The sequence below is a fragment of the Herpailurus yagouaroundi genome, unplaced genomic scaffold, assembly GCF_014898765.1.
Source record: "Herpailurus yagouaroundi ecotype Mexico unplaced genomic scaffold, PumYag 163, whole genome shotgun sequence".
Classification (NCBI taxonomy): domain Eukaryota; kingdom Metazoa; phylum Chordata; class Mammalia; order Carnivora; family Felidae; genus Herpailurus; species Herpailurus yagouaroundi.
Window position 1 is genome coordinate 39,639,206 of NW_024412404.1, and position 70,338 is coordinate 39,709,543.

General features: G+C 44.8%; 4 protein-coding genes across 24 annotated transcripts in view; 2 read left to right on the plus strand and 2 right to left on the minus strand.

The window, feature by feature from the left end:
• The first annotated feature begins 11,819 nt into the window (after positions 1-11,819).
• On the plus strand, positions 11,820-19,069 carry WNT8B (Wnt family member 8B). The gene is made up of 6 exons (XM_040486917.1): positions 11,820-11,893; positions 15,241-15,274; positions 16,067-16,205; positions 17,058-17,183; positions 17,927-18,069; positions 18,303-19,069. The coding sequence occupies exons 1-6, from the start codon at positions 11,820-11,822 to the stop codon at positions 18,846-18,848; spliced, it is 1,062 nt and encodes a 353-aa protein (XP_040342851.1). The 3' UTR covers positions 18,849-19,069.
• A 3,670-nt stretch (positions 19,070-22,739) lies between these two features.
• SEC31B (SEC31 homolog B, COPII component) lies at positions 22,740-60,153 on the minus strand. Of its 19 annotated transcripts, none has more exons than XM_040486168.1 (28): positions 59,703-60,126; positions 57,230-57,316; positions 50,443-50,593; positions 49,946-49,989; positions 49,615-49,810; positions 49,306-49,401; positions 48,792-48,800; positions 48,229-48,372; positions 47,769-47,911; positions 46,614-46,713; positions 46,348-46,509; positions 45,706-45,840; positions 37,702-37,932; positions 35,700-35,774; positions 35,342-35,437; positions 34,887-34,986; positions 34,179-34,357; positions 33,789-33,915; positions 33,029-33,174; positions 32,150-32,323; positions 31,486-31,647; positions 26,616-26,784; positions 25,833-26,147; positions 25,514-25,572; positions 25,069-25,215; positions 24,657-24,776; positions 24,130-24,201; positions 22,740-23,906 (listed from the first exon to the last, which is right to left on the minus strand). In XM_040486168.1, exons 5-28 carry the CDS (start codon positions 49,726-49,728, stop codon positions 23,727-23,729), a joined length of 3,255 nt encoding a protein of 1,084 aa, XP_040342102.1. In that variant the 5' UTR covers positions 49,729-49,810; positions 49,946-49,989; positions 50,443-50,593; positions 57,230-57,316; positions 59,703-60,126; the 3' UTR covers positions 22,740-23,726. The 19 variants fall into 19 exon arrangements, with proteins under 19 accessions (XP_040342102.1, XP_040342103.1, XP_040342093.1 ...); XM_040486169.1 differs by lacking the exon at positions 49,946-49,989 and adding an exon at positions 51,236-51,280; XM_040486159.1 differs by lacking the exons at positions 49,946-49,989; positions 50,443-50,593 and adding an exon at positions 56,754-56,877 and having other exon boundaries at positions 48,229-48,369; positions 59,703-60,130.
• Positions 60,154-62,899: 2,746 nt separating this feature from the next.
• On the minus strand, positions 62,900-68,128 carry NDUFB8 (NADH:ubiquinone oxidoreductase subunit B8). Of its 2 annotated transcripts, none has more exons than XM_040486183.1 (5): positions 68,089-68,128; positions 67,612-67,738; positions 65,950-66,049; positions 65,359-65,514; positions 62,900-63,082 (listed from the first exon to the last, which is right to left on the minus strand). In XM_040486183.1, the coding sequence occupies exons 1-5, from the start codon at positions 68,111-68,113 to the stop codon at positions 62,990-62,992; spliced, it is 501 nt and encodes a 166-aa protein (XP_040342117.1). In that variant the 5' UTR covers positions 68,114-68,128; the 3' UTR covers positions 62,900-62,989. The 2 variants fall into 2 exon arrangements, with proteins under 2 accessions (XP_040342117.1, XP_040342115.1); XM_040486181.1 differs by having other exon boundaries at positions 67,998-68,110.
• A 77-nt stretch (positions 68,129-68,205) lies between these two features.
• The window catches only part of HIF1AN (hypoxia inducible factor 1 subunit alpha inhibitor), a 19,648-nt gene continuing 17,515 nt past the window's right edge, over positions 68,206-70,338 (plus strand). The window contains exon 1 of one of the 2 annotated variants that reach the window (XM_040486180.1): positions 68,206-68,428. The gene's annotated coding sequence lies outside the window, so the exon portion shown is untranslated. The remainder of the gene's footprint in view (positions 68,429-70,338) is intronic. The other variant, XM_040486179.1, reaches the window with a different exon arrangement.

Genomic DNA, 70,338 nt, shown 5'->3' on the forward strand with positions numbered 1-70,338 from the left:
GAGGCCCAGAGATCTTAAAATAACTTGGCAAGATCACCTAACTAGTAATGAACCAGATGGAATTTGAACACAGAAAACATGGTTGTGGAGGCCCCATGCTGAACCACTACGCCCTATTAATGAGCGTGTTTTGAACTGACCAATGCATGCAAACTATTTTACATAAGGGAAGAACCATGACAGGAAACTTTAAACGTAATTTAAGCTTAAACTTTCCTAAGTAGGTTCCCAGAATAGAGCAATTTCATATTTGCTAGTTTAAAAGTAGAAAGTTCCCTGGCTTACTGAAGTCCTTCCTTTTGGATTGCTATAATCTTCTGAAAAAGGGTAACTGTGCCCCATATCCTGGAACAAAATCGATACTCAGGAATAAAATAATGTGAACCAACATTTACTTCACACTCACTGTGTAACTCGCCAAAGACACAAAGTCTGTCAGTGATGAGACAGGAATCTGAATCTACACCACTCACTACCTTTAGCCAGTAAGCCATCCTGCTTCAGATGGGACCTTGCTTTCTTTGACCTGCCCACATTTGTACCACAGTCACCAGAGCACTGGACTGTGGTCCTTCATGTTGTGACTGTCCTTCCTTCTCTGTCTGGCACCCCAATTTTCTGTGAATTTTTAATGATGTGCACAGTGGTCTGATACACAGAAGCCTGGCATTAAGAAACAAAAGCTTGTACCTGACTAGTATTTTTATCTTAAAAGATATTGGTTCTGAGAGCTTATTTAAATTATCTCTTACATTTGTTTATCGATAGAATTTATATTATTTCATTCCTTTCATCTCACTGAAAACTACCTGCAGGTTTGATTTGGATTAGACGCATCAAGTACTATCTTTTGCCAGAAACCCCAACTTACCTGTTCTTTTCAACATAGTGGGCTTGTGCTTCTTTGGAGATCATTCAAAAAGTATCTTTACCATCTGTAGTATCAATACCATCTGTACTGCCTCTGATATTAAGATTTTATGTATAGCATAAGAGAGCTAGCTCTGGCTATATTTTCCTAAGGATAAAGACCCATTTTTGTAGCACGTCTTAGGATCTCCAGGGGTCCAAGAATTATTGTGGTGTCCGCCATTTTTCATCATTTTTCATTTCACAGCTTTTAAATAGATATCTAGAATCTTTAAAGTTCCTTTGCCTTTTGATCGCCCTTACATTCAAAATAATGGCCAGTGGTAAAAACAAATTCCCTAAGATCCCCAATTCAAGCAAGTGATGGGGATATGTAGAAAATAAATGTGCAGTGTTGGTCTGGAAGGAAGGAAGGAAGGAAGGAAAGAAGGAAAGAAAGAAAGGCTCTTTTCTTTATCTCCATCAGAAAGGCAGAGAATTCATAGGGCTTAGAGAGAGAAGTCAATATAATTTTTCTTAGGCTAAACCCTCACTTTTCAGAAAGCAGATTTTTTATCCTACGTAAAAGACTAGCCTGGGGGAAACTCTGAGCTTGGTTCACATAAAAAACATTCCCCATTGCCTTCCATTGAAATATACCTACACTCCGAGGGCCTCTCAAAAGAAACTACCATCCACTTTGGACAGACTCTCTAGTCTCATTATAAGCCAAGCTTTTATGGGTTTGTTTTTCTCAATCTTTATTGTAGGCCCTTGTTATTGATCATATCATTTCTCTGTACACTTCTTAGGTCAGAGTTTTCAGTGAGATGAAAGGAATGAGATAATAGAATGAAAAAGTATAAATTCTATGGATAAATAAATGTAAGAGATAACTTAAATAAGCTACCAGAACCAATATCTTTTAAAATAAAAATGCTAGTCAGGTACAAGCTTTTGTTTCTTAACGCCAGACTTCTAAATGTATATCAGACCACTGTGAACATCATTAAAAATTCGCAGAAAATTGGAGTGCCAGACAGAGAAGGAAGGACGGTCACAACATGAAGGACCACGGTCCAGGCCAAGAGCAATCAGACTATAAGGGGATCACTTAAATTCACCATTATCTGACCAATCCGAATTCACTTTTCTTAATTGGTTGTTTTCCCAACTATACATCCTCTGGAACCAGCACAGTATGAGGCTATGTTCCAGTAGTCTCCATAAGGCCCTGTAAGTGGGCCAGTAGTTCAGTCTTTCTGTACAAGTCCATAGATGAGATTCTTATGTTTCTCTAGGCCAAGCTTACACCACCCTGCATAGTGAGAAATTTCTCCTTCATTCAAAATGAATTCTCTTTTGCTGCCATAAAGCTCAGTTCTTTTCTCTTACTCAGGCTCTTCAGGTTCACATATCTGACTTTAAAGATTCCATTCCATACTGATAGCCGAGATAATGTATAATGAACCATACTATCCTGTCTGACATTTCTTCCCATTAATCCAAGGTGTCTGGAGGAGCCTAGCTTTTGGACATTATTGTTTCAGAAGGAGTGTATTGTTTAATTTTACATTATGGAAAATTTCCAGAGAGAACAGCATATACAATGGAATCCCCTATAACTCTGCTTCAACTGTCATCAACCACTAGCCAATCTTGCTTCATGTATACTTGAGTAACGTTTTCAACTGCATATATTTCTCTGTGTCTAAATATTCCAAATACTAAATGCTTCAAACTTGGAAGAAGAGGAATAGGAAAAGAAATCTCCTATGTCATGTCTGAGAGATCTAGAGCCAGCGATTAGAGTGAATCTTGGAGAACATCATACAGATATGACTGGCCACCCTTAGGGAGAGAAATCGAGAATAATAACTTGTGAAAAGAGAAAATTCATTCAAATACATATTTAAATTTATTTCTGTTTGAGCTGTGGCTGATTAGCAAAGACAACAGAAATTGATAGTTGGCTTAGATTGAGGACAGAATATGTTTACCATCTATTAAGATTTAATTCCATTAAATAGTAAAATGGCACTAAAGTTCAAAAACCTGTCAATTTTCTCACCTTTAACTGTTCATCTAGTTTTTTGTAGGATAATTTGTAGAGTTATCATATATGCCTACCTTCTTCATCCTGAAATAAACTAGTATTATATCCATCAATGCAACCGAGAACACGAATATTCTCCAAAGTCTATACTACAGGGATCAAAGTAACAAGATCAACAAACAAAACAAAATTCTCTGCCTGCATAATGATCCTGGAAGAGGTTCCTGTGATCCCAGGCTTTCTGGGAGCAGTGGCTTGAGCTGTCCCTTAGCAGCTTTCACTTAGAGACCACAGAACAGAGAATGAGTACAGCGCATTCCCAGTTAGAGTCCTCATTTAAATGCTAAGTGTTGAAGCTCTTTTTTTGTAGCTGAGTGTTTCTCAGCAGAGTTTGCCACAATACATAAAGAAGGAAGGAAATGAGGACAAGGAGAGACAGCCCGTCACTTTATAAAATATCCTGGAATACAAATGACATTTTAGTTTCAGAGGAAAAGATTCTCCCTTGAAAACTGGTGATTTGCTCGGGAAAGACTGCCCGGGATTGTTTTGCAGAGACCTGTGATACACAGTTGTCCCGTCAGCTACTCTACGGTCTTTGCCAGCAATTATTTGGCAGGGGCTGGATTTGAGATAATGTGGGATTTTACTGTAAAATTTAACATGACTACTACTAAAACTGATGCATCTGTTTAACTTTTTTTTTTTTTTTTTTTTTTTTTTTAGCTAAGTGGGTTACAAGACTTTTTAAAAATATTTTTTAGGGCCCTGCATTATAATATGGAAAATTCATGTTTATAAAAAACAGTTCGAGAATTATTTACAGACCTGGATGGAGTTTACTCCAAAGAGATGGAGTTTACTCCAAAGAGATGGAGTTTAAATCAAGGACATAGATATGGGGATGTGACAAAAACTACACATTCCTTAATTTTTGAAAACTATTTATCCTGGAAAAAGCCTTCACTTGGCCCCAGTCCTCATTGCAGTCATGTCTTTCTTCCCTTTCAATGGCATACTCGCCTGCAGTGAGTCTACACTGGCTGCTTCTGTTTTCATTTTATAACTGTTCATTCGCTGTAATCTCGCTTCTGTTCCTTTGTTGTACCAAACAGATCTCAACACCAATATCACCTTTGTCCCCTCTTGATAAATTTTTAAGGAGGAGGCAACTTGTCTGTGAAATTCTGGGTACTTCTCTTCCCCTCAAGACTTCAGGTATCTGTGCCTTCTACTTCCTAATCCCTTCCTCTAACAAACTGGGAAAGAGCCTGATTTTGATTACCTGTACTTTACAGTGGATAAGAATTAGTCATGCTGTTCACCCTTTAAAAAAATTTTTGCATCTCAAACTTCATTCTTTCTAATCGTACAGCGAATTGCTCCTGGCTTAAATATGCTTGTGTATTGTCAGAGGGGGCAGTGACCAACTTCGAACTGAGGGGATGTAGTTCACAGTCGTTAGTAAAGCCCGCCTTCTGTGTAACGCTGTGTGTGCGTAGATCTGTGTGTGTGTATGCTGCTGCATACATGTTCTGTGGGTCAGATGCCGTAGAGGATGGAGAGAAGCACAAGGAAACCTGCTGAGAAACGACTGTCTTTGGGCTCTCGCTGGCCCGAAGCATCTTGAGAGTTCTGTGAGGTGAAAAGCTGGCTGTCACGCACTTATTCTAGGAGAAGTTGCTTCACTGAAGCACCTTCTAGCTACAGCTCCAGGCAGCTCTCCTGCTCTGGATCCTCCTCTTGCCCTTTCTACCCTCTTCTCGTTCCCTCTCTGTGCCAGGCCACCAGATGGAGACCTGCATCTGCCCCTTTTCTCCTTGCCTGGGCTCTCAGCCCAAGCTGTAGTGATCAGATGGTCTCTCCCGAAGTAGGCCGGCTAGAGCTTCAGGACCCAGAGATTTTTTATGGACCTTGAAAGATGAGATTAAAGGGTAGGGAGAAGCCAACCCTATTATTCAAAGATCTATGGGGAAAGTGAAGGAGGCAGAACACGGGAGGGGTCAGATGGCACGGAGATGAAAGTTTTGGACCCTGAGAAGAAAACACTAAATTCTGGAGGTTCATATTCGAAGCCTTTGCTTTTTAAAAAATATGGTGGGGAAGGAAAGAAGGGAATCCTAACTTAAATCTAAGCTACTATGTTAACCACTGGGATTCAAATGCCTCAGGGTACACTTGGCAAACTAGTGAGGCTGGCCTGGAAGAAGCTTGCTGAGTGGGACTGAGTTCTTCACTGAGACAGGACTCTCATACTGAGGGGAGATGGAGTCCAGCACATGAACTTGACCTCGTAACAAGGTCCTGGCCATGCAAAGGAAGAAGTAAGCCTGAAGATAGCATGGTGCTGGGTCCTGCTGGTCCTGTGCCCATCTGTGTCGCAGGCTCTACAGAATCAGGCACGTGCTCTCATCGCGGCTGCTAAATGGGAAACTATGGAATGTGATGTGCTACAGGTGGCCTCGTGGGCTAGGCGGGTTCGGAAAATGCCCCCACATAGGGAGAAATTGTTGAAACTAATTGGATAGCGGTTTAAACTGCTCATCCACAATTAGGCATAACTACCAGAGAATGGGAACTTGCAATTTTCTGTGAACTTCCTAAGGTGGTAAAATAAATTTCTTCAAATGGTATCAAATGAAGGGGAGCTTGGAAAATTAGAGTGTATGGGCCTAAGGATCATAAATGTTAGGTGAGAAAACACAAACAAAACAAACTTGGAGACTTTCCAAGAGCTAAAAGAGAAGCTATGGCATTTGTATTTGGGTTGATCCAAAGTCTGTCCCATTCTGTCTCAGCAACTTTGGAAAAAGTTTTGCTGGTGGTCAGGCTGACTGAGGGATAGGCAATTCAGGAGGCAATATAGCCCCAAGGGAAACTGCATAATGCTGAAAGCTGCGGCTGTTTGAGGAGCTCTGGTGCCTTACATCAAAGAATTTTGGTGATTAGATTGTGGCCGATTATGGCCACTGAATTGTTGCAAGGTTGGAAGGTCCATAGAGCAGAGGAGCAATGGGAAAATGATAATCCACAGGGTTCTGCTTTAGCGTTACCCATAGCTTCAAAACTACAAATGCATCTGTATCTGGATGGTTGTTTAACAAGAATTGAAAAAACATTTAGTAAATAAGAGAATAGCTAGGACTTAAACACACATTGAAACGAGGGGGAAAGAACTCATAAATGTTGACATGAGGGGAGCTGGGCAGAAGGTAGTGAAAGCCTGACAGAAGGACATGACTCAGCTAACCAGCCTAGACTGGAACAAGTGACAGCAGAAGGGAGGTACTTACAGTGAAACATTATTATCAGAGCTGAGAAGGAATGATAGAGAGATGATTGCTCCCCCAAATTCCTACCTTTGGTACATTAACTTGGAAGAAGGATGAGATGGCATTAGACGTAGGAAAAAGCACAAGCCAAAGGCTGAATTATGGACTCGCTGATGACAATGGGTTGATGACAAGAACATGGAGGTGGTCTAAGAATATTAAATAGTAGCTATGGTAGTGAAGACTTCCGTGAGTGGAGGCAGATAGCATGTTTCCTAGAGGACAGATGGCCCCTAGACCAACACTCAGAATCTTTTGGGCACTTTCCACTCCCAATATATTTTATTCCTGGTACGAAGAAGAGAAGCCTAAACAGGTCGGCTCTAATTGCTCGGGGCCCCCCCCCCCCCACTACAGTACCAAGAAAAACTACAGGGAAGGAAAGAGATCCCCATGATTTTAACACTCAGCACAGAGACCCAGCCCCTCAAGGCAGTGACCAGAGAGCTTTGAGAGCTGCCAGAACCAGAGGTACTCAATCCAGAAACAAAAGAAGAGAAAGCCCCCCGATTTGTTACTGGTACAGTTATAGCAGCCATTTCCCAGAAAATTAAAACAATAATTTGAGCTTCCCGAGCCCTCAAATTATCACTTAGGTGTTAGATGCTTTGGGGCACCTCCCTGTTCACCCTCTGGACCAGTGTTTCTCAAAGTGGACTCTGAGGACCATCTCAGGAATGTGTACATACAGATTCCTTCCATCCATTTCCCCCATCACCACTGCTCAGCAAGAGTCTCTGGAGCTGGGGCTCAAGAATCTTCATGTTTAAGAAATTTCCCAGATGATTCTCATGGACTCTACCAGCTACCACATGTGGATTAATTTTCAAATGCTTATACTAAAGTCTATTCTCCAAATCTTTGGCACCTCAGGTCATGTAAGTATGTAACATTTTATTTGTATATATTTATATATATGTTTATACTTTATATATTTAAATCATAAATGTATTTTTATATAAATAAAATTTTATAGATTTACAGAAATTTGCAAAGAAATGCACAGGGAAGTCCTATGTACCCTTTCCATAGCCTCCTCCAGTGTTAACATCTTATAACCCTACTAACACATCCATAAAGCTTATTCAGATTTCACAGTTTGACATATACCGCTAAAGTTTGCACCCCATCATCCTAGACTGATGGAACACTTAAAAAAAAGAAAAAAGCTAAAGCAAGACTGACACCAGGAGACAGGACGTAGGGAAAGAATCCAGTCCTATCTAGGTCAGGCACTATGGCCACCTGACTGTTATAGGGAATTGGTGGAGTATGGTTGTTGCTTACACCCTTCACCACTGGGACTCACAGAAAGGCCAGGAGCAGATTTGGGTAGATGCTTTCACCACAGCCAACTTCTTCAGGCATCTGGGGACAAGGGCAGGGCTAGCTTCAGTCAGAATCTCACTGAAGAATTATCTTGCTTATCTGGTCAGACTGCAGCCCCAGGTATTTGCTCTTGGGGCAATGGAAAATGCCAGCTCCCGAGGTAATAAAGAGTCTTTCCTAAAATCAGAAAGTGCACTGGTGCTTATTCTTCAGGGAGTCGTTATAGGGATGGAAGAGGTTCCATGCCTATGGAACAATAGTATGGGTGAAACAATAGTAGCCAGTGTGCTACAGGCCAAGGATATCGCTCCTGGGTGGATAAACGTGTTTTTAGCATGAGGTCACAGAAAGCTGAGCCCAGGAAAGGTATCAACAAAACACTAGAGAAACTCTAGTTAATACTTTTTCTTAATTGCCCATTTCTTTGCAGGGATGGCACCCAACGAAAGGAGCACCCTTTGACGGGGCTCCAGGCTGGGCCCACCACTTGGATTCCACATATATGGGCAGGTCAGGAGAACTGGTGAGGCTGCAGGCTCCAGATGTTTATCTAAAGGAGTGACTATGGAGTCTTCCCAGGATAGCATTCACTCTAAGGGAAGGGAACAGGGAAGATCCAGCAATGACACTTCTCGCTGGAGTTTGTTAGCAAGCTCCTCAGTTTTAGTCCAACTAAGAAGGCTGGAGGGTGATTAGGGGGGCATGTTACAGGCAAAACCTGAAAGTACTGCTTTGCTAAAACCCTATCAGAACTTGTACACAAATGGCATTTTGATACCTAAGTGGAAAGGCAAGACTCTAAAATGGGTTAAAAGACATTTGTCCCTGTATTTAAAAAATAATAATAATAGTTGTTTTAGGAGAAGTTTTAGGTTCACAGAAAACCTGAACAGAAAGTAGAGTTCCCACACATATCCACCCCCTGCACACCTTCCCCCATTGTTGACATCCTGAATTAGTGTAGTATGCTCCTACTTTTTTTACGCATTGAACCCAGTCTAGGCAGCAACAGTTCTCCCCGCCCCCAAAATGTGCCCAGGGGATGTGGTGATACCCAGACAAAGCAGAGCCTAGGCCTGGCAGACATGGGCAGATATTGTAGGCCTACAGGACACACAGAGGGAGGGCTAGAGCAATGGAAGACTGGAAAAGCAGCAGAGACAATGTGATAGCGAACTGAGTTTGTTCATGAGTGTGTGCAGAACATCACTAAGACCTCCAAGAAACACTTATCAAGAACTTTGCGGGGATAAGGAGTCCTGGATTAGCAAGTGGGAATAAGAGCGAGAGAAATACAGGTTGCAGGAGAGCGTAGCAGTGAAGGAATATATGCTTTAGAATCACACTGAGGGGGAGGGGAAGGAAAAAGGAAAAAGAAAAAAAAGAAAAAAAAAAGGGAAAAAAAAGGGGGTTAGAGTGGGAGAGAGCCAAAGCGTAAGAGACTCTTAAAAACTGAGAACAAACTGAGGGCTGATGGGGGGTGGGAGGGAGGGGAGGGTGGGTGAGGGGTATTGAGGAGGGCACCTGTTGGGATGAGCACTGGGTGTTGTATGGAAACCAATTTGACAATCAATTTCATATATTAAAAAAAAAAAAAAAAAAAGAATCACACTGACTAGGTTCCAATCCTGGATTTGCCACTTACCTAGCTGTGTGACGTTAACTTATCACTCTTTCAGTTTCTGTATCTGTAAAATGGAAGACATAACCCTTTCTAACTTATACAAGTGTTGTGACAATTATAAGAGCTTAAGACACATAGAGCATTTAAAGTCGTATTTTATGTGCACAGAATAAACATTCAGTAAATAGCACAGTACCTCATGGGGTTGCCACGGAAATAAAAAATGATGGTACAGGTAAAGCACTCCTCTAGAAGAGACGTTCTCAATGAATGTCAGCTATTGCTGGGGGATGGCAATTAAATTTTACATGGTATCAGTATATATCCTGGAAGACTGTCAAAAGGAGAAGAAACAATTATAAAATTTTTATTTGGCAGTATAAAAACAAAACTGACTGCAGTTATTTATGTAAATTGCTTCCCACTTATGTCTAATTACTATGAAGCACAATAACAATTATACGTAACATTAAGTGAGTCAGATTGACTTTGCTAAAACTTTTGATTAGAACACCAACTTCTGTGTACATATGCTGCGTGCTCACTGACTGTGGCTCTTCTGGTACATACATCTGCTAATGCAGCATGGTGGTCTGCTCACAATGTTGGAAAAATAGTGGGAGCACTGGCTCGCCAGACTGCTTTCCCCTCCCCTCCCCCAGATCTTTTTCAGTCCTTATTATCCTACAATTTTCTGCTCATTCTGATGATGCATCCATCCTTTTTTTTCAATCCATTTAATTCAATCAATGTTTAAAGAGTACTTACTGTGTTCGAGGCATTGGGTTAGGAGCTGGAGGGGATACAAGGATAATTAAGGCAACCCCTACTTGTAGTCGAGTATTAGGGAATAAAGGGAAACCTTAATGTGAGGTAGAGAGAAGTTGCTGTGAGTCTTCAGGAAATGCTGGTTGTGGCTTTTGTGCTAGATACTTAAGAGTAAGTATAAGAGTAAATATAAGAGTAAGATACTTAAGGGGTGCCTGGGTGGCTCAGTCGGTTAAGTCTCCGACTTCAGCTCGGGTCACCATCTCGTGGTCCGTGAGTTCGAGCCCCGTGTCGGGCTCTGGGCTGATGGCTCAGAGCCTGGATCCTGCTTCCGATTCTGTGTTTCCCTCTCTCTCTGCCCCTCCCCTGTTCATGCTGTGTCTCTCTCTGTTTCAAAAATAAATAAACGTTAAAAAAATTAAAAAAAAAAGAGTAAGATACTTAAGAGTAAGATTTTTATATACCAGGATAGCTTTACTGAGATATATCACATATTATAAAATTCACCCTTTGAAAGTGTACAAATCAATGGGTTTTGGTATATTCACAAATTTGTGCAACCATCACTACAGTCACTGTTAGGACATGTTCATCACCCTAAAAAGAAACCCCATCCATATCCATTAGCTATCACTTCCCATTCTGCCTCCCTGCAGCCCCTGGCAACTGCTAATTTACTTTCAGTTTCTATGGAATTGCCTATTCTGGACATTTTGTATAAATAGAATTATACAATTTATGAAACAGAGAAAGAGGATGGGGGAGTTGCAACTTGAAATTTTTTTTAATGTTTATTTTTGACAGAGAAAGAGAGAGAGACAGAGAGACAGAGCATGAGTGGGGGAGGGGCAGAGAGCGAGGGAGACACAGAATCGGAAGCAGGTTCCAGGCTCTGAGCTGTCAGCACAGAGCCTGACACGGGGCTTGAACTCCAGACTGTGAGATCATGACCTGAGCCGAAGTCGGACACACAACCGACTGAGCCATCCAGGCACCCCAGGGGAGTTGCAGTTTTAAATAGGATGATCAGGGAAAGCTTTAGGGTGAATAACACACTCGATTTTTTTTTTAAATTTTATTTAAATTCTAGTTGGTTAACAGATAGTGTATTGGTTTCGGGAGTAGAATTTAGTGATTCATCACTTACGTACAACACCCAGTGCTCATCATAACAAGTGCTCTCCGTAATACCCATCACCTATTTAGCCCATCCCCCACCCACCTCTCTCCATCAACCCTATTTGTTCTTTATCATTAAGAGTCTTATATGGGGGTGCCTGGGTGGCTCAGTCAGTTAAGTGTCCAACTCTGAGTTTCGGCTCAGCTCATGATCTCAGGTTTCATGAGTTCGAGTCCCACATTGGGCTCTGTGCTGACAGTGCAGAGCCTGCTTGGGATTCTCTCTCTTCTTCCTCTCTCTCTGCCCCTTCCCCACTCACTCTGTCTCTGCCTCTGTTGAAATAAATAAATAAACTTAAAAAAAGTATCTCATATGGTTTATGTCTCTCTCTCTTCTACCCCATATGTTCATCTATTTCTTAAATTCCATATATGAGTGAAATCCTATGGTATTTGTCTTTCTCTGACTTATTTTGCTTAGCATAATACACTGTAGCTCCATCCATGTCATTCCAAAGGGCAAGATTTCATTCTTTTTGATGGCTAATATTCCATTGTGTATATATATGCCACATCTTCTTTATCCATTCATCAGCCAATGGATATCTGGGCTCGGACAGTCCCATAGTTTGACTATTGTTTTGATAGACACATTCGATTTAAAATCTGAATGCAGGTGAAGAAACAAACTCCGTGGCTATCTGAGTAAAAAGCATTCCAGGCAGAAAGAACAGCAAGTGCAATGGCCCAGAGGCTGGCGAGTGCTTGGTGTGTTGGAGCAACAACAAAGACATCAGTGTGGCTAGAGCAGAGCAAGTAAGGGGAAAGTAGTAAGAGATTAGGCATTGATGGGGGCCAGATTGCATAGGACCTTATAAACAATGACAAGAGTTTGGCTTCTGTTGTATGTGAAACAGTAAATCATTAGAGGATTTTGAGCAGAGAGTAGCAAAATTTGATTTATATTTTAAAGGAGTTTATTTGTTTGTTTATTTACTTATTTATTTTAGGGGGGGCAGAGATGAGGGAGAGGGAGAGAGAGAATCCCAAGCAGGCTCCACACCCAGCATGGAGCCTGATATGGGGCTTGATCTCACGACCATGAGATTATGAGCTGAGCCAAAATCAAGAATCCGATGCTTAACCAACTGAGCCACCGAGGTGCCCCTAAAGGGATTAATCTTTAAGTGGACCAATCATTTTGAGAATAAAATGTGGGAGAATAAGGGTAGAAGCAGGGAAATCAGTCAGTAGGCTTTTAACAATAGCCCAGGTGAGAGACAATGATAGCTTGGACCAGGTGATAGCAGTGAAGGTGTTGAGAACTGATTAGAGTCTGAATATATTTTGAGCTGGAGTCAGCAGGATTTGATGACAGAATGAATATGGGATGTGAGAGAAAGAAAGGAGTCAAAGATGACTCCAAGATTTTTCTCTGACAGCTAGAAGGAGGAACTTAAGTGGGGAAGACTACAGAAGGAGCAGGTTTGGGATGGTGGCAGCAAAGATCAGAAGTTAAGTTTTAGTATTAAGGTTGAGATGCCCAGTAAACACTGAAGTGGAGATGTCAAGAATATAGTTGGATATGCAAGTCTAGAGTTCAAGGTCTGAGATTGCTGAGAGGGTAAGGCACAAAGCCTTTGAATGGCACTCAATCTGGGTAGTATCTTAGCACTGTCCATATAGGGAATAGGAAGCTTGTGCCTCTGTCTAGGAGCATGCTGATTGTACCATGTTCTTTAGAGCTGCTCCACCCAGTGAACAAACGCTGCTATCTTCCACTGTTAGCATCTTTCCTCCAGTCATATAACTGTCCCTAGGTAATAAATACCCATATAAACACTTAAACTCCTTCCTCTTTGGCTCTCTTTCCACTTTCTAACATTACATGGTCACCATACTTTCTGTAATGCATGTTATATTTTACTCCCCAGTAGGAAATCTTGCGATTGTCTCATCAATTAAGAACAAGATCCTCGGAGCACCTGGGTGGCTTACTCGGTTAAGCATCCTACTCTTGCTCACATCATGCTCACATCATGATCTTGTGGTTCATGAGATCAAGCCCCGGATCTGGCTCTGCACTGACAGCAAGAAACCCACTTGGGGTTCTCTTTCTCTCCATCTCTCTGCCCGTCCCCCACACCGGTTCACTCTCTCTCTCAAAATAAATTAAATTTAAATTTAATTAAATTAATTTTAAAAAAAAGAACAAGATCCTCTTCCTTTGGTGTTCACCACAAGGACACAGTATTTTTATTGAGATATAGTCAGCATATATTAGTTTCAAGTATATACAACAAAATGATTCAATATATGTACATATTGTAAAATGATCATCACAATAAATCTAGTTAACATCTATTCCAAATCTTTTCTTCATACTGGATAGTTTGGTTACGAGGAAGTAAGTCAGCCATAATGGTTCAAATATGTCTGCAAATAACTCAGGAGTTAACAGCATGTTAATTTATGGAAACGCTGTCCACATAATGCCTACAGTCTTGTCCCATGAAAGGTGTTCAGTTAAATCTGATTGATTAATCATTTGGGCTCAACCATGTATCATATGAATCTTTACAAACTGTAGGATCTTGAGGAAAGAAGAATCCTCTACTATCTCCGCCCATCACTCCCTGTGATTCCAACTTAGTATCCTCTCACAGGGTGTCTCTTCACCCGGGCTCATGGCAAAGCTTTCTCTTTCGCCTGCTGCTTGATTTTTGTTTTGTTGCTTTTTCTTCTTTCCTGACACTGTCTGCCCTCTGGCATGGGAACTAGCCTCTGACTGGCCTGGTAATGTCCAAAACTCTTTGCAAATTATGCCCAACATAGAGATTGTCCTTGTGAGCCAAGCAAGACTCTGGTGTTACCCCATCATAGCCACACTCATCCCTTAACCCCTTGCAACTACTAATCTATTCTCCAGCACTATGATCACATATTTCACGATTGTTACATAAATAAATAAAATCATGAAGTGTGTATCCTTTTGTGATTGGCTTTGACCACTCTGTATAATTTCCTTGAATTTCACCCAAGTTATTGAATGTATCAGTAGTCCATCCCTTTTTTTTTTCTTTTCTTTTTTTTTTTTTTTTTTTTTTTTACCACTGAGTAATACTCCATGGCATGGGTGTACCACAGTTATTTTTATCCACTTACCCTTCGAAGGATATTTGAGCTGTTTCCAGTTTTGGGGTATCATAAATAAGTCGTTATAAGCATCCATGCACAAGTTCCTGAATAAAGATAAGTCTTCATTTCTCTGAGGTAAATGCCCAGAGTGGAACTGCTAAGTTGAATGGCAAGTCCGTTTTTCAGTTTTGAAAGGAACAAATGATTCCAGAGTCAAATTATTTATTTTTTGAATTTAATTATGACTCAGTCCCCAGAAAGACATTCCCCTGTTTACCTCTTTTTGATTAGAGAACTATCCTTCTCAGAGTCCTGTGGAGTCAGATGAACCTGTATTCAATTCCGCTTCGATCACTTATTAGCTGGGTGAGCTTGAACAACTTATTTACCTTTTTTGAGTTTCAGATTCCCTACTTAAAAATAGGGATAATGATGGTGGAGAAAGGAAGAATTTAACAAGATCAGCAAATAAAGTACTCAGAGCAGAGCCTGCTACACTGCAGCGAGTTATGCTCTCTTTTCACTCCATGGCAAAATAATGATCAAATATTACTTCCAACTTTTTTGGTATATTTGAAATTTTAAAAACCAAAAGAAAGCATAATGTCAGCTCCTTTTGTACATATTTTTAAATTCTTTTTTTATTTATTTTGAGAGAGACAGAGAGAGCGCACACATGCAAGCGGGGTAGGGGCACAGAGAGGTGGAGAGAGAGAACCCCGAGCAGGCTCTGGGCACTGTCAGCACAGAGCCCGATGTGGGGCTTGAGCTCATGAACTGTGAGATCATGACCCGAGCTGAAATCAAGAGTTGGGTGCTTCACTGACTGAGCCACCCAGGCGACCCCATATTCTTTTTTATTAGATGAATTACCTTTAATAGATTCCTTATGCATAATTTTTCCTTGGCAAAACCATTTTCCCTTTCTTCCTATCAATTGTTTGCTGAAGTAATCCTTACAATGCTTGGCAGCAGAAATGAGTTGGTGCATCTCCATTATGCTCTGTGGTTTTTCTCTCTTCCAGGTCAGTGAACAATTTCCTGATGACTGGTCCAAAGGTAAGAAAAAAAAGTCCTTCGATTTATTTGGATTCACTAAATCTTAGCCTCTTGACTGAAGACTATACATGTCCATTTCTTTTCATTATGTCCACATTTTTTATTAGCTGTATATATTACAGACAGAAAAACTGTGGCATAGAGAGGATTAGGGATACACCCAAAAGAACACAGCAAACTAGTGTCAGGGCCAAGGCAAGAACTCAGGAGTATTGATTCTGAATGTATGGCCAGAATTTCCAGAGCGAGAAAAGTCAACAGCCTTTCATGGTGTCAGGTTGCAGTCACACATCCCTCTCGGTGCAGTGGTTGGATGCAGCTTGCCATCTTTAAACTGCTGGCATCGTACTACATGATCTCCAAGGCCATTTTCAGCCCCCAAATGTTCTTTTCCAAGATAGTAATGGAGTGAGAATACTGAAAACCCATGAATTATATAATTTGGGCTCATTTTGGAGAAGCAGGATAATATAGTGAATAAAGGCCGGTGAAGTCTAGAGTCTGGTAACACTGAATTTCGTTCCTACTTTTACCTTCTGCTACCTGTGGGACCTTGAGCAAATTGCTTTACTTCACCTCTCTAAGCCTCAGGTTCCTAATCTATAAAAATGGTACCTATTTCACAAGGTTATTTGTGATGTTAAATGGGACAGCAAATTTAAAGTGCTTACTCTGTCATTATTTTAGAAGGCTGGGAGAGTGGGCAGGAAAAGAGGTGCTTGGCCGCTACAGGGCAAATGTCTCCCGAGTTCAGCTGAGAGGCTGAATTTTGACCCTTGTGTTTCTACGCAGGCTTACCTGATATATTCCAGCAGTGTGGCAGCTGGTGCCCAGAGTGGTATTGAAGAATGCAAGTATCAGTTTGCCTGGGACCGGTGGAACTGTCCTGAGAGAGCCCTGCAGCTGTCCAGCCATAGTGGCCTTCGCAGTGGTAAGGAAAGCCTCGGCCACAGCTCCCTGGACCCCCTGGCCACAGGTTAGAGCCCCACTCTTCAGGGATGACCCCTTGCTACTTCTACTTCCCCGTTCCTCAACCTGGCCTCTGTCCTCTCTCTGGGATCTTCTCTGTCCCTTCTCCATCTTATAAAGCTTTATTTTCTTTCTTCCCAACACCCTCACTGCTCAATGAATGGACCCTGCCTCACCCCCAATCCAATAGCATCGTTGGCCTCCCAGTTGGCTGAATATAAATAGTGTCAGGAGGTAGGTAGGGGTCATAATTCTTCATGCCTCTTAGCCCCTTCCTTCAGCAGCTCAGCAGAGAGGTACAGGCCAAGCAAGGACTGACTTGGACTTGACCTCCCATGGAGAAGCTAAAGAGTGGCCATGTCAGTAAATGAAATAGCTGCCAGTCAGAAGTTCACGACTAGCTAGCATGTGCCCATTAGACTTCGGTATTCCAGGTAGAAATAGGCCTGTGCGCTTTACAACCTGGCTTTCAGATTCATCTCCTTCCCCATTTCTTCCTCTGGCTCTTCACCACCTAAATCCTTTACAACCATGTATGTAAACAGTAATCTAGCCACCTACTCATAATGTGTGACCTGAAAAGATGGGAGGGAAGAAGCATAGTGCTGAGACCAAGGCTGGAGCAGACCATGGAAGTAAGGTACATTATAAAGGTGGGGAAATAGGACGGAGCTGGGGAAGGAGGGCATAATGATGGAAGGAAGGATACATTTATTTATCCTATATTTATTATAATAATAAAGGAAGACAGCATGACTGATACCTTGAGTTACAACCCCTCCCTCTAACTCACCCATTTTTGGTTCCTGCCCAGCTAATCGGGAGACAGCGTTTGTACATGCCATCAGCTCTGCTGGGGTCATGTACACTCTGACTAGAAACTGCAGCCTCGGGGATTTTGACAACTGTGGCTGTGATGACTCCCGCAATGGGCAGCTGGGTGAGTAGTGATACTGCTGCGGTGGGTAGGGCAGGCCATAAAGTTCACTGTGAATGAAAAGTCTGGTGGGTAGTTTGGCGGGGGTGAAGAAGCGTTGTATTCTTCTAAATCTGAGGAAAATCAGGGCCAACTGGTTTAAGCCCAAACCCTAGAGTGACAAACCAGGCTAAATGTAGCTTGGGGCCCTCGTCCAACTGAATGGTTTCCTTAAACACAATAAAGTAACAACACTCCCCGAGGATTCAATCCTTCTACTCCCTGAAAATAGGGGGGTTTCATTCTGTTGCCTGTCCCTGTTTCCTCCCCACTCTTTACCTCTACTGTCCTCTCCCATCCTCTCTGCCCTCCAGCTCAACTTCCAACTTTGTTGTTCCATATTATTTTCATTGTGCCGCCTCCCCGGCTCCATGCTGGCACTTTTGCTCGCCTTTTTCCTGGGCCATTTTGTGGATGTCAGTGGCTGGCCAGGCACGTGAACACTCTGCCCAAAGGCCAGAAGCACTGTGTGTAGAGACCCCAGCATCCTGCAGAGAATCCACTCGGCAACTATTTACGTCATGGAGTCCAGAGCAAGGGACTGGATGAGGCTGGAAGTGGAAGCCCAAAAGTGGCCTAAACAAATCTGGGCTGAAACTAATCTGGAGACAGGGCACCCGCCCAACCCCAAATCCAGTTAGAAACAGCAGCTAGGAGGCTCCAAGCCCGCCTGCTCAACGACCTTTCCTCCCCTTGCACTTTTCCAGGGGGCCAAGGCTGGCTGTGGGGAGGCTGCAGTGACAACGTGGGCTTCGGAGAGGCAATATCCAAGCAGTTCGTCGATGCCCTAGAGACAGGACAGGATGCCCGGGCCGCCATGAACCTGCACAACAATGAGGCCGGCCGCAAGGTGAGTCCTGCAGCCCTGGGGGTTAGGCAACTGGCTCCATCCACCATGAGCCCTAGGTGCGGACGGCTCTTCAGTTCATTTAACAGATTGGAAAAACGAGGCACCAAGCCGGCCAGCCACGTGGATTAATCAGCTGGACGCCTAGCAACCCTCCCTCACCCCCCCCCCCACCGCCCCTGGCATACTTCCCCCAGCCTCATCCCCGATCAGCTCACTTCTAGCTCTCTCCCCAGGCGGTGAAGGGCACCATGAAACGCACGTGTAAGTGCCACGGCGTGTCCGGCAGCTGCACCACACAGACCTGCTGGCTGCAGCTGCCTGAGTTCCGCGAGGTGGGCGCGCACCTGAAGGAGAAGTACCACGCGGCTCTCAAGGTGGACCTGCTGCAGGGTGCCGGCAACAGTGCGGCCGGCCGCGGCGCCATCGCCGACACCTTCCGCTCCATCTCCACGCGGGAGCTGGTGCACCTGGAGGACTCCCCGGACTACTGCCTGGAGAACAAAACGCTAGGACTGCTGGGCACCGAAGGCCGAGAGTGCCTGCGGCGGGGGCGGGCCCTGGGCCGCTGGGAGCGCCGCAGCTGCCGCCGGCTCTGCGGGGACTGCGGACTGGCGGTGGAGGAGCGCCGTGCCGAGACCGTGTCCAGCTGCAACTGCAAGTTCCACTGGTGCTGCGCCGTCCGCTGTGAGCAGTGCCGCCGGCGGGTTACCAAGTACTTCTGCAGCCGCGCCGAGCGGCCGCGGGGGGGCGCGGCGCACAAACCCGGGAGAAAGCCCTGAGGGTCTCCTTTCTCCCCTCCTTTCCCCATTTGTCCTTGGCTTCTTTTAGAGACCCCAGTAATAGAGGAACCTAGGGAACTGCCCCCCCCCCCCACATTCCCCTGCCCAGGGATCCCAAGAGGGAGAGACGCTACAATCTCTCCAGAGCTTGCCACTTTCCACCCCTTTCCTAGCTCTTTGCTCTCCTCCAGTCCATCATCACCCTGCATCATCCTCACGGGCCACACAGGTCTGAGGGCTCCCAGTTCTGAGATTCTGAGCTTCTGATTCTCCTTGGACTAGGATGAGAATAAGCGTTCCTTCCTCCCCTTCCTAACTGCCCTAACGCCTGACCTAGCCTATACAGCCGTAGGGAACCGGAAGAACACTTCTCTGATATACAGGGTCAGGCTAAAGCCCTGCTTCTCTCTTTTGCCCATTTTCTTGCCCTCCCGCCATTTCCCCATTTTCCTACTGCCAGGTCTCTACCATAGCCACATCTTTTTTTTTTTTTTTTTTTTTTCCCTGCAGAGCTCCTTCCATGCTTTTGATTCCTTGCTAACTGTTGACAGGCACCCCAGTGATCTCTAATGCTTCCTCTCTCCTTTTCCCTTTCCCTTAAGAAAAATTGTGACAAAACTGATGCAGGAGAAAGCATGTCTTTGGGGGTCGTTTCCTAGAGGCAGGGCCTGAAGATGGAAGCAGTGGGAACCCCAGAGTGCCGACTTGCTGGAAACCAGGGTGTTCCTCATCCTTGTGATACACGTCTCCAGTGGACTTTGCCAGTCAGACCTTCATAGACAATCACCCCAGGTGCTCCAGGCAGACCCCCGTGTCTAGGAACTATGTAAGGGCAGATTACGAGTCACTTGCTATCTTTTAACGTCAGCTTCTCCCTACTGTTTCCTCCTAGCCGCCGCCGTTACCTCTTCTCCTTCCCCAAATGATCCTTGTTCCTTTGAGCCAAGACTGAGCTAAGGAATGTCAATTTCCCATTCAGATCCCAGCTTGCACTGGGATCTGGAGCAGGAGCAGGAGAAGCTGGGACCCTTTCTTTTCACAAACCTGGATCTCAAACAGGCAGGATTCAGGGCATTGGATACTTTCCTTCAATAGGTAAACTTCCTGCAGGAAAACTTTCCAATAGGAAGTTCAGCACCTCGAACTTTAATTTATTACAGTCACTGTGATATGTGCCTTCTTTTCTAGGTATTGAACTTATTCCTGGGGACACAGGTAAGGGTGAGTGGAAGATAGAACGTCTAGGCCCTCTCTTCCCTTCCACCTTGCCAGAACACTATCCTCCCTTAAGCCTCACTTCCCTGATGGCCTAAGTAGTTACACTGGTCTGTATGAGGCTAATCTGCCAACAATTAGTGAATAATCCACATAAGTCTTTCACCAATACATTCACTCAGTAGCTAAGAGCTCACTGCTTGTGGTGCTTGAGACAGAAGCAGTCCAGCAGGGACTTGCTTCTGAAAGAGGGCTCTGGAAAGAGAAGAGCCAAATCCCTGACAGACTGCAGCCCAAGGAGCTTCCCAGCCATCTCCCTTCTCCGAGGCTGGCCCTGGGTCTGGGCATGGGGCAGCTGTTTAGGAGAACTGGTCAGATGCCAGACCACCTCATCCTACCTCCCAGAGTAGGAGACAGCACAGAAATGTGGCTCTCAATAGGTAACAGGGGCTGAGGCTTTAGGGGCCAACCCGGGACAGTGGAAAGACTCCTCTTATATTCCAGACTGGGGCAGTGGCCAGGTCAGACCCCAAACCCCTAGTCTCTTCCCTACATATCCTCTGGTCTTTGAACACTTACTGAGGAGAGAGGTTGCCTGTCCTTCCTCACAGGGACACACTGCCCTTCAGGGTCTCCTATTGCTTCATTTCCAGTACAATCAGCAAAAGGCCTTTTGCTCAGTCCCTCAGCTTTGATCTGAGCCTGTTGAATCTCTCAACTTGATCTTTCCTAATCAAGCAGCAACATATACTAACCTGGCTGTCCCACTTGGCAGAATTACTTGACAGTGTGCGGTAAGAAAATCTGGCAAGGCAGCTAGAAGATACAAAAGTACAATATCGGACAGGAAAGCTGCATTCTCCAGGAGGTCTCTCAGCACAAAAGTAGGACTATTGTGCTTCGTATTTGATAATTCCAGGTCAGTACTTGAAACCTGTCATGCTGCCAGAAAGTTCTTTCACAGGGGGTTGTTTTGTATTCCCAAATGGCTATAATTGATACCAGCTTCATCTGAGTTCTATAAAGAAAACATTACTGAGCTACCTTAGATCTGCATTGCTTTTTTTTCCTTTTTTGCATTATCCATTCATTCATTTGGTCATTCAACAAACGCTGGAGTGCAAGTCCAGTGGCGAACAACACAGTGACCTCCCTGCATTCATGGAGTTTAGGTTCTCTCTTATACTCAACCACCCGGGCTGTGTTCCCCTTTGCAAACATGGACAACTCCAGAACAGCTGCTTGGGAAGACACCTTGGAGGTCAGCTAGTCAAAGCTTTTGTTTTACAGATTAAAACTGATGCTGAAAAAGATGTCTGGCTTGTTCAACCAACTAGTAAGTTGCCATGGGGTGCACAGTGGAACCCTGGTCTCTTCCCTTCTCTTGTGTTACTCTTTAAGGCCCATCTGTCTCCAGCAGAGGAGAGAAGCAGAGGGGGATCCTGAGAAGTGACAAGGATATGGGTTTGTGCAGGGGGTGGGGGGTGGGGAGAGTGGTGCAAAACACTGTCTCCTTCCTGTCCCTGGCCTCTGAGCCTACACTCAGGCAGGGGTTTCTTTTCTTGAAAAGAATCCCAGCCTCAACTGGCCTTAGCAGCAGGTTAGGGTCGTGCTCAGTGCTGGTGGTGCTGGCGGTGGTGGGAGGGGAGGGCAGGCCAGGGCACCCGCCTATTGTGGGTCTGGATTGGATGCTTCCACTCATTCATTTCCTTTTAATTAACCCGCATTCCTGGAGGAGAAATATTTATGTTGGCTCCCATAGAGGCAATCCGCAGACTGGAAAGAAGGGGGAAGAAAGCCTGCCTTAGCAAAACAATATCTCTAAAGAGCTCAAGAAGAGAAAATAAGAGAACAAAATGCCATTAAAATAGCCTTCTACCCCCACTGGAGTCAATGAAAACTTCATTTCACATGCTAATCCCCCACTCCGCCCCTTCTCTTCTCACAACACCTTTCCTGAAAGTGTTTGGGAAAAGTCTTCGCAGTCAGTACACAGCTCCCTGCAGCTCAGACTTCTCCTTGTGTTAGTTCAGGGCCCCAAGTGGGGCCCTCGCTCCAGCAGCGGCTTTTTTCTCCCCCCCTTTAATTTAAACAAAGACTTCAGAGTTCATCAACCTCCCACTGAAATTCACAGCTGCTGAACAAACTAATCCCCTCTCCCGGCCTTTCTTCCCTTCAATGGGCTCTTGGCTTCAAAGACACTTTGGGAAAGGACTTTGCTGGGGCTCACACTGCTTCATCAATAGAAGTTAGTGCAAGTATTATCTGAAGAGCAAGTGGCTTTACAAACAAATACTGCCTAACAATCCCTTCCTCCCAAACATACACATCTAGCCCACAGACATGATGGGATCTACAACAGGATTAGAGATAGTACCCCTGGCTTCACACCCAGCCCCTTTGTGCAGCTGAGCTCAGCCCTGAAGTGGTGTGGGGAAAACCCCGAGAGCTGCATGTCAGGCACGGATGGAGATACACACACACACACACACACGGCCACAAATGCTGCGAGGAGAAAGTCTTGCAGCCTAATTCAGTGCCACCCTCCTTTCTTCAACTCTCTTGACTCCCCATCTGTCCCCAAGCCCTTCTCCTGTCTTTCTGGGGTGCGGGAAGCAAGAACAAAGAGGCTAGGAAGAGAGGTAAGGGCAAAACAGGACCCAGAGGAGACAATCATTGGGAGATGACTGAGGAAACCAAATCGAAGCGGCTTTATTGCCCATTGAGTACAACAGTGCTTCAAATGCAAAGTCCAACCATGAAGAGTGCAGCCAGAGGAGGCAGCCCTGAGACGTGTGGGGGCTGAGGAGGAGAAGGGCCTCCAGCCCTTGAGGAACAGTGCCAGAAAAGTCTTGTTAATGTGGCTCCTATTCAAGAAGTGGGCTCATAATCACACAATGGAAGGACCTTGGGCCAGGGCTCAGGCAGGTCAAGTCAGGACCATTCCCTGCAGGCAGAGGTCTCTCTGCTCCTATTTCATAGCCTAAGACAGCTCCCAGCAAAAGACAGTGCACCCCTTCTCCTTTCCACCTGACCTAGCCCACCCTTATGATGCTGGCAGAAGAGAAGGTCCTTGTAAAAAGCATCTAATAAGTTCCTTCTCTGGGTTCTGCTCAGCACCCATGCCTCACATTCATGATTTGTTCAGAAGATGAACAATAGTCAACTCTACCCCAGCCTCTGGGGCTCAGAGGAAAATGGACCCGGAAATAGGAACTCAGAGGCAAGGAGAAGGTAAGGCCAGGCTCTTAACTCACAGAAGGGGAGAAAGAAAAGCCCCACAAGATGGGTACAGCAGAGGTAGACTTGGAGGTAATAATCCTGTTCACCCCCTCAGAAGCCACTTAAACAGAATATCTCTGGGGTTCTTAAAGAGGCCCTGCCCCAGGTCCTGTCAGAGTACAGAGTCAGGGAAGGTGAAGAACCAGCTATATGCTCTGCCTCTGATGCTGCGAGAGCCTTGGGTGGATTCTACAAGGCCAGGCATAAAAGGGTGAAAAGCACCCTGCCAACTTTAGAGGCAAGCTCACAGCATCATATACCTGGCAGCAAGGGAAGAGGGTAGGGAAAAACAAACAGAATCTCTTCCGAAATTCCCCCTTTTCCACAGGGAGGAGGTAAGTAACAGCAGAAGTAGCCTCCTGGCAAGAGAGGCTGCCTGGTTTACGTGTGCAGCTTATGAGCAATGGTGAGGACGGCCTTCAGGACAGGCATGAAGCTGGAGACCTCGCTGAAGCTGCTGCAGCCCACCACCTGGGCATGCACTGCAAGGCCCTGCTCAAAGCTTCCTGCGTCCACACATCGGGCAACCTCATGGAGCCCAGCCAGGACATGAGGCGAGAGCTGTGGAGGGATCGACCCTTAGGTCAGGGAGCCCAACCCAGCCCCTACCCTGGCAGGACGGAAGGGTAAGAGAGGATTAAGTTCTGGAGCCCAGTCCGGGCAAGATGTATGTATTGTGTGGGGGAACCCAGGTCGGTGAGACCTATGGGAGAGGACACTGGGCTCCCTTTGGCCATGGGTGATGGAGGGCAGGGGGCAGAGGTGCACCACGAAGCGTACTTACTGTCCCCTGGCAGAGCTTCTCATATAGACATTCTAGACGTTGGGCTGCCTCATCCAGCTTCCGTTTTGTCTTCTGCAGGGAGGGAAATGGATTCTGACTCCAGCCCCTAAGACTAACACTACACAGGACTATAAAGAATCACAGTATATTAGAGCTGGAATGGCTTAATGCTACTGCTTTCATTTCACAGGAGAGGAAATGAAGGCCCAAAGACGGTAAGTGACTTGCTCAAGCGGACACGGTCGGTGAATGAATGGCAGGTCTCCTACTCCTAGCTTTCACCTACCCTCCAGTGCCCTGGGCTGCCTTTCCAAGAATTAAGCCTCAATGCCTCTGGGCCCTGCTACCGAGAAGCTGGACTCAGACCAGACGAGCCCCATGTCCCCGCATGGATATCAAATAAGTACAAGACACAGGGGCCCAGGGACCATGAGAAAAGAGTCACACAAGGAACTGATGAACAGCTCAGAAATCCTGGGACTAGCTAGTGGTGTGAGGAGAACATCGTGGGGAAGGCTCAGACTTACTAAATCAGCGGCAGACAGGGAGCAGCGTCGTAGAAGCTTGTCAAAGCTAATCTTCAAGGACCGATGCTCTGGGGGCAGCTCCTTCCTTTCCACCTTCTCAGGTGGCCGCTGCTGAAGCTGCTGAGGAAGGAGCAGGGAGACAGGATAGATGGGCAAGATTTCCTTTTCACAGCTGCCCTACAGACTAGTCCTCAGTGACTCAGTGTCACACTTCTCCCGCTGGAGCAGAACAGAGTCGGGGAGAAGGACACCCCCTCTTCTCTGCGGTAAGGACATTTGGTACCTGCCTGCGCCAGTTCCCCAGCGCAGAATCTGCCTCCCTCTTGAGGAAAGAGGCCCATCTTCCATGTTCCCTGCTTTTCTATACCCAAGAAGAGTTGGAAAGCAGAGGGGAACATGCTGCTCCTGTCACCTGCAGGCTGAGTTCTCCTGGTGCTCCTGGGGGAGCATGGCCCACACCAGGGACAGAAGGCTGGGAGTAAAGGACCCCTCGTGGCTCAGAGGTGAGGCTCATAACTGGAGTGGTAATCGGTGCTGGGGGCATAAATGTCTCTGGCAACTAGAGACAGAGAAAGAAAGGCATATGAGTCTAAGCTGAGAGACTTCCTAGGCCCTGGTTTGAGAGACTGACTGGACTTGTGAGTGAGCAAGGGAACAGAATAGTGAGTAGGGAACCAGGAAATAGGGAGACTGGTATCTGCACGCAAGAAGGAAAGAGAAGACAGGTGAGGGGAGAATAATGAGTGGGGAAAGAGACAGGACAGAGTGTGTGACGAAGAAGGGGACTGGGCTGAATTCAGCAAGAATGTAGGTCATTGGTGAATGTATGAGGGATAAGTGGCACGAGATGCATTGACCTTTTTCCTCTGAAGGTTTGTCCTGGGCACTGGGGCATTTTTCAAGGAATCTTGAGGTCCTGCATAGCACAAAGATAGAGGTATTTAGGGGCATGGTCAGGAACGTTGTTAATTTTTAGCCTAAAGGCCAGCAAAATTATTTCAGTTGGAGACTACCACACATCCCTCTGCAGACCAGCCGTACTCTCAGCTGACATTCTCCAACCCAATGGCCCCCAGTTTACTGGCCTGAGGAAAGACTCCTAATAAGGTGGTAGTGGCAAGGGGAGGAGAAGGAGGCAATGATCCAGAAAAGGGAAGCAGTGGAAGGAAGACTGACCTGGGGGAACAGTCGAGAGGCCAGTGGTTGGGAGGGCATTAGAGCATGGAGCACCAGGCCCTCCTGGAGGGTGTGTCACAGGGAAGCTGACAGGAGGGGCTGGGGACTGGAAGCTCATAGGGCTGAGACCTGGGAGTCTCACAGGAAGCAGAGGGAGCTGTTGAGCAGTCTCAGCCAGGGAGGCAGAGCCAGGCTGTATGGTGTCTGGGGGTGCCATGGGTGGAGGTGGACCAGGAGGAGGCCATGTTCCAGGGAACCCCGTGGGGTTAGGAACTTGTGCCTTTTGCTCTCTTAACAGTGGTGGCTCAAATAAAGCTGAAAAGGAAGAGAAACAGGTCATTTGCCACCAAACTTCAATTTGGGAGAGATTCAGATCATATCAGGGAAGAATAAGGCAGCAATAAAATGAACAAACAAACCTAATAATGATAATAATAAAACATTAGTATGTGTGTATGGAGAACTGTCATTTATAAAGTACTTTTAACTATTCCTCAATTGATCCTAAAAATAATTCTGTAGGGTTGAAATGACCAACATAACATCTACTATCATTTTTCAGAAGAAATAGAGTGGCTAAGTCTGTTGCCCATAGATACAAAGCCAGTAAGCAATAGTACTGGGGATTCAGACTTCAAATTCCAAGCTCCTCTCACTACATATTAGGCATTATGCCCCCAAAATCCATGCTGGCCATGCCAACTGTCTTCCTTTGTGCTCTCCCCAGACAAACCTTTACTCACTCACTCACTCACTCACTCACTCACTCACTCACTTACTCACCAGGCCTTACCCCAGGGCCCAAGGGCAAAGGCTGGGCTGCCTGGGGCCCAGGTGACCCGTAGTCACTTATATTATGCATTCTGGAGCTTTGATAAGGGCTAGAATGGGAAGGTGTCAAGGGTGTCACTAGAGGTGTGAAAATCCTTGGCCTTAGAGATGGAGTTGGAACCTGTGAAGAGAAAAAGGGTCATCACTTGGAAAGGAAAAAAAAGCTAAATAATTGAAAATAGAAAAACAATAGAGAATGTGAAGCAAAAAGCTGGCTTTTAAAATGAAAATCAACAGAACTGGTAAGTCTATATAAAAAGTGACAAAGATGGGGGAGGCGCCTGGTGGCTCAGTGGGTTAAGTGTCCGACTTCGGCTCAGGTCATGATCTCACAGTCCGTGAGTTTTAGCCCCACATCGGGCTCTGTGCTGACAGCTCAGAGCTTGGAGCCTGCTTCAGATCCTGTGTCTCCCTCTCTCTCTGCCCCTCCCCTGCTCATGTTCTGTCTCTCTCTGTCTCAAAACTAAATAAAAACATTAAAAAAAAAAGTGACAAAGATGAAGAAATAAGACAATTTCATCAAACTCAGGGATGACACAGGGAATAATACAACAGTCCTTACAGCTGCTAATAAGATAATAGAGGAATACAAATAACAAAGTTACAAGTAACTTTATGTTAATAAATTTGACAACTTAGAAGAAATGAACCAATTCCTCAAGAACCACACTCAGCCAAAATTAAATAGATTACTTGAATAGTCCTAAAACAATTAAAGGAATTTAATTTGTCATTGAAAAGCCCTCCCCCAAATAAATCCTTAGGCCTAGATAATTTTACTGGAGAATTTTACTAAACATTCAAAGAATTAACACAAAGTTTATACAGTCTCTTCCAGAAAATAGAAGAAGGAACATTTCCTAACTCATTTTATGAGGTATTACCCTGAAACCAATGCCAGACAAAGACAGCACAAAATAAAACTATAGGCCAATATTTCTCATGAACTTAGGCACAAAAATCCTCAGCAAAATTTGTACAAATTGAATCTAACAATGAACTATTTTATTTTATTTTAAAGAAAGTAACAGCGTGCAAGCAGGGGAGAAGGGCAGAGGGAGGGAGGGAGGGAGAGGAAGAGAAAGAGAGAGAGAGAGAGAGAGCGAGAGAGAATATCCCAAGTAGGCTCCACACTCAGCACAGAGCCCAATGCAAGGCTCAATCCCACAACCCTGGGACTATGACCCGAGCAGAAATTAATAGTTGGATGCTCAACCAACTGAGCCATCCAGGCACCCCAAACAATGAATATAAAAAACAGTAACATACCACAATCAAATGGAATTTATTCCAGATGATATAAGGCTGGTTCAGTATATTTAAATCCACCATAATCCACCATAACAACAGGCTAACAAAGGAAAATTGTTTAAAATGATAACAGGAAAATATCTGACAAAATTCAACAATCATTCATGACTCAGCACACTAGGAATAGAAGGAAACTTGCACAGACTCATAAAGAGCATCTACAAAAAAACCTACAGCTAACATCATACTTAATGGTGAAAGACTGGATATTTTCCCTTTAAGGTTGGAAAAAATCAAGGATGTTCACTCTCGCTTTTCTAAGTTTAGTACTACAATAAGGCGAGAGAAAGAAATTAAAGCATACAGACTAGAAAAAAATCTATCTCTATCTGCAGACAACATGACTGTCTACGTAGAAAATCTCAAGGGATACACAAAAAACTCCTAGAACTAAGAAATGAGCTCGGGAAACTCACTTCTGAACATTGAAACGTCACAAGATACAAGATTAACACAAAAATATCAACTATATTTCTCTATACCCACAATGAACAAAGGGCAATCAAAATTAAAAATACAATTACCATTTGATTTCAAATTGCTCAAGAGAAATGAAATACTTAGGTTTGAAATGAACAAAACATGTCAGGATCTGTATGATGAAAATGATAAAATGCTGATGGAGATAGCATTAGAGAGATATACCACGTTCACAGGTGAGAAGATTCAACACAGTAAAGATACCAATTCTCCCTACCTTAATCTAGAATTCCTGTCAACATTTCAGCAAGTTTCTTTGTAGACATAGACAAGCTTATTCTAAAACTTAGGTGGAAAGGGTAAGGTCCTAGAATACCCAAAGTAATTTTGAAAAAGAGAAACAAAGTGGGAGGAATTACTCTTCCTCATGCCAAGACTTATACAGAGATAGTATTCAAGACAGAGGGCACTGTCAGAGGGAAAGACACACAGATCAATAGAACAGAATTGAGATCTGAGAAGGAAATCCATATAAATATGCCCAGTTAATTATTTTTAAGTCTATTTATTTTAAGTCTCCCAGCGTAAGCAAGGGAGGGACAGAGAGAGGGAGAGAGAGAAAATCCCAAGTAGGCTTCACACTGCCAGCATGGAGCCCGATGTGGGGCTCAAACTCACGAAACCATGAGATCATGACCTGAGCTGAAACCAAGAGTTGGACGCTTAACCAACTGAGCCCACTCAGGCACTCGCCAGTTAATTTTTGGCAAAGGAGCAAAGTCAATTCAATGGAGTAGAGACAGCCTTCTCAATAAATGATTATGGATATCCATTGGCAAAAAAAAAAAAAAAAAAAAAGAAGCTTCACTATACTTCATGCCACATGCAAAAATTAATTCCAAATGGAACATGGACTTAAATGTAAAACATACGGGGCGCCTGGGTGGCGCAGTCGGTTAAGCGTCCGACTTCAGCCAGGTCACGATCTCGCGGTCCGTGAGTTCGAGCCCCGCGTCAGGCTCTGGGCTGATGGCTCAGAGCCTGGAGCCTGTTTCCGATTCTGTGTCTCCCTCTCTCTCTGCCCCTCCCCCGTTCATGCTCTGTCTCTCTCTGTCCCAAAAATAAATAAACGTTGAAAAAAAAATTTAAATGTAAAACATAAAACTAAAACTTTTAGAAAGAACACAGGAAAACTCTAGAGGACCTTGGACTGGCAAAGAGTTCTCAGACTTGACACAGAGGTCATGATCCATAGAAGGAAAACTATAAACTGGACCTTATAAAATTAAAAATTTTTGCTCTGGGAAGGACCCTGTTTAAAAAATGAAAAGACAAATTCTTACATAGTTACACACACACACACACACACGAATACATATAAAATCGGTGAAATCTGAATCTATGGATTGTATTAATATAAGTTTCTTAGTTTTGATATTGTGCTATAGTCATGTGTGACTAGCATGACGTGGGGTGGGGATGTGCTACATGAAACTTCCCAGTACATTTCTTTGCAACTTCCTGGGAATCTACAATTATTTCAAAATAGAAAGGAGAGTGGAAGAGGGGGAGAGACAGAGAAAGAGAGACAGAGTAGGAGAAGGAAGAGGACAGAGGGGAAAGAAGGGGGAAGGAAGAAAGAAAATTAGGGTGAGAATTGAAGGTGGGACAGGATGAATCATCAGAGCTTCTGCCTAATACCTCTATTCGCAATCTTGCTGGATTTTGTTCCCCAGCCCTTCCAGTAGGCTCCTGGTATAAGTTAACAGCACCCAAACCATCTGGGCACAGTGGCCAGGAACCTGGGAGTTAGTTCCCCAACTTCACGGACTCCTCTAAACCATCACTAATTTCTGCCAATTCTACCTATTAAATATTTTAAAGCTAACCTCACTCTCCAGCTTTAGATCATTTCATTTCCTCATCATTTCTTGCTATTGCCTCCTAGATGCCTCCTTTCTAAACTCATGGCTAGCCATTGCCCTGCATAAGACCATTCAATAGCTCCTGACTGCTATCAATTTCAGGGTCAGGTCTAAGATCTTTAGCACAGAATTCCATGCCCTTCCTGATTTATCGCCTACCTGTTACTCAAACTTCACCTAACCTCACTCCTCTGCCACAAACAACTATTTTGCAGTTTCATTAAAATATTAGTAATTCCTCAAGTGGGCTTTGCTTACTCTCCCTTCAATGCTTTCATACATGCTGTTCCCACTGCTTGAAATAGCCTTCACCAGGGCACCTGGGTGGCTCAGTAGGTTAAGCGTCTGACTCTTGATTTCATGTCAGGTCACGATCTCACCATTTGTGACATCGACCCCCAGGTCAAGCTCTGTCCTGACAGCACAGAGCCTTCTTGGGATTCTCTCTCTCCCTCTGTCTCTGTCTCTCTCCTGCTTGTATGCTCGCTCTCGCTCTCTCTCTCAAAATGAAGAAAAAAAAACTTAAAAAAAAAAGAGTTTTCACTGACCCCTTCCTTTGCCTAAATAACTTAAAAAAAATTTTTTTTAATCTTTATTTATTTTTGAGAGAGAGAGAGAGACAGAGTGTGAATGGGGGAGGAACAGAGAGAGGGAGACACAGAATCCAAAGTGGGCTCCAGGCTCTGAGCTGTCAACACAGAGCCCAACACAGGGCTTGAACTCACAAACTGTGAGATCATGACCGGAGCTGAAGTCAGATGCTTAACTGGCTGAGCCACCCAGGTGCCCCCCCTTGCCTAATAACTTTTAATCTTCAAGATTCAGATCAAACATCATACTCATTCTGAAACATTCCCTAAACTTCCCCTGCTCCCCCCAAAAGTTGCTTTCTTCTGTGGGATCCCATGGCACCTTATCATACCGCAATTATGACATTTATGATTAGGAGCTAATTAGGGGCATGAATCATAGTTTGGCCACCTTTCTGTTCTAAGAACCTAATAGTTGCTCAATAAGCAGTTATTAGAAAAATAACTCGATCTATGCTCTCGTTGGGAATTTTCATCATTTTTGTTCCCTAATATATTCTAACTGCCTAGAACCATGCCTGGTACTTGGTAGACATTTGATAAATATTTTTGAATGATGAACAAACCAGGTCTTACCTGCTGAGAAAACTGGAATCCCAATCTGTAAGATGATGCTTCTTTAGAGTGGGGGGTAGCCCCCACAACAACCCGGGGGAAGGGAAAAGGAGGACACTGTTGGCCCATGACACCAGGCCCCTGGGCATGAAAAAGCCGATCTCTCAGCTGCTGAATTGGTGGCTACAAAAGTTATGACAATGAAGAACTGTGTTAATTAGAATTAAAACAAGCAAATGTCCTCTCTTACAAGCCTGGCCCCATATAGCATTCAAACTTCAGTTTATTTCTACACTTCAGCCACCTTAGATAATTCAAAGGTTCCCAATCCCTGCCAAGCCTCCTTCCTTTCTGTTCCTTCTGCCTAGAATGCTCTACATCTGCTGGTAAGCTACTTCTCTTTGAAGGTCCAGCTCAGCTGTTTTAACCACTGGAAAGCCTTCCTTGATTACTCTGGGCAAAACCAGCCCCTTTCCTGGAGTCCCACAGCACTTAGTATAAGCTTCTGTTGTGACACTGTAAGTTATTGACAACTGATTTCCCCCATGGAACTGTGAGCTTCCTGAGGGACTAGGTATTATCTATCCCAGAACGTCCATGTTTTGCATAGTGCCTGGAACGTGGAAGTGCTCAGCCAGTGGTAGATGACTGAAATGGCTTGCTCTCTCTACATGGCCCCACTCACCTGAGTACAGTCCCTGGGTAGGTAGCTCATGGCAGTGGCCAGGCTGCCCTGGGATGCCAGGAGGTTGGCATACTGAGTGACCCTGTAGGTTGTGGCAGGGCCTGAGCTCACCCCATCAGGACCCCGCAATAGCTCCAAGCTCCTATTCAGGACCATCACCTTCTCCATCAGGTCCTATAGGAACAAAGACAAGACAGTCAGGCCTCTTCAAAGCGCATCCTGCTCTCTAAGCCTAGGCAGTTCACCCAGGGACTTCCCATTATGGGTATGAGGGTACTTGGCCATAGCCAGCTACAGATAGTAGGTGACGATACATCTAGTTAGAGAAGGGCCATTGGTGTTAGCACTAACTTCAACTGGGCCTATCTGGGTCTTAGACTCTTGTACATCTCTGCCTCTTTGTTTGCTCTCTTTACTCTTTACTCTGCTAGTACATCATCAATTTCAGGCTCTGGTATACTACTGTTTCATCTGTGACTTTGTCTTCCTATGAATCTGTGACTCCCACCTTCTCTGGTTACCTGCAAGGTGTCTGGTATAATTTAAATCCACAGAACTTTTCAGAGCAGCTAAGAGAAGGCCCAGGCTCACAATTACTCAGATAGAGAATAAACTCGTATTAACCAAACCTGAAGTGGGAAAAAATTAGGAAGGTTAATACCTAAGCAGCTATTTATTGCTCAGTCTCCCCTGACTGAGAAGGGGGGAGGGAGGTGCTGGCTCATCCCTGGGAGAAGGGCCCTTTTCTCCTCCCTAATATCCCTGATTCCAGCCTGGGGTACACAGAAGACTCGCCTCTGATGTCCCTACACATCCCTACCACTAGCCTCTCCCAAGATCCTGGTATGGAGTGACCAGTGCCCTGTAGAGAAGGAGTACCTGTAGAGCCAGGGGGGATGAAGCCTGGTGGCATTTTGCCCAACACTCCACCAGCTGCTCCACATTCCCTGAGCACACATAACAGAGTCTGGCTTCAGAGGTCAGTGCTCTGCCACCCTCCTGTTCCATGCGCATACCCAGCATGTCTGCAGAGAGATGGAAATTTTTTTAAATTTTTTTTTCACGTTTATTTTTGAGACAGGGAGAGACAGCATGAATGGGGGAGGGTCAGAGAGAGAGGGAGACATAGAATCTGAAACAGGCTCCAGGCTCTGTGCGTCAGCACAGAGCCTGACGTGGGGCTCAAACTCACGGACCGCGAGATCATGACCTGAGCCGAAGTCGGATGCTTAACCGACTGAGCCACCCAGGCGCCCCAAGATGGAAATTTCTTTAATGGCACAGCTTCCCTGTGCTTCTCCTCATTCTGCTGTTTGGAAATAGGTGGAGGACCATGAGCTGTGGGACAAGTGACCACAGTGGCTTTGGACAATACTGAGGCCAACCTTGCTCTACAATAAAGGGCAGAACTCTTGCATCACGATGTGATGAGAAAAAGTAAAACAGAACAACTAATGATCCCTACTGAAAGTAGGAAGATGCACTGTAGTCCTTGCCTCCTGGCTAAACCAGACCTTGGCCCTGACAACATGGCCTAGCCTCCCAGAGCTCAGGCTGCTCCTCTGCCTTCTCCCTCAGTGTGTCCATTAACTCCACGTTGCAGTGACACCACTCCATCCCGAAGCCTAGGGCTACCTACCACAGAGCTCAGGGAATTTCTCTGGCCCTGAGTATGTCAGTAGCAAGGCCAGTGCCTCTCTCCAGTTCTGCAGGCTACAGGTACACACCATATCCTTCCAATTCTTCCGTACAACACAGGCTAGAAGCTGTAGTGGGCAGAGAGCGAAGGAGGCCATCAGCCATCCATCTAGCACAGGCAGCAGGAGTCACACACAGGGACATGCTAAGAAAAGCCACTCGCAAGCAGGTCTCCTCTTAGACCACTGACTAGGGGTTGGGGGTGAGGTAGGGGTGGCTGCAGTTGGAAGAGAGGGATCCCGGCAGATCTTCTGAACGCCAAGGTGTGGGCATCCACCTGACAAAGTCCAAGTAATCCCCTCCCCTCCCCTCCTTCACAGTGGGCAGTTACCGAGGAGATTCTGCTTTTCTTCTTGGCCCAGTAGCACTCCTGTGTTTGCTTTAGCAGATCTGCACCCCCAGCCTGGGCCAGGATGATGGCATCAGCAAAGCGCTCTTCCTTTAGACACAGCTCCACAGCAGGGCCCAGTTCTCCAAGCAGGAGAGCCTGGCTCAGGAGTCCATCAGTGTCTGCAGGCAGAGGCATCCCCTCCATGTGAGTCTGCCCTCAGACCCTAGCTTCCTGTCCCCTGCAGGGCCCACAGTGCACCCCTTCCACCTCTGTACCACTCAGCCTCCCTTGCCCCAAACAAAACTCCCAAGTTTCATTCCTCAACAATAAAATGTAGTGGGCTGTCCTAGAGTGCCAGGTCTGGTGGTAGGTAACTCTCTAAGGATAGGGCTCAAGAGGAAGGAGGGCTTCATGTGGCAGCATCAGAGGTATAGTGTGCGCTCACTCGGCAAGGACAGGGTACAGTCTTTTAAGCAAGGAAACAGAAGGATAGAAAGAAATATCTTGCTAAAAGGCCTTCCAGAGGAAAGGTGCAGCCATGAAAATCCAGAGAGAGCTCTAACCAGTAACAGAACTGCCCAGCTTTTGTGTGGTGGGAAGGAGGCAGGAGATAGGAGGCAGGGGACAAGAAGAAAATATTCTCAAGTCCCAGAACTCTGAGCCCACCTACTCCAACACAGAGGGTTTCTCTCCCTCAGGATCGGGTACCTTCTGTGATGGGGATCTCCCATGGAGTCATACTCTGAGGGACCAGCTCATCAAAGAAGGTTGAGGAGGCAGAAGCTTCCTCTGTGATGTGTTTTGAGGCCTGTACAAGGAAGGACAGAGGTGGGTACTTAGGAAATGAATCCCAAAACAGACAGATGCCTTAGTGACTCTCTCTGGAAGCTCTACTATTTGGCCCTTAATGCGTAAAGCTAAAAGAATAATCAGGTAAGGTTTGGGAAGGGCTCTAATCCATGGTTAAAACATAGCTTCTCTCCCAGCGCAAAAGCTTATGCACTCTGTATCTCACTGCGGTTCTAAAAATATGAGGAGTCTGAAGACTTCTACAGAAGCTGAGCAATTCATGAGAGCAAAGCAAAGGGCCAGGAAGAGGCAGATGCTCTACAGGCAAGTCTCCCGTGCTACCCTAGGTCTGGCTGCCTGGGCTCCTACCACACCTGGCTGCAGAAGACCTGCTGTCTGTTACTGTGATCATCTCCCTCGGACTGAGGGCTCTCACCCAGCCCCAAGTCACTCTTCAGCCACGTGGCCACCTGCAGGGAGAGACCTATGAGCGCCCTCTTCCCGGCACAAGATCAGACATGCATTATGCTTTCTTCCCACCTCCACACCCTACTGCCTAGACTCTCTAAGATCCTGGGGCTTTTCACCTGGGGAAAAGCTGACCTCCAGGAGGTAATATTTTTGTATATGCATTAACGAAGCCCACAAAGAGGTCACTCAAGACAGTTTCCATTGACAGCATTTTCTTCTTCTCTGCCTCAAGTACATGCTTCTGATGTGTGAGCAGCTTACCTTCTTCTGAAGTTCATCTTTACTGTATCCTAATAGTTTTAGAAATTTCACTCTGGAGTCTTGTTCTAAGGTCACCTAAGGAACCACAGAATACACAAGTCTCCATTAAACCAATGTGAATGACCCTCTCCTGCCTAAGCCGGCATACCCTCTAATACAGTTCTTTGTCCTACCAGAGGTGCCCTACTAAGGCTGGCACCATCTCTCCTCTTTTTCTCCCCAGATTTGATCCCGCTGGGCTGGTGGCATGGTGTTAACAAAACCCTCTTCCATTTCTGCATGAGAATGAGACCTCCAGTTGACTTACTAGATCTGTTGGCCTGGTTACCTGATAAGAGTAAAACGTCAGCTATGTTTCTAGGCAACATTGCTTGTGACTGATAAATTGGACTGGAACTATAAACTATAAATAATCTCTGTGGACACCATGCTCTAGTCTGCCCTGATTGCAAGGGCTCTTGTAACTGAAGAGATCTCTTGCAGGGACTCTAGAAACTACATTTTTGGTGTGGGTACAAGAGACATTGGTTCTTGTGGGCATTAGGCTTCTAAGGCAGAGCCACCTCCACAACTGCCTAATTTTTTATCTAATCTCCTTACACCTGAGCTGTCTTCCGGGGAGGTAAAGAGGAGAGCTCTGAACTGCTACATGGCCTGCCACAAGGGCTCCCAAAGAAGACAGCCACAACCTGCTGCCCGGCTGACAAGCTGTGGGTCCTGTCCCACAGCTCTCTGAGACTGATGCCAAGAGAACCTAGAGAGCCTTATGCGTGTCTAAACATCCAGTTGAAAACACAGTTCCTAGTGGAAGCTGCATAGATACAGTAAAAGCCAGATACTGAGGGACAAGCCTTCCTGAAGCCCTACCCTAACCTGAGTTAGATGGCTGGGCCCTTCATTTCCCCTACACAGAACTGTGAATTCTGACTAATATCTTCCTCACAGTGTCTCAGGGCTCCCTCTTTCTCCCACGCTTGTCCTTTAGAAATGTCCAGCCACATTCGGTTTCAGGGCCATCATCACAGACAGCTCTTGGATAGCTTTTCAAACAGACTCCCCTCTGTCCTTGGGCACTGCTGCCTCCTTTGTTTGGAAGAGTAAAGGTTCAACTACTGATGGTGCCTTCTATTCTCTTTCTCACTCCACCATTCATTCCTGGAGCTGTTGCCTGCATTCTGCTTACAACAAAAGCAGCATTTCTTACTCTTTTCTCCCCACATCTTTTTCTAGCTTCACTCTATAGATGATCTTTCTCAAATCCTGTCTCCTTCCCAGATACCTGGTGACTACCATCACAAAGTTCTTCTGTGTCTGAAGCGCAGACCCCAAGCCTTGCTCAGAACCCCGGGCTGGGGTCTGTCCTGTTTTTTGCAATCTTTGCTACGGCCCCAAAGCTTTGAATAATCCTCTCGCTGCCTGCCCAGTCGGTTACTTCTTTTTCTTGCTTTACCTCTCTCCTCTCATCTGCTCACTTCCTTTCACAGGTAGAGCACTCCTGGTGTCATAAGCAGCTTGAAATTTCATTAGCACTGGAACTCGATCCATGCTCCAGAGTAAATTGGGACTTGATCCCTGAGTCTCACCACAACAACTTGCCTTGGGTTAACGGAAATAAACTCAAAGCCTTCTCATGATGCGTTCCCCACTTCCAGCCAATCCTCTTTCCTTCCTTTTCCTTCTCTTCTTCTCTCTTCCCATCACCTTATCTGCCCTTTGGCATGGCATGAAAGCCTTCACCTTGGCCCTGGTAAAGTCTCCAGGACATCAGCAATAGTAGCAAAAAAGGCAAATGTTTTTGTACCCTTTGGCTTCCTTGGCTGCAAGGGATCTCTGAGCCACTGGCAAAAGGTGAAGATTTCGTGTCCAGAGGGTGGGTGTGGCGTTAGGAAAAAGGCTGAGAGGTCAGAGCCTTTGTAATCTAGGTCCCAGTGTGATTGTGCATCTCCTGGAATTTCCCACTTTAGGGAAACACTTTGGAGCAGCCAGCCTTTGGGCTTCCTACCTTCAGGAACTGCCAGAGCATCTTTTCACTTTGTAGTGACGTTAGTTCGATCTTGTTCTGACAATAATTCAGGAGATTTCCTGACCCCAGGGACTCCTGCAGCTCAGCTGACCGCCTCAGAAATTCAGATTCTGTGGTGACTTGACTGACGAAGACTAGGCGGAGGCAAAGCTGTGGCACCTGATGGGCAGGGGTGCTGGGGAGGCCAAAGGTAACCAGCTTTCCCCCAAACTGGTGAGGAAAAACAAGAATGGTAAAAATTAACACCAAGTCTACATCACAGAGAAGGCTATCTATTGGTCAACCCTAGGATAGAAAATCAGTAATAATGCGGGGAGCACCATTCTCCCAGTCACCTGCACTAAACACCTTGGCTTCATCACGGTCTTTATACCCACCACAGCCAAGCAACAGCAGTCTTACCTGTTGCTCAATGTCTCCCATGCAGGTCCCCTCCATCCCACTCCCAGTGCTAGCACATCTAGATGACTGGAATTGGTTGCTAGCCTCTGGGTTTTTCCTCCTCAACCCAAGCCTTAGACTACTGGCCTGTACCTATTGCTACTTAGGGGCTTGTTACGGTTTCACAAGGCCTCAGATGAGGGCTTAAGTACCTCTGCCCATAGCATACAAAATCCTCCAAGATCAGGGCCAGACACTCTAGCCTCTCTCTCCCTCCTCATTTATGTGATCACTCCACATCCCCAAAGGGCCCAGTTTATTCCTGCTTCTGAGCCTTCACCCACCAAAACACCCCCAACTGAGAATCCTTCTCACCAAATTAGGTACCCTACATAAAGCACCTGTCACAAAGCAGAGCTCAGTGAAGTTCCTTTACTCCAGCGGTTCTCTACCTTGGCTGCATATTAAAACCACTTGAGGAGCTATCCAGAGTCATCATCAGGTTGTACTCCCAACAATAAAATCTGAATCCCAGGGGGTGGGACCAGGCATCAGTATATTTTCAAGCTCTTCAGGTTGCAGCCATGGTTGACAACTACTGCTTACTCCCCAACCCTTCACTATTTTCCTAAGACCCCTGCCTTAATGGACTTTTCCCAGCCAAAATTCTCCACTTGACTCTCCTACAGCACAAACCTACACTATAGATTAGTGCTACACAGAACAATTTTAACTTTTTTTTTTTTAATTTATATATGAAATTTATTGTCAAATTGGTTTCCGTACAACACCCAGTGCTCATCCCAAAAGGTGCCCTCCTCAATACCCATCACCCAGAACAATTTTAACTTTTGACTTGTTAATACTTGATAGTTTTACAAAGTGCTTGTATATATGCTTATTTGAGGTTCATGTCAATGCACTAACATATAGCTGAGCAGGTATTACTATCCCTGTTGTACAAATAAGAATACTGAAGTCTTGAGTTAAGTGACTTGCCCAAGGTTACCCAGCTAATAAGTGACCGAGCTATGATAAGAATGCAGACCTCTCCAGAATCATGAAAGCAGCAAGGGAAAAAAAAATCCCTAACCTACAAGGGAAGACAGATCAGGTTTGCAGCAGACCGATCCACAGAAACTTGGCAGGCCAGAAAGGAGTGGCAGGATATATTCAATGTGCTGAATCAGAAAAATATGCAGCCAAGAATTCTTTATCCAGCAAGGCTGTCATTCAAAATAGAAGGAGAGATAAAAAGTTTCCCAGACAAACAAAAATTAAAGGAATTTGTGACCACTAAACCAGCCCTGCAAGAAATTTTAAGGGGGACTCTGTGTGTGTGTGTATATATGTATATATATGTATATGTATATATATATATATATATATACATATATATATATATATATATATATATACATATACATATATACACACACACACTCACTCTAAACGTCAATGGACTCAATGCTCCAATCAAAAGACATAGGGTAACAGAATGGATAAGAAAACAAGATCCATCTATATGCTGTTTACAAGAGACCCACTTTAGACCTAAAGACACCTTCAGATTGAAAATAAGGGGATGGAGAACCACCTATCATGCTAATGGTCAACAAAAGAAAGCCAGAGTAGCCATACTTATATCAGACAATCTAGACTTTAAAATAAAGATTGTATCAAGAGATGCAGAAGGGCATTATATCATACTCAAGGGGTCTATCCACCGAGAGGAGCTAACAATTGTAAACATTTATGTGCCAAATGTGGCAGCTCCCAAATATATAAATCAATTAATCACAAACATAAAGAAACTCATTGATAGTAATACCATAATAGTAGGAGACTTCAACACCCCACTGACAGCAATGGACAGATCATCTAATCAAAAAATCAACAAGGAAACAATGGCTTTGAATGACACACTGGACCAGATGGACTTAACAGATACATTCAGAACATTTCATCCTAAAGCAGCAGAATATACATTCTTCTCCAGTGCACATGGAACGTTCTCCAGAACAGACTATATACTGGGACACAAATCAGCCCTAAGTAAGTACAAAAAGATCGAGATCATACCGTGTATATTTTCAGACCACAACACTATGAAACTCGAAATCAACCACAAGAAAAAATTTGGAAAGGTAACAAATACTTGGAGACTGAAGAACATCCTACTAAAGAATGAATGGGCTAACCAAGAAGTTAAAGAGGAAATTAAAAGTATATGGAAGCCAATGAAAATGATAACACCAACAACCCCAAACCTCTGGGACTCAGCAAAGGTGGTCATAAGAGGAAAGTATATAGCAATCCAGGCCTTCTTAAAGAGGGAAGAAAGATCTCAGATATACAACCTAACCTTATGCCTTAAGGAGCAGGAAAAAGAACAGCAAACGAAACCCAAAACCAGCAGAAGACAGGAAATAATAAAGATTAGAGCAGAAATTAATGCTATTGAAACCAAAAAAAAAGTAGAACAGATTAATGAAACCAGAAGCTGGTTCTTTGAAAGCATTAACAAAATTGATAAACCACTAGCCAGTTTGATCAAAAAGAAAAAGGAAAGGAGCCAAATAAATAAAACCAAGAATGAAAGAAAAGAGATCACAACCAACACAGCAGAAATAAAAACAATAATAAGAGAATATTATGAGCAATTATATGCCAATAAAATGGGCAATCTGGAAGAAATGGACAAATTCCTAGAAACATATACACTACCAAAAGTGAAACAAGATGAAATAGAAAATTTGAACAGACCCATAACCAGTAAGGAAATCAAATTAGTAATCAAAAATCTCCCCAAAAACAAGCGTCCAGGGCCAGATGGCTTTCCAGGGGAATTCTATCAAACATTTAAGGAAGAGTTAGCACCTATTCTCTTGAAGGTGTTCCAAAAAATAGAAATGGAAGGAACACTTCCAAACTCTTCCTATGAAGCCAGAATTACCTTGATTCCAAAACCAGACAGAGACCCCACTAAAAAGAACTATAGACCAATTTCCCTGATGAACATGGATGCAAAAATCCTCAAAAAGATATTAGCCAACCGGATCCAACAATACATTAAAAAAAATTATTCACCACAACCAAGTGGGATTTATACATGGGATACAGGGCTGGTTCAATATCTGCAAAACAATCGACGTGATTCATCACATCAATAGAAGAAAGGACAAGAACCATATGATACTCTCAATAGATGCAGAGAAAGCATTTGACAAAATACAGCATCCTTTCTTGATAAAAACCCTCAAGAAAGTAGGGATAGAAGAAGCATACCTCGAGATCATAAAAGCCATATATGAATGACCCAACACTAATATCATCCTCAATGGGGAAAAACTGAGAGCTTTCCCCCTAAGGTCAGAAATAAGACAGAGATGTCCACTCTTGCCACTGTTATTCAACATAGTATTGGAAGTCTTAGCCTCTGCAATCAGACAACACAAAGAAATAAAAGGCATCCAAATCGGCCAGGAGGAGGTCAAACTTTCACTCTTCGCAGATGACATGATACTCTATATGGAACACCCAAAAGATTCCACCAAAAAAACTGCTAGAATTGATTCATGAATTCAGCAAAGTTGCAGGATATAAAATCAATGCATAGAAATCGGTTGTATTCCTATACACCAAAAATGAAGCGACAGAAAGAGAAATCAAGGGATCAATCCCATTTACAGTTGCACAAAAAACCATAAAATACCTAGGAATAAATCTAACCAAAGAGGTGAAAAATCTATACACTGAAAACTATAGAAAGCTTATGAAAGAAATTGAAGAAGACACAAAGAAATGGAAAAAGATTCCATGCTCCTGGGTAGGAAGAACAAATATTGTTAAAATGTCGATACTACCCAAAACAATCTACATATTCAATGCAAATCTTATCAAAATAACACCAGCATTCTTCACAGAGCTAGAACAAACAACCCTAAAATTTGTATGGAACCAGAAAAGACCCCGAATAGCCAAAGTGATCGTGAAAAAGAAAACGAAAGCAGGAGGCATCACAATCCCAGACTTCAAGCTATACTACAAAGCTGTAATCATCAAGACAGTACATCAATGGAACAGAATAGAGAACCTAGAAACGGACCCACAAACGTATGGCCAACTAATCTTTGACAAAGCAGGAAAGAATATCCAATGGAATAAAGACAGTCTCTTCAGCAAGTGGTGCTGGGAAACCTGGACAACAACATGAAGAAGAATGAACCTGGACCATTTTCTTACACTATACACAAAAATAAACTCAAAATGGATGAAAGACCTAAATGTAAGACAGGAAGCCATCAAAATCCTCGAGGAGAAAGCAGGCAAAAACCTCTTTGACCTTGGCCACAGCAACTTGTTACTTAACACGTCTCCAGAGGCAAGGGAAACAAAAGCAAAAATGAACTACTGGGACCTCATCAAAATAAAAAGCTTCTGCACAGCAAAGGAAATAATCAGCAAAACTAAAAGGCAACTGACAGAATGGGAGAAGATATTTGCAAATGACATATCCGATAAAGGGTTAGTATCCAAAATCTACAAAGAACTTATCAAACTCAACACCCAAAAAACAATCCAGTGAAGAAATGGGCAAAAGACACGAATAGACACTTCTCCAAAGAAGACATCCAAATAGCCATCCGACACATGAAAAAATGCTCCACATCATTTATCATCAGGGAAATACAAATCAAAACCACAGTGAGATACCACCTCACACCTGTCAGAATGGCTAACATTAACAACTTAGGCAACGACAGATGTTGGTGAGGATGCGGAGAAAGAGGATCTCTTTTGCATTGTTGGTGGGAATGCAAGCTGGTGCAGCCACTCTGGAAAACAGTATGGAGGTTCCTCAAAAAACTAAAAACAGAACTACCCTACGACCCAGCAATTGCACTATCCAAGGGATTTATCCAAGGGATACAGGTGTGCTGTTTCGAAGGGACACATGCACCCTCATGTTTACAGCAGCACTATCAACAATAGCCAAAGTATGGAAAGAGCCCAAATGTCCATTGATGGGTGAATGGATAAAGAAGATGTGGTGTGTATACACACACACACACACACACACACACACACACACACACACACACAATGGAGTATTACTTGGCAATCAAAAAGAATGAAATCTTGCCATTTGCAACTACGTAGATGGACCTGGAGGGTATTATGCTAACTGAAATTAGTCAGTCAGAGAAAGACAAAAATCATATGACTTCACTCATATGAGGACTTTAAGAGACAAAACAGATGAACACAAGGGAAGGGAAGCAAAAATAATATAAAAACAGGGAGGGCAACAAAACAGAAGAGACTCATAAATACGGAGAACAAACTGAGGGTTACTGGAGGGGTTGTGGGAGGGGGGATGGTCTAAATGGGTAAGGGGCATTAAGGAATCTACTCCTGAAATCATTGTTGCACTATATGCTAACTAATTTGGGTGTAAATTTTAAAAAATAAAAAATAGGGGCGCCTGGGTGGCGCAGTCGGTTAAGCGTCCGACTTCAGCCAGGTCACGATCTCGCGGTCCGTGAGTTCGAGCCCCGCGTCGGGCTCTGGGCTGATGGCTCAGAGCCTGGAGCCTGTTTCCGATTCTGTGTCTCCCTCTCTGCCCCTCCCCCGTTCATGCTCTGTCTCTCTCTGTCCCAAAAATAAATAAACGTTGAAAAAAAAATTATAAAAAAAAAATAAATAAAATAAAATAAAATAAAATAAAATAAAATAAAATAAAAAATAAAAAATAAAACAAGTTAAAAAAAAAAAAAAAAAGAATGCAGGCCTCTCCAGACAGACCCAGAAATACAGAGAACAAGCCAGTGGCCGCCAAAGGGGAGGGTTAGGTGAGAGGCCAGGCAAATGGTTGAAGGGGAGTGGGAGGTACCTGTTTCTAGTTATGCAATGAATAAGTCATGGTACAGTATAGGAAATACAGCCAATGGTACTATAATAGCACTGTATGGTGACCCATGGTAGCTACACTTGTGAACGTAGTGGAACGTATAAATCTGCTGAATTGCTATGTAACTAATGTAACATTGTGTGTCAGCTATATTTCAATTAAAAAAGGCAGAGGGGTGCCTGGGTGGCTCAGGTGGTTAAGAGTCCGACTCTTGATCTCAGCTCAGGTCATGATCTCACAGTTCATGAGTTCAAGCCCCGCATTAGGTTCTGAACTGATGGCACAGAGCCTGCTTGGGATTCTCTCTCTCCCCCTATCTCTGTCCCTTCCCTACTCTCTCTCTCTCTCTCTCTCTCAAAATAAATAAATAAAAACTTTTTAAAAAAGGTTTTTAAATAAGTATTGGGGCTAATTCAGAGAAAATGAAACTCCTAGGCATTGTTGGAAATATTAAATTGTGCAGCTGCTGTGGAAAATGGTATGGTGAGTCCTCAACAATTAAACACAGAATTATCTCCTGAAATCAATAAACAAAACAAATGAAGAAATGTAGGTCTTTCAACATCAGAATTCTTCACCTCCCTGCCTCTTGAGTGTGTTGGTCTTGCCTCCACAATAAAACTGGTGGCTCTGCACAGAAGAATCACTTCTTCGATACATCTGTTTTTTAAATGACACCTAATATTTAAAGCATTAGGTTAAACTAGTGCTTTAGGGCCCTGCCTCTCCTCAGGCCAGCAGCAAGGGAATCACCTGGGAACTTACTGGAAATCAGAATCTTGGGTCCTACCCTAGACTAAAGGAACCAGAATCTGAATTTTAGTAAGATCTCCAGGTGATCTGTATGTGTATTAAAGTTTGAGAAGCACTTGCTTTAGGGATAAAAATGAACAAAATGCGGTCCCTATCCTCCAGGAGTCCATTACTTAGTAGGGTCTCCACCCGAGTATGTAAATAACCTTAGTCCAAGTAAAGTGTATCATTATAGGAGGATAAATCCTCAAAGTGAAGTCTGACAAGGGTTTAAAGATGGACATCATGGAGGGGGTGGTATTTAAGCAAAAGAACATGAAAAGGTACGGTAGGATTCAATGGCTCAGGAGAGAAGTTGAAGGGCAGGGTACAGGCAAAAGCAGCAAAGCTGAGGAGTTATTTGTGGAACAGAAAGGAGTCATATATAACTGGAGCACATGAAACACATAAGAATAAGGGGGAATAAAAACTGGAAAGGTAAGTGCGGCCCTGTGTACATTTGGCCTTGAGTCCATAAGACAATGGGGGCCAAAGGTTTTGAGCAGAGGAGGGACAGGATGGAATCTACATTTTTTTCTTTCCTGCTTTGTATTCTAACCCTTACATGTCTGGACTCACTACCAGTCCAAACACGTAAGAGTTAGAGAAAGATCAGGTGGAATCTCAAGCAGTTCTCCATAACCGAGCAGTCTAAAGCGCTCAATTCCCTTTAGACAGGACCAGCACAGTACGCTAGGCAAAGGGGTAGAAAGGAAAGCTACAGTAACTCTGCCTGAGCATGAAGGTGGGACCTGATCTGAGACACAGGCAGTAGGAATGAATCTCCTACAGAACACAGCTCCGTGCTGGGCACGCAACAGGCTTCACAAACACATACACACATACAACCATGCACTAGCCACCACCCCTCCCCCCCCCACACACACTACACTTACAGCAAATGAAACACCTGCTGGCCTTCTCATCCATTTGGGGGGTTTTTTTAGAGGAGGTATCAATGATGCTTGGGCCACTTGCTCTGGCACCTGCAATGGTGGGAGAGGCTGGCCTTTGCTGAAGGAAGAAGAGATCTGAGGGCAAAAGGACACCAACTTGAAGTGGTGCTGCATCTACAAGTTTGGGGGAAATCCTTGAAACATCCAATCTGGCCCACAAAGGCTAGACTCCCATTTTCTAGGGAACTGGTAGTGAGAGTAAAACTCCCATGCAGTAGGCTCTTGGAAAGCCTACTGTATCCAAGGTCTACAGTGGAGTGTAGACACAGAACAGATCTATAGGAGAAAGGGAGATAAGGCACTTCCAAAATAACGATTCCACCATAGAGGTCCAGTGTCCCTGAAATACCACAGAGAACATCCAAGAGCAAGCGTCAAGGTGAAGGCCTCTTTTGTATTGTGGCAGAAATTGACATCCTCCCAGGAAGATGGGCACTAGAGCAAAGGTGCAGCCCTCCCAACCCAGGCCCCTGGCTTCCCAGTCTCCAATAGTCCCCACTTCTTCCCAGGCCGTTCGTCCTTCTCTCTACCCCAACATAGAGATAGCATTCCCTCCAGCATTCTCCACCAAGCCCTTCAAACCTTGTCAGCCTGTCTGATCTGCTGGACTTCCCAGCTCCTACCCATCACGGAGTACAAACTGATCCAGCCGTCAAAGGAGGCAGCAGAGAACACTGGAGGGTCCCGAGGGCACCACTGCACATCAAAGCACCAGCTACTCTGTGTGGGTAGCTTATATACTACCTGTGAAGGAACCCAACCATTAGGGAAACCTTGACTTAGGTAAAACAATGCAGAACACACAGCTCATCTCCTCTCCCAGCATGCCCACAGAAAGGCCGGCCTACCTCACCACTCCCCAGGTTCCAGCACAAGATCTGGTTGTCCTTGGCACTACTGAGCAGCAGCTCAGGGTCAGCCTGGCTCCACGACACTGACAAGATCCCCCTAAAAAGGAAAGGAAAGAGGAACTAACATTTGTTGAATGCCCACTAGGAGTAGAGTGTCATACATATCTTGGATATATCTCATCCCTATAAAATGAGTGGCCTGATTTCATTTTACAAATGAGGAAAAGGAGGCTTTGAAAAATTAAGGAACCTTCAGCAGCCATACAGCCAGGACACGTCAAACCCCAGAGCCTGGGCACTATGCACTGTATCATTCTGCCTCTCACAGTTCCCTGCAGGATGGCCCGCTTCTCTTCCCTGACTGTAGAGTAGGGACTGTGAATCAGCATGAGTCACTCAAGCACACATCCCTATGTGTGCTTTTTAGCCCATGTGAGGAGTGAGGATATAACTCTTAAAAGTCCCCAAGAAGGCATAAAAGCAACATAGACCTTTAGTAAGAAAGAACAGTGTGGGGTTGTTTTCTCTGCTAGGGGCCTAAGAGTTACAGCTTCAGGGGCAGGCCTGTTCGGAGGATAAACAGGAGCCAAGGTTTTCTTACTGAAAAGTCTTAGGGGTGCCTGGGTGGCTTAGTCAGTTAAGCGTCTGACTCTCGGTTTTGGCTCAGGTCATAATCTTGTGGTTTGTGAGATCAAGCCCCATGTCAGGCTCTGTGCTGACAGTGTGGAGCTTTCTTGGGATTCTCTGTCTCCCTCTCTCTCTACCCTTCTCTCTCTCAAAATAAAGAAACTTAAAAAAAAAAAAAAAAAAAAAAGAAGTCTTGGAGGAGATAACCTCACCACCTAAAGAGATTAACATTATCCTGGACTCTCCCAGGAGGACTAAACATTGGCTCCAAATATTTGTCATGACCCCATCCACACTCCAATTTCTGGAAGTTAAATGGAATCTCAGGTTCTTCTCCATAACCTTACCATCTCAAGAAACTCCTCTTTGTTGGGGCTAGAGCTAGGATTGGGAAACTGTTCACTGGGAATGGCTTTGAAGGCAGGGAGGATGTTTGGTAACTAAAGTGAGACATTCACTGCCTCCTACCCAGGTCAGTTATGCCATACCGTCTGCCAAAAAAGTAGACAGAGTTTGAGATATTACCTGCTGTGGCTCTCCAGCACCTTCAGGGGAGAGGAGGCAAAGCGCAAATCCCACAGCTGAATCACTGGAAGATGATCATCTTCTGAGCAGAGCACCAATTGGGTGGCTATCTCTGGGTGCCAGGCCAAGCCTGAGCTGTGCATCTGTGAACAAAGAAGACCCCAAAGGGTGATGTAATCTGACTCTTCTGATTATGAACCTTTTCTGCCCAGTTGGAATAGGGCAGGTTTTGTGTCTCTTCTGTGTGATGACCATGAGTAAGTAATGAATATTAGAAGCCTCCAGATCAGCTCTGTTTAGCTTCCCTAAGCATTCACTCTCAACAGGAAATCTGATAAGAGGCTAAGTCCGCAAGTGTAGCAGCTGAAAGCAGAACCCTGGCCTGGGGAAGAACAGCTCCAAAGCCCAGGCATGAGGGAGAAGCCAGAGCCCAACCCTGCATTCTGCCTCCAGAACTCACCCTGTTGCTATGATCGCTGACTTTGATGATAGGTTCATTCTTTCTGAGATCCCACACAACTGCCTTGCCGCTGGGGTGAGCAGAAGCCAGAATGTGTTGAACCTGCCGGTTCCAAGCGAGTGCTTTGATGTCTTCTGGAGGCTGCTGTGGCAGGATGGGGGGAGGGGTGGAGGACAACTTGTCATCCCCTGGACCAAGAGACATTTGCTGTTCCACTGCTCCCAACCACCCACAGAAAGCCCAAGAGCAGACATGAGCTTCTCAAACCCAGATAGTATCAGGGAGCCGGGGGTTAAATTTTCTAGAGAGGATCCTTTGGGGGTACTGGTGTAGAAATTGAGAGAAGGGCAGGCACACTTGGATTTTACTCCTATCCCAAGTTGCTCCTGAGAGAATAAAGTCAAGATTTAAAACAGGCCTCTTATCTATGACAGAGAGAGAGGGAGAGGAGGAGGAAGAAAGGGAAACACAGACACGTAAGACCCTCAGAGAAAATGAGGCAGAAAGAAAAGCCATTGCTATTTTTAGGGCACAGGGTACTATCAAATTTATACTTAACTTACCTCACGATACTGTAAGCATAAGACAGAGAAGAGCCAGGAAGCAAAAAGACAGACCCAGTTATAGACTGACAGGTAGGTACACTCAGAGACAGATATGCACAGGACCCCAACTGCATGAAGAACTAGATACAGAGGCAAAGCTGACCCACCTCACAAAAAGGACAAGAGTATATCTGGGTGTCCTACTCTTAGCCCCACTTCCTGAGCTTAGGGTCCTACTCTACCCTGCCTGAGCTCTACTATGATAAATCGTACTCACACTTCTTTTCTCAATGCCTCCCACTGCCCTTCTTCATCTTCCTTCCAGAAACCCTAGGACAGTTAATGACCACAAACCACCCCACCACACGCACACCCTCCCCTCCATTGCTGCTAATGGCTGGCTGGTAAAATGTGTTCGTTTGCGGAGCTTTGTTGCCCTCCAGTGGTAAAGTCCAAAACCTCCTGTGCTCTGGCTGCCTCCAGGATTCAAGACTCTCCCTGGGAAAATCAGCTGCCCTAGGAGCCTCCTTACCTGTGACTTGGATCCTGGGGTCATTGGCACATTTAGGTTATTCAAATCCCAAATGAAGATTTCAGAATCACTGGCCCCTGTGGCCAGGAGGTGGCCCTGTATGAAGAACAGGTCTTTGGGGAAACACCACCCCAGGAAGAAGTGAGAGCAGGAAAGGGGGAAAGAGACCCACATGTGGGGTTTCCAAAGCCTCTCCCCTAACAGCCTGGGAAGGGCTCAGAGTTACAGACTGGAGGCCACAAGTGAATGTTTCCATACAGAATTGTTACTCCATGGCTTGGCCATGTCTGACCAACTGAAATGCAGTACCTGGAAAGGATTAAAGTCAAGGGCTCTGACAGCCCCCGTGTGCTTCTGCCTCTGGGCAATCACAGGCTCCTTCCCCGAAGACAGGATGTGGGTCACATTGTACAGAGTAAGCATGCCATTGTTCCCTCCGCCTGCAATAACCCCGGAGGCTTCCAGAAGCCCATTGCCAAAGCTCCCCCAGATCAGCTTGTAAAACCTACAAAGAGGAGAAACTGGCATCAGCACCAACTCAGAACCATGTTAATAGGCAGAGAGCAGGCATCTCTGTCAGCCTCTGCCATTATGCAGGCATCCCCACCCCAAGACAGGCCTGCCTTTCTCCCTCACTTACCAGACACACAACAGAGGTGTCCTCACTTTGGTCCTGCCCTTTCTCTGAAAAATATTCCATCTTTGTTACACTAGAAGTGAGGAGGCCAGGCTTTTTTTTCCCCCCTAAATTAACATTATTAGGGTTATATAGAGCCAGTGATACATATTTCAAATAAATTACTTCACTTAATCCTCACAACTCAAATAACAGTAACAACTAACACTTATTAAACAGTTCCTACGTATGATGCATTGTTTTAAGTGCTTCACATGTATTCACTGATTTAATATTCAGTAACTCTATAAAATATTATTACTAACTCCATTTTCAATTGAGGAAACTGAGACACAGAAAATATATGAATTTCTGTACATACACTTAGTAGTTTTATCCCTATTTGACACCTAGGAAGTGGTGGAATCAAGGTATACAGTCCCTTTTATTTTAGAGTCTGATCCCTTAACCATCATAAAAGACTGTATTCTGTTTAGAGGAAGATCCAAACTCTTCTGTACCTGACTAGAAGCAGGTTCCCTACACCAACAACTGTTGTCCTCTCTTCCCTCTCAAGCTGTAAGTGAGAAGGGACCCAAGGATCACTCCACCTTGTGTCTCTCCCATGTGACTAGCCCACTGGATCTGCTCTATGGCTGTAGCCGGCCAGCCCTAGAAACATAGAAGCAAAAAGAATAAACACATCTCTTGGGAAACACTTCTGGCTTTCTGGCCTGCATCTTACACAAAAGGAAAAGATGGATCCTGGGCCCCTGCAGAGTTAGGTCCTCTACAAAGCCCCTAGGGAAGCCATGTGAAATCCCCAAAGCCTTAAAGGTAGTCTTGTCCTCCATTTCACAGCTGCTAGCCAAGGGTATTTCCACAGCCCTTCGGGGAAGCCAGATTTCACATTGAATGATGTCATAAGATCCCTAACTGGAATGAAATGTTCCCACACCCTGGGAAACATCAGCCAAGAAACTGAGTGGGGTGACCAGGCAGGAACCTGTTTGACCAGTCATTAGGCAGCACCAACCTGTTAGAAGTGAAGAGTTGAACACCATTTGAGACCAGGTCAGAGCAGAGCTGACACAAACAGTGGCTCTAAAGGTACTGTCCAAAAGGCCATGTGTTCTAACATTGCACTGATCTCAATAGGGCAGAAGAACGTGTGCCACATTGGTTCAAGAGGCTGCCATGTCACCCTGGGGCTAGAGGTCAGTGTGGGCTGAGGGCAAGTCAACAAAATAACTAAAGAAACCCATAATAAGTCTCACAGGAAACAGAGGAGAATATGGCCAGTGAAAAACTCACATGGGGGTGGTAGATGTCACAGGAACGTCATTATGATCACAGCACCTGGCATACAGACCAAAGACAAAGGCACCTGAGACCTCAAGGGGGAGTCACCAAAAAGTTAGAGAACAAGCCTAGTTAGTTTAGAGTGACCAAAATGCAGAACACAGAGTGTGACAAAATGATTTTCTTTCTGTAAGCATGTAGAAAGTACAGTCCTATGGTTAACCATTTCACTAGTGAGAGTGAGCCTAGAGCCCAAATAGGACATGAAAGAGAACATCTAGGAGAGTGAGAACGGCTAGGACAAGTTAAGCGAGGACCAGGACATGATCATTCAACGGACTCAAGGAATGTCAATCATCTCTGCTCTTCAAATGGTCAGGGAACAGTGTGTGTGTGTGTGTGTGTGTGTGTGTGTGTGTGTGTGTGTACGCACACATGTGCACGCAGAAAAAGAGTGCACGGAATGCAGGCAAATGCAACAAAATATTAACTACTGATAAATCTAGGTAAAAGTATATAATTGTTCATGTACTATTCTACAACTTTCTATGTTTGGATAGTTTAAAAGTTAAAAAAAAAAAAAGATAGCCTTTGGCTTGAAAATAGGATCTCCAGAGATTAGAAGAGATTTAAAGAGATGGTATAGGAAGAGTTTGCATGGAATGATGGGAACTTTCAAAACATGAGAATACAGCTGCAATTCTCTGCTGAAGAGGTTCCCATGGAGATGGTGATAAGGGGCAGTATACAGCATCAAAGAAATACAGATTCTTGGGGCACCTGGGTGGCTCAGGGGGTTGACTGTCTGACTCTTGATTTTGGCTCAGGTCATGATCTGAAGGTCATGGGATCAAACCCTGCATCGGGCTCCGCACTGAACAGGAAGCATGCTTAAGACTGTCTCTCCCTCTGCCCCTCTCCCTCACTTGCACTCTCTCTTTCTCTCTAAAATAAAAAAAGAAAAAGAAAAAAACAGATTCTTTACTTTCCTACTTAGACCTTGCAAAGCAGAATTTCCAGAGACAGGCCCTCAGAATCTACATTTAAAAAAAAATTTTTTAACATTTACTTATTATTGAGAGACAGAGAGAGACAGAGCATGAGCATAGGAGGGGCACAGAGAGGGTAGACACAGAATCTGAAGCAGGCTCCAGGCTCTGAGCTGTCTGCACAGAGCCCAACATGGGGCTCAAACTCACAAACCGCGAGATCATGACCTGAGCCGAAGTCAGACGCTTAACCTACTGAGCCACCCAGGCGCCCCCAAAATCTACATTTTAAACAAGAGCCCCCAGGTGATTGTAACAAGCAAACAGGGTTGAGAACCCCTGTGTTGGATACATCAGATTGATACCAGCCTAGACCAGTAGGGGAAGACACTGAAATTCATAAAGACAGAACCAGCCCTACGACCAGCTCATGGCTATGCTCCTGGCGGAGAGAAAAAGACAAGGTTAAAGAGAATAAATTGAGGCCTGGGAGATCAAAAGGCCATCCTAGCTAAGCTCAGCTGAGGCCAAGCTTTAGCTAATTTATAACTAGGAATATGTGTTGTGTAAATTCTTTCTTCCATATTTATGTACTTCTTTGTTTGGGATTTTGCTTTTATTTGCTTAGTAAGGTTCCTTTTTAAAAACAACCACCTCAGAGGGGGTCTGGGTGACTCTGTCAGTTAGGCAACTGACTCCTGATTTTGGCTCAGGTCATGATCTCACAGTTTGTGAGTTTAAGCCCCACACTGGGCTCTGCCCTGACAGTGCAGAGCCTGCCTGGGATTCTCTCTCTGCCCCTCCTCTGATCGCTTGCTATCAAAATAAATAAAATAAACATTAAAAAAATTCCAACCTCATGTTACTGAACTAAAGTGAAAACAAGCCAAACTAGCTGAGGGAATCCAAGTTTTCTTAAAAGTCAGAGCAGTGAAGGGACACCTAGGTGGCTCAGTTAGTTAAGTGTCTGACTTCAGCTCCAGTTATGATCTCACAGTTGGTGAGTTTGAGCCCCACATCGGGCTCTGTGCTGACAGCTCAGAGCCTGGAGCCTGCTTTGGATTCTGTGTCTCCCTCTCTCTCTGCCCCTCCCCTGCTCATGCTCTGTCTTTCTCAACACACACACACACACACACACACACACACACACACACATTAAAAAAAAAAGGTAGAGCAGTGAGGGCAGTGCTCAAGTTGGAGAACGAAGACAGTGAAGTGAAGCAGTGGCTGTCTGAGAGAACTTCTTTTCTGAAGCCTAATATGCACCAGCTAATACGTGCCCGTGTATCCCAAATTTACAGCAGAGAAAAACAGGGCCAGAGAAGTTAAACAATGTGCCCAAGAGGATATTAGATGGCAGCGTTGGGATCTGAACCCAGGCCTATCCAACAACAAAGCCCACGTTCTCTCCACTCTGTGATCTTGATGTAATCTCTAAGGAAGGCAAACCTTGGAAATGGGAAAACTAAGAAAAGTACACAAAGTGATCTTTTTCTGCTTGGTGTTGTTCCTTACACAGGCACCCAAAGAGATGCCATAGGGTTCCCCAAGTAGCCAGAACTACTATAAAGGTGCTGGAAGATAGATCACCTACTGTCTTCACGTTACTAGAGAATAGGTCATACAGAGGTACAGAGGCCACAAAAAGATCTAGACCCTCAGTGCAGACAGAGGGTGGAGTACTGCACATCGCACACTGGTCTCTGACCTCATTCAGCCACAGCAGCTAAGTCCTCGTTTCATTAAGACAATTCATAAATAACGTATTATTCTCCCAAAAACCTTTATTCTTGAGTGAGATTCATCTAACAAACCAAACATCACTTGCTTCAATGCACGTGCTAATCCATATTGATTCTGATGCATCCACTGGCTTTAATCCATTCCCTCTCTTCAGTCTATTTACAGCTTGAGGTGGTCCCTTATCCACCCCCACACCAGTGTTTCAGAGGACTTCTCTTTCAGTCAGATATTTCTAAATACATAATATTTTCTGATGCCTCATGAATTGATATACGGGGATCTTCAGGATTCAAATGTGGTTGAGGCATGCATCTGGTGAAAAGGGCAGGCAAAGGATGGGGGAAGATTTTGAAAAGTATGTGTTAGGTAACAATGGTGAGACTCAAGGAAGCTTTCTTTAAAAAAAAAAAAAAAGGAAAAAGATTATGATACAAAAAAGGAAGAGAAGGAAACACTGAACATAATACCTGAATTTAGAGCTCAGTAGGTTCTTAGTCTTCTTGTACAACCTCTTCTTTATATGTAAGTGAGGAAACCTACGACCTCCATTTGCACAAAGTCACCTATCTCTAGCCAAGGATGCAACCCAATACAACTGTGCTTTCCACTAAACCACGCAAAAGATGGCACAGAAAAGAAAGAGGAAAGTATAAAGCAAAGAACAGGCAGCCCTCTCTCTACCTCGATCATCTTGGTCAATAGTTTGAGATGTGGATTTCTGAGTAAGTGACTGAACCCAGGCTGGAACAGAAAGAAGTGGGTGCCTTAGGCCCTCGGGTGTCTAAGATGATTTCTTCAACAACACCCTATAGATCTATGTCAAAGATAGTTCCTTAGGTCTTTGGAAATGCAACTCAATCTTTGCACACAATTATAGAGGTAGAAAAGAAAATAGAGATGACACACTATCAATAGTGTTAGCTGCACTATTTATTTTGGGTATAGCTCCCAATCTCTGCAGGATCAAACAGGGTATGAAGTGAAGTTTACAATTCCTGATTTGAGTACCAACATTTCAAAAAGGGTCCCTTCAGCCTAGTTGGCTGCAAAACAAACCGATCGTCACCTTTGAAAAGCTCTCAGGGCACTAACATTAACTGAAGAATAACTTTAACTAACTGAAATGGTGGATATGAATGCTCAGTTTGGTAATCCAGACATTTCTAGCATCGCTCATTCATTTAACAGATAATCCTTAAGCATCAAATGCCAGGTGATGTTTTAGGAGTTAGAGATACAGCAGTGAATGAAACAGACAAAAATCTCTGTCCACAGGGATCTTAGGATTCAATTTCAAGGTTTCTTAAGCAACTATATTGTTTCTTTCTTAGGAACTATTAGCCCTAAGGAGCCACTACTGTGCTAAAGCTGTTGCTTGGCTGGCTGAGGATAGGAGCTCTTACCCATTGCCCCTCTTCTTAAGTCCAGGAGCATAAATGTTATTGAATTAGCTCCCCTCTTTCAGGAGCCCTTTCTGAAATGCTTGCTTAGAGGCTAAGAATATCTCATCATTATTGGTAAACCCTCTAGTGATATAGGGGCTCAAGAAAGGGAGAACGATAACTAACCTTTCATTATTAGGCTAACCCATGTAAAGAAAAAAGAGGGGGGGCGCCTGGGTGGCGCAGTCGGTCAAGCGTCCGACTTCAGCCAGGTCACGATCTCGCGGTCCGTGAGTTCGAGCCCCGCTTCAGGCTCTGGGCTGATGGCTCAGAGCCTGGAGCCTGTTTCCGATTCTGTGTCTCCCTCTCTCTCTGCTCCTCCCCCGTTCATGCTCTGTCTCTCTCTGTCCCAAAAATAAATAAACGTTGAAAAAAAATTTTTTTTTAAAAAAGAAAAAAGAGGGTACTTCTATCTAAATATCTTAATTTATCTCTCAGATGGACCAAAACATTCATAAGAGAATGCAAAGTTGCATTTTGACCAGTAATCTCTAAAGAGGGATGGACAAGATAATTCTCTGTAGGAAAAAGACATATTTTTAATCTGTAAAATTATGGAAATGGCACTTTTTAATAGTAGAGTAATGCACGTATATATTTATATTGCCTCTATAACTTGAGTATAGTGAATATTCACATTTTCCCCAGTGGTATGAAAATTTGGAGACCACTGCTTCAGACTGTAAGCCACATCTTTACAAAACCTATAAAAGAGAAGTTGAATAATCGAAAGAAGGTAGATTTTGGAATCAGACCTATGTGTAAATCCTAGCTTCCCAGAGTTTCGGTTCCCTCCTATGCAAAATGGGAATAATGGTATTTATTGCTCAGGCTCATTTTGAGGAATGAATAAGATATACAGAGTCCCTAGCATAGTGCCTGACCTGTATACATGTGCTCTGTGAATGCCTGTACTCAGGCCTGTAAGCCTGCCAGAGCCATGAAATCCAGGAGTACCCAATCAGTGCCTAACCACAATGAGGAGAGGCTCATTCATTCTCCTCCCACTGGCAGAAAAGGAGATATTGTGTAAGGTTATCTTCACAAGAGCCAAGGGAGGAAGAAGCCAACATCTCTGGGCTCAGAGAGAGATCAGGCACGTACAGGTCCAGGCTTGGGTGAGGAGTCTCTAACACACGACTCTGCCTGATGCCGCTGCTGACCAAAAAAGTGAGAGTGGGTGTTTTTAAAATCCTTTGGTAAAATAAACCCAGAGTTAACTTCTCCCCAACTTGGTGAAGGTCCTTCACCTAATAGATATCCTTATGAGCCTTGAGAAGCACACCTTGCTCCCAGAATTCCTCAGTCTACATCAGGAGCTGCCCTGCACACACATCAACAATTCAGACATGGTACCTGCTTGAGGCAGAAAGGACTCCCTTGCGTTTCAAGTCCAAGGAGGGGTCCCTGAAATCAACCTCAAAGATTTCCAAGGTGCCATTTGTGCTAAAGGAGGCATCTAACTGCTGGGCAGATGTTCCTAGGCACAAGAAAAGTTAGGAAGAGGCAGCATATAAGCAAAAATACATGCATGGATTTGGGGTATAAATGGTTAGGGAGAGGCAGCGGAACAGGAGAGGACTGGGTATATCCTTTTTCAAGTGGTAACTCCAAAGAAAGCAAGAAAACAGGAGGTGCTCAAGCTTGAACCATAATTCAAGGCTGCCCCTAGGTACCCCAAACACCTAATGTCCCCTTGCTTATCCTGCAAGCGAACCCCACCTTTTCATGACTCTAAAGCTTTCTCTGAAGCTCAATAAAGAATTCTGAATATTAAGTTTCCCCTTGACCTATGTACTTCCAGTGGATCCTAGTCCACAGTATCATCATACCTGTGGCGAGATACACAGGGCACTGGCTGGCTGGGCTCCACACTTGGACAGCAGGCCGTTCAAGCTCCTTTAGCTTCATGGTCCGTCCTGTAGGTGGCAGAAAACTGACATAACCCTCAGCTTACTAAAAATAGAAATCAGCAAGCTTAAGGGCCAGAGCTAGGAAGCACCTGTGGACACGAGTTCTTGTTTCTCTCTCCCTACCATGGAATGGGGGCATTTCAGGGCAATACAGGGTGACACACGCATGACCATCTGTAGATCTGCAAGGACAGTTCACTTACCCAATTACTAAAATCTAATGCTTTAACCCCAAAAAGATATTTAAACACACTGGTTGCCACAGGCCCAATGGTGATGATAACCATCAAATTGGATAACCTCTCAGTGACCTCATCCATTCCCTTGGCTTTTCATCCGTATGCTGATGACCCCTAAATTCATACCACCAACACAAATTTCTCAACTCTGAGCGCCAAGTTCTTATATGTAACTGCTCATCAAACATTTCTATTTGGATATAGCAAAGATAACCTAAGTCAGTCTGTCTAAAACGGAATTCTCCATTCTACCACCTCCTTCCCCTAAATCTGTTCCTTCTCCATTTTTCTTCATCTCAGTATATGGTATCACTATCCCCCCAAACTGCTCAACCTGGGAACCTGAAAGTCACCCTCAATTCCTTCTTGCCCCTTATTCCCTTCTAATTCATCATTAAGGCTTCCTGATTTCACCCCCAAAATGTCTCTTAACCTGTTTACTTTTCTCTAGCTCCACCACCACCATTCTATCTGAAGACACCGTCATCTCTCACCTGCATTACTGCGATAATCTTCCAAATGGTTATCCTTATTCTACCATCACCCAATTAACTCTTTACATAGCAGCAGAAGTGAACTTTTAAAATAAAAAAAATATAGAATTTTGGCATTCCATGCTTCAAATCTTCCAATGACTTCTATTGCACTCAAAACAAAATTGCACTCAAACCCCTTATGACCCTGCTTAATGGCTCATCCTTCCACTTCAACCTCGTCTCTTGCTACTTTCCCCCTTTATTCATTACGCCGCAGCCACAATTTTTTTTTCCTTTCTTTCATTTCCTGGCTTTTTATTACCTCAGAGCTTTTGTAAACTCTGTTTCCGATACTTTAAATGTTCTCCCTTTCATTCTCTGCATGACTGGCTCCTTTTCACATCTTTCTGGGCTAAGTGTCTCACCCCCTCAGGGAGGTGAGCCACCCAACCAAAATCAGTCTCAATTTTTTTTCTCCTTGGTAACTTATTGTTTTGTGTTTATTTACATTTACATTGTTGGTCTCAACCACCAATAAGTAAACTCCAGGAGAGCTTGTACTGTGTCTGCTTTGTTCACCATGTTATAATTAACTAGTGCCAGAACAATGTGTGGCATAGAGTAAAGTGCTTGATAATACGTTTAATGAACGTAGACATCCATGTTAATTCTGTGGTTTCCAATACAATTCTAACACATATTCAAAGTGCCATCCCAACAGGCTAGCAAAGTGGCAGAAAAGTTTTTGGTTTTGTTTTGTACTGTTTTTAATGTAACACTGAACTTGAGGGAAGAAACTTGGGACCCATTGTAAACTGCTTAAGGAAACCACCGTCAGGTTAGTCGCAACCTACTAAAATAGTAGGTAGTATTCCTCAATCTCTAATGTACTTTCCAGCCTGAAGAGAGTTTAAAGCTGCCAATTCAGCCAAGATTCTCAGCCAAGACCCTCTTTAGAGGGGGCCTCTAAACGCTTGAGGCAACACCAGGTAACTTCGGACTCGCTGCACATCATATTATACAGTCGCCACTGCCACCTGCTGGTCAAAGCCGTTTTCCCGTTTGTGGGGAAAGCCCTTTACAGAAGTAGGAGCTGCGTTCAGCCCTGCGCATTTGACGGGCAAATCTCACTTCTCATAACGGTTCTGTGCAACAGGTACTATTATTATATACATTTCACCGGGAAGAAAACTGGCTGGGGCCGAGATATGAACCCCACTGAGCCTCCATAGCTCAGTGCTTTTAACCATGATATTAGTTCAAACTCAACTCCAGATGAGGTGTTAAATCCCCGACGGCCTAGAAACTGGGAAGATGGGCTGTTAATCTACATTCAACCAAGAGCCGAACAGACTCCCGCGGTGATGGAGGGCGCCAGCGACCCTCCGCAGCCGAGGCCCTGCGGGGGCGGTGAGCACAGCTTCCCTCCAGGCTAGGCTAAGCCGGGGCCCGGGGAGCACGGGAGAAGGTGCGAGGGCAGCGCTGAAGGGAGACAGACCCTCGTGGGGCCGCAGCACCCCGGCGGGGCCGCGAGAGCGGAGCCGGGTCCAATCCGAGGGCGAGCGCGGTGGCGCCCGAGAGGCGCGGACCGGGGTCTCCGCGGGGGACGAGGTCCCTCCGGCGCTCTCCCTACGGTGGAGCGGTGCCCCGGGCCCCAGAGAGGCGGGGAAAACCCACCTGCGCGGAGAGCCCGGGTCACGGCAGCGCGGCGCAGCCACGGCAGGTCTCCTCCGAGGGCCTGTGGGCTCAGCTGGGCGCTGCGGACGGCGGCTGCCGAGGGCCAAAAGTAGTCCTAGAGGCCGAGCACTGCCGCCCGCACGCGCCGCGAAGCGCCGGCGGAGCAGCGGAGAGGATGGAATAGGATTCTGGCTCTGCCGGCTCCCTCACCTGCGCCGATTGCGCGGTTCTGCCGCAGAGGGTCAGATCCTGCGACCGCTAAGTTCTGGCCTATTCAGTTAGAGCCAGGCTCGGGGAACAGCCCCTGAAAAGGGAAAATACTAATTCATTATTTGTTATGATGGTGAGGACCTGGTACTAACTAGTTCCAGAAGCTCTCAGTGGAATCCTAATTGAAAAGGTAAATAGCAATCGAGGCCATAAACAGCGGTGACGCACTACAGCCCACCAACAACTGACGCCGAAAAGCTGTTGGCTGAACGAATTAAGGGCTATAGGCATGCAGAGGCCTAGGTACTGTAGACCAGGGGCTTCCTGGAGTATTTCAGGGACGCAAGACGGGTATCATACCTTGCAGCGGCAAGATAGGTGGTGTCTCAGAAAGGAGGAAGGGCCCAACTGGCTAGTAGGCACCCTGGCATTTCCCACACCATGAATGAAAGAGGCGGGAAACAGATTGGAAATACCAGTTCAACTCTGCAGGTAATTGGGGGTTAGTTAAAATTATGGGTAGGGATGCAATAAGATGAATATATTGTGTGTGTGTGTGTGTGTGTGTGTGTGTGTGTGTGTGTTTAATGTTTATTATGTGAGAAAGAGACAGCAAGCAGGGGAGGGGCAGAGACAGAGGGAGACACAGAATCCGAAGCAGGCTCCAGGCTCTGAGCTGCCAGCCCAGAGCCGAGGCGGGGCTCAAATCCACAGACCGCGAGATCATGACCTGAGCTGAAGTCCCCGCCTAACGGACTGAGCCACCCAGGTGCCCCTGAAAATTGTATTTTAAGGCAAGCAATATGGATCCCTTTAGAGAGAGACCAGAGCTGAAGGCAGGGACTCAAATTAGAAGACTAATAGAACAGTCCAGGTACCAGGTGATGAAAGCCTGGATTAATATAGTAGCAATGATTGTAAAGGAAAACTGGACAGGCTCTTGTGAGTGATGAAGTTAAAGAGCTGAAGAGGGAGGTGAAAAAATCAGATGGATTTTTTATGTTGACCGAGGGAATTATGGCATTTCCAAATAAAAATATTCTACCAGCAGTTGAAGATCTTAGACCTAAGTTATTTGATTCAAAACTTTGGCTTAATGCAGAAACTCCACTGTATTTTTGCCTCCAAAGATGGTGAGTCAGTTCCATTATTTTACAATGGAGCCTCAAGTCACTGTGATACAAGTCTAGATTTCCTTTTTGTGGGGATTAGAGGGTTTTGAAGTCCAGATGTTAGACAATTTAGGGTATTGTCTGTGCCTGCCCACTCTTTGTGCGTACTAAGTATTTCTTGAACATGTTAGGCACCTCAACAGTGGATGAAACCCGAGGGCAAGTAAATAGGGTGGAAAACTGAACCTTAGACAACACCTCAAACTAGGGAATGAGGCAAAAGCGTCACTGATGGGGACACTCCGAAAAATTTTAACCAAAAGCGGGTCACAGCTGCAAGCAGGTCAGAATTAAAAAAAAAGAAAAAAAGAAAAAAAAAAAGGTACACTCTTTTCTCTCAACTTAGCTGTTCTTTTCACTTTGTTTTGTAACTCCCAGTCTTAGCTTCTATACTTGAAGGCAACTATTTTTGTCCTGTTCAATTTTATAGCCCCAGGGCCTATCAATGTCTGATATATATATTAGACACACAGACGTTTGTTACATATATTACCAAAGGCAACAGAGGACAGAGAATGAAGACAGATAAAAAGCCAGTGGAAACCCTCAAGTAGTGGCATTTTATTATAAGTACCCATCCTCTGGTCTCATAAAAGTCTCTTTAGGGGTGCCTAGGTGGCTCCGTCAGTTAAGCATCCAACTTCGGCTCAGGTCATGATCTTGAAGTTCGGGAGTTCAAACCCCGTGTTGGGCTCTGCACGGACAGCTCAGAGCCTGGCACCTGCTTTGAATATAATCTCCCTCTCTCTGCTCCTCCCCTGCTTCTGCTCTCTCTCAAAAATAAACATTTAAAAAAAATTATTAAAAACAAATCCCTCTTTCACTTCCTGGACAACCACTAAAGGTCTGGTAACTTGGATGGACTTGCTTTCATAGGTCATATTGAAAGTGTGCTTTTTTTTTTTTTTTTCCCTATGGGACAGGTTTTCAGGCAGTGTAATTTTAAGAAAACGTCTCCAAAGGGACAAAAAGAAAATGAGTTGTTTCACTTAACAGATGCATTGAGATAGACCCTCAAAAACCATAGCAAAAGCCATGCATAGGTTCAGAATAACTCACTGAACTACCCTCTAATTCATAAATGTAGGATTCACAAGTTGCTTTGGAACAAGGAATAGTTGTGTGTACTCTTACAACAGAAATGACATTAGAGACAGTCACAGCCTCAGGTGAGTTCAAAAACACCTATTTATCCTAGAACACACTTGAAACATGTTAAAGTGTACTTTTTAGGGGCGCTCAGGTGGCTGGGTGGCTCAGTCTTGGTTTTGACTCAGGTCATGATCTCATGGCTTCATGCGTTTGAGCCCCACATCGGGCTCTGTGCTAGCAGCACAGAGCCTGCTTGGGATTCTCTCTCTCCCTCTCTAGCTGCCCTTCCCCCATTCATGCTGTCTCTGTCTCTCTCAAAATAAATAAATAGGCTTAAAAAAAAATTTTTTTAAGTGCACTTTTTCCAAAAAACAAAAACAAAAACAAAGCAAAAACCCTAACCGTTATAAAAAGGTTTCTTATGGAAAATATATCTTGTTCCAACTTGGGAAGTCAGGAACATATCTTCCTTTTTCTTCAACCCTGTAAATGGGCAAAGAAGCTACCCTTACCACCTACTGCACAACTGAAACCCTCAAATACCTTCACAGCCCCAGCAAAATTAACAAAGTACCATTTTCTTGTGCTTAACTCCCCCCACCCTCCCATCTTTCTAATCTCAGAGTGGGTAGGGGGTGGGAACAGATAGCAGGCAGAAAAAAAGGAAAGGAAAAGGATGAGGTCCTCACGGCAGTGGCTATTCCTGGGGAAATGAGGCACAGATACCACAGCACTTCGTTTTATTAGGGATTTCATTAAGGTTAAATCTCTAGAAATGAGGAAGTCAGGGAACACAAAGCCGATGAAGCCGTCTCAGATCTCATAATGAACCACAGGCTCAGGCTCTTTGGTGGGATCGCCGCCTCTTTCCAGGTACAGATTGTTATAAGGATACTGCTTTGGCCCCTGAGGAAAAAACACAGGTCAGCAAGATAGCATACATCCAGCCAATACCTGGCTACACCCCACTCTGAGTTAACAATCACACATGGTAAATGGGTATGAGGTGGCCTCTGGTCGGACCCAGCTGGGCTAGAACAGCAGGAACACTGCTCCTCCTCCCTACTCAGCCCAAGGCAGACAGAAAGCCTAGATTGTAAAAGAGGTGGTGCCTACACTGTGTGTGTGTGTGTGTGTGTGTGTGTGTGTGTGTGTGTGTGTGTGTGAGAGAGAGAGAGAGAGAGAGAGAGAGAGAGAGTGAGAGTGTGTCGGGAGAGAGAGGGAGAGAGAGAAAAGGAAGGAGGGAGGAAGGGAGAGTGCTTTCTAAATGAGACGATGCATCCATCCATCCCACTCTCTCCTGGGGTCGAGACAGACTCAATCTCCTTTAAGTCACTCAGCCTCTAATGGTTCCACCACTAAAGTGGCCTAGCAAATGAGGCGTGCAGGAGCAGCGGTGGGGGAAAGCACAGAGGAGACACGGCTGGGACGTGCTTTAGGGGCTGCTGGCTTTACCAACAAACAGCTGTCAGGGAACACAGCTCAAGGGGAGGAGAAAAGGGTGATGTGCTTACAGAACTGAAAAATGGAAGAGCCACACTGTGTTTCTTGCTCTCCTGAAGAGAAGTTAGTGCTCACACCAGCCCTACGTGCACTCTCCAGCCTGGAGCCCCTGGGGCTTGGTAGGAAGGCTCGTGTCAGTGCACACAGACATGCCAGCTACCATCAGGACATCGATGATCTCTGCAGAGGTAGCACCGAGCAGCCAACTGCAAACATGACAGTCTTCCTGCTTTCAGTTCCTTCCCGGACAATCTACCCTATAGACTACTCCCAGATCAATCATCCTAAACTCCTAGCCTTCATTAGATTATGTCATTTTTCTGTTCAAAAACCCAACACAGTTCGGTGCTGACTAGAGGAAGTCCAGGTCATCACTGGGTCCCCAACCCCTAGCCCAATCTGTACGTGGAACATAGTAGGGTCTTCATAAATATTTGTTGAATTAATGTCTTACTATGCCACTAGTCTTACTATTAATGCCATTGATGTCTTACTATGCCACGAAGCCCAAATCCCTAGCCATGCAATAAAAGCATCCCAACCTAACCAGCTCGCCTCACGATATTTTTTTAACATGGCAATTTCCATACCTAATTTCTGAAATCATCAGAATAACCTGGGAACTTGTTAAATATTGATTTTAGAACCCCACCATGGAGCTACTGAATTAGGCTCTCCAGGAATCTGAATTTTTAGCAGCTCTCTAAGTAACCAATACAGCTGGTTATTCTAGGAATATTTTATATGCCTATTCCATTCCAGCTAACTCATTCTCCTCTTCATTCTATTTTGTCCTGCCCCAAATGTTCTCTCCAACTTCTCCCCACCATCCAAAGTCTATACATATTTTTAGTATTTAGCACCATCCTTCTTTTTAACAGCATCTCACACGTCTTAACACACACATTCACAATTTACATATATACACTAAAACTGCCAAATTCCTATATCTCTGTTCAAATGTTGCTCACCATTTGCTTATCCAAATTAAACTCCCATAAAGCTAGACAGCATATTTTCTGTGTCCTTTACACTCTCCAAAATAAAATGGTCCATGCTTGTAGTAAATACTTAATTGCTTCCAGTACCCTAAGGGAACTGCCCTTCATGCCTCCAGCAGAAGATAGGTTTCAGCTCTAGATTCCTTGACTCTACCTTGAAAGATCACTTGCTAAAACATAATTAGTGAGTACAGCCCCCAAATGGCAACTCTAGAAGACTAGTTGAGAGGCGCCTGGGTGGCTCAGTCAATTGAGTGTCTGACTCTTGGTTTTGGCTCAGGTCATGATCTCATGGTTTGTGAGATCGAGCCCTGCGTCGGTCTGGCAGCACAGAGCCTGCTTGGGATTCCCTCCCTCCTCTCTCTCTATCCCTCCCTCAATATAAATAAAGAAATTTATTCGTTGCTCTCTCAAAATAAACATTTATAGAAGACGAGTTGACTTCCACATTCTCATTCCTCACCTAGTCCTAAACCGTTTCTTCTCTCTTAGGCTGATCCAAGATGTGGGCATGGAGCAGTGCTCTGACTCTGGTGCCAGGCCAATGAGTCAGGCCCTCCACAGGCCTTACCAGGAAGACAGGCTTGGTCTTGGCTGGATCCCTACTCTACAGACTTCACTCCCTCAGGAAACAGGGCTAAGCAAATGTGCCTACGGGGACACTTCTCAGATACTCACCACAGGCTGGTAGGTGGGGTAAGTCTCCCCAACCCAAAACATGAACAGCATGAAGGCCACGAAGCCGAAGAGGTGCTTACACATGAGATTCCAGGAAACAGGTGTAGGGGATGTGTCCACACGGTTCCTGATATACATGTCAAGGTCCCAGTGCATCTGAGGCAGAAAAGCAGATAAATACCACATACTGCTCTTCCTGCAAATGGCAGGCAGTCTGCAAAAGGGTGATCAGAGCCTGATATAAAGTTCAATAAAAGCATTCTATTGCCTCAGGACAATACTCTGAGAATCAAGTGTGAGCTACTCTAGCATATAGGACTAGGTGCTGGCTTAGCTCTAGGTTCTGCTGACTAAAGACAGCTCAATCATGGAAGTTCACAATTTTCAAAGTACATAGTTCTGATTATTTCCAGAAGTCCCATTCCATGTACCACACATGGAACCTCAGATCTCAGATCACTGGACCTTGCTTCCTTGGGCAGAAAGCCTTAATGTTATTTAGACAGCAAAGTGCCATTTAGACTAAAGAAAGAATCCTCCGGAAGATTTAGGGAGAAGGAAGGAAGGTCAAATGGGATATGGATTTCTCACCGGCTCACCCCAGTTCAACCTCAGGTCTTGGTGGTCCCAGTCATACCATGGATCCCTCTCCTGCTGTGAGCGGTCAGGGAGCTTTGGGTAGTCCCCATATCTGGAGAGACAGAAAAACTTCTGGAAGGGGCTCTGAGCAGCCTCACTCAGAAAACTCAAAGTCCCCTCATGTTAGAGATAAGAACCCAAGTGACAGAAAAAATTGCTTCACCTAAGGACAGAGGAAACCACTTTCAAATCAGTATCTCAATTTATAGTCACTAAGCACAGAACTAACCACAAAAGTCCAAAGTGTAAGTAAAACTTCATGTCAAACTCTGGTTTTTATTTTACCTTTTTAAAGTTTATTTATTTGAGAGTGCACAAGGGAAGGAGAGGCAGAGAGAGAGAGAGAGAGAGAGAGAGAGAGAGAGAGAGAGGGAGAGGGAGGGAGGGAGGGAGGGAGGGAGGGAGAGAGAGAGAGAATATCCCAAGCCAAATTCCCCCTCCTCCCCCATCCCAGTGTGGGCTTGAACCCACAAACTGTGAGATCATGATCTGAGCAGAAACCAAGAGTCAGACTCAACGACTGAGCCACCCAGACACCCCTATGTCAAACTCTGCAACATTATAACATATATGCTTGTCCCCCTCTTTCAAAAACAACAAAAAGTCATGCAATGTTATAATGTCAGAGCTGGAAGGGAATTTAGCAATCAATCACTCTGATTCCCTCATTAGACAGAAAATAAAACTGTAGTTTAGTCTGAACCCAAGGTCACCCAGCTAATTGGAATACAAACAAAAGGGGTTCAGATTAGAAAAGCTTTCTCTTCATGGCAACTGTGCTCCCAACCACCAAGTTAGCATACATCTCCATGTCTCAAACACCTCATGGGATTTCCTGCTAAGCTGGGTTTTCCCCCAACAAATCCAGTTTCAGCTTATACAGACTGCTACCAATGCTACTCTTGTCCGCAACAAAATAAGAGGCATAGGAAATGATGACAACTAGTCATGTGTCACAGAAAATGATTGGAAAACAAGAAGAAGAATAGGAGCTGCTAAAACCACTACTGAAAGAGCGATGCTAGGAAAGAAAATGAGGGTGATGGTAATCGCTCCAGATAATTAACCATGGGGATGTTATTTAAAGGGGGGGTGGGGGGTGGATTGGCGTAGGGGAGTTGGCTGCTTAATCCGCTTGACAGTGACTACAATTTCCACAGCCCTAATAGCAAAGATATTTTTTACAAGAAAGATATACACACGAATATAGAGTACTCCATCTACAAATACGGCTCTCAAGACAGGAGTCCAGCTCCAGCCTGATCACGTGTCTGCATGACAGCACCTGAGCCCAGCAGATGCTCAATCTAAATGAAACCTTGCGCTCTGGATGAAGCCAAGGAAAGTTCCTGCTATTCAGGGGTCCTCGAGGGAGCTATTAAAATCCCGGCTTCCTCATTTGAGGAAACAGCCTGAGCCAAGGAGAAAATTGAAGTCCTCTAGGCTGCAGCTGCTCACCCATCACCTCCCACCTCCCTCCACCGAGAAAAGCACCCACACCACTGACTCTGAGGGATCACGAGAAGGTTCAGGGAAAATGGTCAGAGTGGAGCCACGCAACGGAGCTGGCCATTTCCCATCACTACCCGGCTTCCAGCAGACTCTGCATCTCACCCCATGCCATCATCAGGGTACGGTTGGTAGTCTTCTACTCGCATATTATACTTCTTGGCGGCGGCGGCCCGTTCTTCTGGGGTCTTGGGATAGGGCCCCGGGAGCATGTCCTTGGTAACGTGCGAAGCTGGAGAGCAGAAAGGGGCGGGTCAGAAAAGACCTGGTCCCTCCTGCCGCCCCGAAGGCTTCAAGCTGCAGAGGCTGCGGCGGCCCGGGCTTCAAAGGACCAGGTGAGACTTGACCCCTTTCTCTGTGGCTATACCTCCGCCCCCTCGCCGGACACGGCCACTGCAGTATCCGCGATACCCACCCCCCCCCCCAACCCTCGACACACCAAACCTCAGGCATCCCCTTCCCACATTGCGGACTCGCCCGTTTTGGCGAACCTGTCCGTGCACCCAACGGCACCGCGGTCCGGGCTGCCCTTTGCAGCCATCGAACTCCCAGGACCCGCGCCCTGGCCGCCGCCATCTTCACCTTCCTGCAGTTTCACTCTGCACATGCGCAAAGGCTTTGTCACGGCGGCTGAGCCGGGTCAAACGCGACGAGGGAAGCCTGCAGTGAAGGAAAGTCTTAAGGGTTCAACAAGGGCGGGGCTTAAACTGTGTCGGGAAGCCACAGGCAAGATGACCGAATGGATAGAGACAGAAAGCTAGAAGAAGAGAAAATGAATTAAGTCACTACTTTGATATTTCATATTATCGTGTCCCTTTCTCCGTCAGGGGACTCAGACGCTTACAAGGGTAATGGGGACTCAACCCGAGCATCTCCTGTGGACAGCTAACCTACCCGCCCCGCCCCCCTAGGAGTAGTACACGTAAGATGAGTCCGCCTTAATTTCTTCTCTGCTTGCCCTTTTCCTCTCCTTCACTGACACGTTCTCCTTTCATCCCCAAAAGTGATTATTCCTCAAATTCAGCCCTTGGTCTTCCTTGTTCTTGTTCTGTTCTGCAAATTGTTCGATCTTCACGTACAGGCATGGTGCAACACACAAATCGGCCCCAAATTCGCTCCTCAGTTTTACTTCGTGTTTACACTTGAATGTCCCAGTCACCTCAATCCAACAAATGTAAAACGAATCCTAGCACCAGAAACAGCACTTCCCAGACTGGCTAAAACCTCAGATCGGCTAGGACTTGTATTAAATAGATTTCAAGCAGGACTGACCACAGTTGCAAACACTCGCTTAACAGAAGAATGGGGGATATTATCATGTTTGCATGTGAATATGTTTTCACTTTCACATAAGCGGGATTTGCATAATTTACGCAATATAAATGTGCACATATCTTCAGCAACTTCTGGTATGATCACTGTTTTGGAGCAGAATCCATTATTATAGACATTCTCATATATATTACAGCAATAAAAATTATATGAACTATTTGACATATAAAATTGGGGGAGGACTACTTCATAGCAACTTGCCCTCTTGTAAATGAGCATCTCTAGTTGATGTTCAAAATAATTGTACAATTCCTGCATTCATTCAAAGCAAGCCCTGATCTAATTGGGTCCAGAAACAGAGCTGTTCTGATTTATTTACTTATTTTTATCATGATATAATTCATATAACATAAAAGTCATCCCTTTGAAGTGTGCAATAGGGGCGCCTGGCTGGCTCAGTCGGTTAAGCGTCTGACTTTGGCTCAGGTCATGATCTCATGACACCCTGCGTTGGGCTCTGTGCTGACAGCTCAGAGCCTGGAGCCTGCTTCGGATTTTGTGTCTCCCTCTCTCTCTGCCCCTCCCCTGCTCACACTCTGTCTCTCAATAATAAATGAATGTTAAAAAAAATTGTTTTAAAGTGTAACAATAAAGTGATTTTTGGTATATTTACAAAGTTGAGCAATCATCAGCACTAATTCTAAATCATTTTCACTACCCCCAAGAGAAACCCTGTCCCTGATAGTGTATTCCCCCACCCTCTGGCAACACTAATCTGCTGTCTGTCTGGATGGATTTGCCTATTCTGTACATTTCATATAAATGGTATCATGCAATATGTAACCTTTTGTGTCTGACTTACTTCACATAGCGTAATGTTTTCAAGGTTTGTCCATGTTGTAGCATGTGTCAGTTCTCCATTCCTTTTTATGGCCAAATAACATATGGATACACAACCTTTTGTTTATACAGTGGTCAGTTGATAAACATTGGGGTTATTTTCACTTTGAGATTATTGTGAATTATGCTGCTGTGAACATTCCTGTACAAGTTTTTGTGTGGATGTATGTTTTCAATTCTCTTTGCTATATACCTAGCAGTAGAATGGCTGGATTAAAAAAAAAAAAAAAAAAAGAATTTCTGGATCATAGGATAACTCTATGTTTAGCTTTCTGCAGAACTGCAAAACTCTTTTTCAAAGAAGCTGTACCACTTTACATTCCCACTAGCAGCATGTAAGGGTTCCAATTTTTCCACATTCTCACCAACATTTGTTCCTGTCTTTTTTATTATAGCCATTCTAGTGGCCAGGAATGGTATTTCATTGTGGTTTTGATTTGCATTCCCCTGATGACTACAGATATTGAGCACCTTTTCATGTGCTTATTGACCATAGTATATCTTTGGAGAAGTGTCTATTCAAGTCTTTCATCCATTTCTTAATTGGGTTGACTTTTTATTGCTAAGTTGTAAGAATTCTCTACGAATTCTAGAGACAAGTCACTTATCAGCTATATGATTTGTAAATATTTTCTCCCATTCTATGCATTGTCTTTCTAC

Coding starts and splice junctions, on each gene's coding strand:
- SEC31B (XM_040486158.1), bottom strand. CDS start 57,308: ATGAAGCTAAAGGAGCTTGAACGGCCTGCTGTCCAAGTGTGGAGCCCA. Junction 49,402..49,614: donor TTGACTTTAATCCTTTCCAG/GTACTGCATTTC, acceptor TTCTTCATACAG/GGCCACCTCCTGGCCACAGG. Junction 31,648..32,149: donor TACCCAGGGACTGTACTCAG/GTGAGTGGGGCC, acceptor TAACTTTTGTAG/CCACCAATTCAGCAGCTGAG.
- WNT8B (XM_040486917.1), top strand. CDS start 11,820: ATGGCCCAGAGGCTGGCGAGTGCTTGGTGTGTTGGAGCAACAACAAAG. Junction 16,206..17,057: donor CCATAGTGGCCTTCGCAGTG/GTAAGGAAAGCC, acceptor GTTCCTGCCCAG/CTAATCGGGAGACAGCGTTT. Junction 17,184..17,926: donor CTCCCGCAATGGGCAGCTGG/GTGAGTAGTGAT, acceptor GCACTTTTCCAG/GGGGCCAAGGCTGGCTGTGG.
- NDUFB8 (XM_040486181.1), bottom strand. CDS start 68,082: ATGGCGGCGGCCAGGGCGCGGGTCCTGGGAGTTCGATGGCTGCAAAGG. Junction 66,050..67,611: donor TACCCTGATGATGGCATGGG/GTGAGATGCAGA, acceptor CTGTCTCTCCAG/ATATGGGGACTACCCAAAGC. Junction 65,515..65,949: donor GGTTGAACTGGGGTGAGCCG/GTGAGAAATCCA, acceptor TTTCTGCCTCAG/ATGCACTGGGACCTTGACAT.